Below are 59,072 nucleotides of genomic sequence, written 5' to 3'. Positions count from 1 at the left end.
TTCATACCAATTTTTAAAACCTTAAAGCTTGGGTCAATGAAATTACATGATTTCTTCCTAGTGCCTACACTGCTGAACAATGCTGGAGAAAAAACTCACAGCTCCACTCATCAGAGGGAGGTTCACAGTCTTTAATATCTCCTGGGCCTTCTAGCATTAATGTCAATCTTTTTAGGGTAACTTCTGCATTCCTTTTGATACACATTCAAACATCATGTTTCTCTTCTTACCCAGTCAATCTACTAATTCTAGGTAGGTTCTTGGCTAGGCTCAGAAAAGAGTGAAAACCACCATATAACTTTCTATCCCACAGCCCCAAGCATCCATACATCCTCTTTCTGTAACTTTTTCTTTTCGTTCCTGTTGAAGTCAGTGTGCTTTCTCCCCCCTAGGAAAATGACTACTAATGGTGTTTTGCATTGCATTAAAACAGCAGGATCTTTCAAAACAAGAAGTGTTATTTAAGAAATACCATGCCAAGAATAGCAAAGAGCCTGCCAGGGAAGAAGAATGTGTACAATGAAAACGTTGATTCTCATCTCTCAACTTTCATTTTACTTTATTTTGAGAAATGGTCTCACAAAGTTGACCAGGATAACCTTGAATTTACTCTGTAGGTCAGGCAGGCCTTAAACATACAATCCTCCAGTCTCAACCTCTCAAACATCTTAGGATTACAGGCCTGTGTTGCCATGCCCAGCTTATACTATGCTATTTTACATCTTTAAAAAAAATTCATGATTTGCAGTTTTCTTCAGGTCTTTGATGATTATGATGGGACTTTTCTGAAGGCCTGGACACAAGAACCTGTGTTTAAAGGCTTAGGAAGCTGCAGTTTAATGCCAGTAGGTGATGGCAGGCCCATGTAGACATCAGAAAAGGAAGGGGCTTATTCATTCTACTGCTCTCCAAGATTTGTTTTCATCCAGGCTACCAGCTCACTGGAAGGTGCTACCCAGATTCAGAATGGGCGTCCCTCCACCATATAGTCACTGTCCTGCTAATCAGACCTGTCTGGAGTCACCACCAACAAACACAGCCCTAGACATCTCTTAATACAGTCAAACTGGCAATGAAGACCAACTATAATAGTTTGTAAAATAGTTTGTTTTGTTAGAGATTAAACTCACCAAATCTTTGAAAGGAAGAGTGTGAGCTAAAACTGCCCTCCTTGATGACAAAGGTAGGGATGCAGAGAAATTCAGTGATGAGTGTCGCAATGGGGACAGGGTCATCACATCACAGCAAGCTGATGAGTTGGATAAAGAAATGTGTGCCTGGAAAAGAACATTTTTAGCACCTTGATTGGTAAGACTATGGTTTGTTAAATTAATACATTTTAAGGGCTTTTTATCAGCATGGCAAGATGTTTTATCTGGCTTTATCTCTTAGTAATGAGATGTGAGATTAACATGGGGTAGGGAAGAGAAGGAATGATAATTGGGGGCTAAATCTAGCCCAATATAAATTGTACTCAGGCTCTGGATCCCCAGCATTCTAACCTCTCCCTATCAATAAAGTTTTTGTCAGCCAAACAGCCTTTACAGACAAATGTTTTTCCTAGGAACTCTTAAAAAAAAAAAAAGGTTTGCTAGTGAAATGCATAAAAACTTCATCTCAGTCAAGAATGACTTCACTAACTAGAAAGAAAAATCTAAAGTGAGCTAATTCAATAAACCAGTATTCCTTGCAATTGAGTGAGGAAAGTCTCAATACAGCATGCTCTTCTGATTCTTGAGATATAGACAGGATGATATACATTTGAAAGTCAAGTGAAGAGGGTTTTTTGTTTGTTTGTTTTGAGATAAAGTACTACTACATAAATCATGTTGACCTTGGGATCATATAGATCTACCTGCTTCTGCCTTCTAAGTGCTGGAACTAATAGCATATCCCCACCACACCCAGCCATTTTTATTATAAATGATGTAAATGAGATGATCATTTTCTGTCCTCACTGTCTTCCTTCTTTTTGCTCTTGCTTTCCTTTTTCTTTTTTTCCAACATAACATTTTTATTGATTATTTGGGAAATCCACATAATGCACCCCAGTCACACTTATGATGTGGAATAATGCTCTTGTTCAATGTAAAGATTTGTTATTTGTATTGGTTTAATAAAATGCTGATTGGCCAGTAGCCAGGGCAGGATAGGTGGGGCTACCTGGGAAGAGGAAAGGCAGAGACACAGTCACCAGCCAGATGCAGAGGAAGCAAGATGAGAATGTCATAAGCCACGGGCTTAAACATAGATAAGAATTAAGGTTTAATCTAAGTTGTAAGAGTTTGTTAGTAATAAACCTGAGAAATAAGCCTCTGTGTGTTTATTTGGGACTGAACAGCTGCAGGATGGGGCAGGACAGAAACTTTCATCTACATACTTACTTTTTCGGAGCTTCTTCCAAGTAGGGTATTTACATCATAGTGAAAGGGAGGCAGGAAACATGGAATTGGAGAAGAGAATGGACATGCCGTCAGGATTATTGCTAAGCGATTGGGACACTGAAGTCTCCAACAATGAGGAACTAATGGATATCTTATTGGCAGGGGAGCTCTGTGATGTTAAAGAAACTGTAATGCACTTGTGAGTTCTTGGGTGGAGTTCAAGGAAAGAGGATTTTCATTCTGTTGAGCAGCATAAAATCCTAGATAAAAATGATGAGAGGATGGGAAAGAACCTGGGGCATGTGTAAAATGATGGCAATTATCTCTCTCTTTAAACCACATTCTTATATGTCCAAGTTGTAATCAGTCAGGAAACAAAGATGTTGGCTGATTGTTCTCGGTGTCTCCCCCTCTAATTTGAATCAGCAGAGATTTACTGGATTTTCTTTCTCAACCCACACAAATGCCTCACAGATTTACTCTGCATCCTCTGTTGCTTACTCTGGAGTTTCTTGGGGTGACGACAATGTGTTTTGTTCTTCAGTTCACATTGATTCAAACAGCTCCTGCAAACAGTCAGAAATGAGTCTAGTGTGATGCTTGAATGCGAAAGTATGGCCCTATTTACATAGTAGGGCAAGGAGACCCTGACAGCCCAAGGCTTCTCTTGTTCCTGGAGTCATCAGTAGGTGAGAACCCAGGCCCTGAAAGCTGTATCAGTCAGTCTAAGTTTTACATCTGACCTTCATAGACCAATTCCACCCCAAGTCCACCTTTCAGGTCCTAACATGATGTTTAGGTTTAAAAAGGGGGCCAGAGGTATTTATTCAATGTGGGCCTTAAGCAATCATGGCCATAACCAGTGGATTCTTGTTTTTCCTATGTGGCAGTCTGACACATTTTCATAAATGAAGTCCACTTCTTCTTCTGGTTGGAGCTAGGTTTCCTTAGCCTTTCCTCTCCCATTGTGAGGTTCCAAGGAAATTTCCAATTCCTTGGGTTCCATAGTCAATGGCTTAGTGTTAAAGATGAGGGGGCACACAGTTACGTTTAGAATAGCTTAATTCCTGCATGGAGGTTTACATTTATTTGTGGGGAGTCCTGAAACAGGCATATGGTCATTCACAAGAGGACAGCACAGACTCTGCTTTGTGGGGAGTGAGAATATGAGAGGAGGTGAATGGGGTTGTGGTGAGCAGCTTTGTATGGAGGGGAAGCAAGCAGAAGCCCAAGGCTGTAGCCTGCCTCTGGTCCAGGTCCTGGCTGAAAACTGTACTAAAGATTCTTACTAAATTTATCAGATGCCTGTGGCTCTAAGCTCCTAAGCAGAGGGTCAGCTTCATTAATATAATAGCCGTAGATCAGAATTTAGAAAGAAAACAATGCATTGTTTAGCAATGCCTGGAGATCATAAGGCTTGCTTTATCTTTCTTTGGTTAAAATACAATCAGCTAGAAGGTAATAAAGAAGCCAGAATGGAAAATCTGTCCTTGAGCAAGCCGAATGGGAAAATAGCTTCATTGATTTATGGGTTGTTCCAGAAGTATCAAGTGTTAATTCTGGAAAATATTTGACTTGCTCTGTCTGAGTAATGTTGGCCACCGCCCTTCTATTGGCATGCACACCTTAGACAACCCAGAATTGCACCACTTCCCACCCCAGAATTCCACACAACTTTAATGCTTGAAAGGGGTACCAGGAAATGAGCATCTGAATTCCAAGATAAGAAGTAGTAAACTTTTAAATACAAAATGAGTAATAGAAGGAAGTTTCTGTGACACGTAAAGACTAAAAAATATTAATAACAATAATAAATAGTTAACAGAAAAAAATTTTGAATTACAAAAATAGGAAAAACTTTGAGAATGACATAAGTAGAATGAATCCTGGAAGAGAAGTTGGAATTGTTTTAATATATTAAATGGGACCATGAGCACTTTGGACTTTGTCCTACATTGGACAACTTGTAATTGAAGGGGTAACATTACCCTTTTGGATGTGTTACTCTGATGAAAAGGTGAACACAAGAAGGGAAATTCAGAAGAGCTGTGGCCATTGGTTGCTGGACCACCCCAAAGCACCCAAACTTTAGCTTATATGATGAAAGTTCAAAGTTCTGAGATCAGGAAGACCAAATGAAAGGTCCTTCTCTATATTTCAGCTTCTGGTGTTTATCCTTGAATGTGCTTGCTGTCCTCATTCATGCTTAATGGCTCTGGTGCTCCAGGAATCTAGGCTTCTCAGGATTTCCACTTTACATACAAAGTATATGCAGTGGGATCTTCCTTACACTACTGGCCCTCTCTCCTTTGTGGCACTAATCATGATGACCGTGTAAGCAGTAAAGTTCAACTATCCTCTCCTCCAGGCAGCAAATAAATACAGGTCCAATTTGAAGGCTACAACTTTTTATATCGAGACAGATAATTTTGATCATGTCAGTTTAATGGATAGCAACAAAAAGATCATTAAAGGTTAAAATTGTGAGACCAAGCTCTGAGTGTTAAAATTATGATTCTGTCCTTTAATCTCTGTCCTAATGTTGGGATAGACAATTGATCATTCTTGACATTGACCATTACTTCATTGGTGGTTAAATAGTGACACAATGAGTATGCCTGCATTCACCACAGAAATATAAAGTGAATCCAACCTACAATAGTGCCTGAGTATTAATATCCCCATAGTTAGTCTCTTGTGTTATCTGGTAGACACCCCCCTCCATTGTCTTAAGTTCTGTTTCTTTTACCCCGTGTCTTTTCCTTTCTTGGCTGGTTTCTGCACCCTGGGACCATTTCCCGAAAATGTGTATAGGAGAAAGAAATGCTTGGATGGCTTCCACATCACCAGTGTCTTGACCTACCTCCACACTTAAAAGCTAGTTTGGTTTGATGTAAAATTCTAGTAATAAAATCATTTCCCTTAGATTTTAAAGGCACAGTAAGGTTTAGATGAATTCTGGATTCTCATTTTCTCTGCTCTTTCTGAGACTCTTCTTATGTGACACGGGAGTTGGTGTTATGCCTTTCTGGGAGTCAGAGAGGTTTCAGAACATCAACGCTGGACCAAACTCTCTGACTCCCAGACAAGAGGCAAGGAAGGAGTGGTGGAGCAGGAAGTGATGTCCTGGCGTCTTGACGTTGGAGAGGGACCCAGACACTTTCTCAGTAGAGTGCCTGTCCTTTTCTTCATGGATGCCTCAGCCACTGTCTCCATTTTACTTTACCCCAGTGGTTTTCAACAAAAGAGCACCTGAAGAAAAAGCCAATCACCAGACCACAGCTCACCAAATGGTTCCAAAGAACCCCAAATTGCTCAGAAGAGTCCAAAGGAAAGCAGGGAGGCAAAGCCTGGAGTGCATTGATCAAGAAGTGACTACCAAGGGTCAGATCTTCTTGAACATCCTAAACACAGACCCAAGTTGCCTTTTAGTGTCACCAAATGGAGATTAAAAGTAGTTGATGCTGAATGGGAAGAGGAAAACTCTTCTGGAGGAAACTACTCCAGCAACTGCTGGCAATGTCCATCTTTCCTCTCTTCCTAGGGCCATCTCATTGTGAATAGCAGGCACCCCCAAAGTGTGTCTCGTTTCTTCATGGATGCCATTTGTTATCAAACTTGGGGTCACAACTTTTGACTCAATAGCCAATAAAAAGAGCCAAACCAATAGTGGAAAGCAGAGAAAGGACATGTTGAATATGGCCTCCTTACAAATGCCTCCTCCAGTTGGTGACTTTTCGTTCTCCCAGCCTGAGATTCCTGGGGTACTATCCATTTTGGGGGTCTGTTTTTTGATAGTCTGATAGATTGAGAGTTCATATCTCTTCACTCCTGCCAGGCTGTTTCCAGTGTGTTCTCACTGCTGAGGGGGTCTCTGGTTGCTCTGAGGCAATCAAAGCAGAGAGATGCTGCCTCTTTGGGTATCCAAGTCATTAAAGGAAGAGACACTGGTTTGGTTAGTCTGAGTATCAGTCTGCTCTGACTGAGGCTTTTCTATGGCCAGAGATTGTCTAAGCCTGTGAAGGACATTTTCCACTAGGAGTGCTACTTGAAACCAGGACCCCATAGGCCATTAAGACTCTCTCACACTGCCATATCTGAGTGTCATGTTTGTCTCCCTTATCCAGTGTCTAGTGTCCACCTGAGGCTAAAACAAGATTGGCTATTTGGTGTAGTCCCTACAAATCTATTTACTGGGGATTAATCCCCTCCACCCCATTCCTGCCAGTCACCAAGATAGTGGCATTGAGAGCTGAGGCCTTTGGGAGATGATCAAGTCATGAGGCAAAGCCTCATAATAGAGACCTCTCATCCTTTGTTTGGGCCCCACCTCCTAAATTTCGAGATGTCCTTCAGTCTCCCAAGACAGCATCACCAGTGTGAACTAAGCACACACGAGCCTCTGAGGATAGATTGCATCTAAACTGTGATGGCAGTCTTGGAGCAAAATGTGAAGTGTGTCTACGGAATTGCAGAGAATTAATCTTCTTTTCTAAGGAACTGGACTTTCTTCAAAAGATTGCAGGCTGATAGGTGGATAAGGTGAAGAGGTATGACACAATGAAAACCACTTTAATACATTTATTTGGCATCCATGTCTGTCGTTGCAATACCCACAAGTGATGAAAACAAGATTGGATACCATTAGAAATGAGCATGGGTGATAATAGTGGCTTTAAAGCATATCCCTGAGTTTTTAACACCCCCATATATTGAGATAATTTTTCTGAATCTAAGCAGAACCAAGTGTAAAACAATGAAGCCACTACCTCATGGTGTTAAATACATCAGTGAGAAGGCAGAGCACTCACTGTGTCTTGGAAGGAGACATTAGGGGCAAGAAAGGATCCTGACATGGAAATCAGCAAGTCTCAGCCAGACCACCATCCTCAGCATTTGTTTGGTAGGCAATCATTTACTACAAAAACCAAAAAACAACAGCAAAAACAAAATAAAAAAAAGACTAAGCTTATTTTATTTTCTGGGATTTTTGTTTTGTTTTGTTTCTGTTTTTTGAGCCAGGGTTTCTCTGTGGCTTTGGAAGCTGTCTACCCTCCGGCTAAAACATCTTCTCAAAAGCCCTCAACAAGTACATTTTCTGATAATTGTCAGAGCAGTACCCTAGTTCTGGTTTTTATTCATAGACACGTATGATAATAGAAATGATCATAAATAGAAGAAATAAAGGTTTACTTCATATTCATTTTCAAGTTCTAATGCCTGGCTGAGGAAAATTATGAAATGCACTCGGTGAGAGACATATAACTCTGGGTATGAACTCTATGCAGCATTACCTGATTGTGGAGGTACTGGCAATTTTTAATTGTAGTGTGGTGATTGATGTGTTCACATTCCATGGTGAAATGCAGTTTACTTTCAAATGAAGCAGTGAGCATGATAGTATTGCTTGTCCTGGTCTGAAATCCCCTATAAGACTAAATACGAATAAAAAAACAAAAGTTTCAACCTCTCAGTGTATATCTGTGGATGTCGGTCTCTGCTTCCATCAGCCACAGGATGAGGGCTCTAGGATGGCATAAAGAGTAGTCATCAATCTCATTTTAGGGGAAGGGCTTTTAGGTTATCCTCTCCACCATTGCCTGGATTGTCAGATCGTGTCATCCTTGTAGGTCTCTGGAGATCTCCCTAGTTCCAGATCTCTTCTTGGACCTATAATGGTTCCCTCTAATATGGTATCTCTCATCCTGCTCTCTCTCCTCTATTCTTCCCCAAACTCAATATTTCTGCTCCTCCATTTCCTCCCCTCTACTCCTCTTCTCTTGCTCTTAGTTGGAGAGAGGGAGAATTGAAGATTGAAGGGGTCTGTACCAGGTTGGAGAAACCCACAGAAACAGATGGCCTGAACAAGGGAGAGCACATCGACCCCAGACACTATCTGGGAGGCCAGTACAAGACTGATCCAGACCCCTGAACATGGATGTCAATAAGGAGGCCTCTGCACTCCAGGGAGCCTCTGGTAGTGGATTAGTATTTTTCCCTGGTGTAAGAAGGGACTTTGAGAGCCCATCCTACGTAAAGGGTTACACTCTGGCCCTGGACACATGGGGAAGGGCTCAGGACCAGCACAGGAAGATTTGGTGGACTTTGCAGAGCCCCTGTTGAGGGCCCTACCCTACCTGGGGAGTGGTGGATGGGGTGGGGGTAGATTGGGGGTCGAGGAGGAGTGATGGGGGTGAGGGGAGGGAGAGGGAGAAGGGACTTACATGTGAAACAAGCTTGTTCCCTAACTTGAACTAATAAAAAAATTGAAAATATTTTCATATTAATATCAATAGGACCAAAGCAAAAATATTAAAAGACTGAAAGATAATAAAAGTGCTAAAAGGCACGGAAAGAAACCATGTCATGAATTTGTCACACCATTTTTATGATTTTCTAGGTACTCTTGGAAGTGTTTGAGTCTTTTATACTATGTTATTCACTTCTATCCTTAATACAATACTAGCATTTTCAGTGTGATGACACTTCTTGGTTACTAAAGTAGCTCTAATTATCTTCTCATGCCAAACTCTTGTGGAGGTGTTAGTTTTTATTTGAATCTTCTAATTTCCCCAGGTGAGCAAAGTAGGGAACAATTAACAATAGTTAACTGATTAAATATTAATCATTTCCTGGGGATTGTATTATAACATGACTTCTTTAATTCATATATAGTTGGCTATGCCCTATCAATTAGCACAAAGTCAGAAAGCCAGAGAATCAAGACTATTTAACTTCATTACCCTACTAGATTTTTCTTTAACCTAAGACTGTTAAAGATGAAGGACACACAGAATGTTTGTATGAAGAGAATATTACACAAATAAAATATACTTCTTGAAAAAATTGGAAAAAAAAGTTTCAACCTCATAAACATAAAAGCCAGAACAGTACAAGGAGCTTTTAGAATGGCTGCATGAGAAAATACATCTTTTTAACACTGCGTTTTGTCTGATTGAAGAAAGGGATTTTAAACTATTTTTATCTGTTTGAATGTTAAATTTATAAACATACCTCTCTACATTTTAAAGAGCCTTCTTAGACTAAATAGTAAAATTGTAGGAATAGATAAGTTTTGTATTTTTTAAGTGATTTTTGTTTTATTTGTGTGGGTGCTCTGCCTGCATATATGTATATGCACCATGAGCATGCAGTGCACAGCAGAGGCCAGAAGAGTGCACCATATCCTCTGGAAATGGAGCTACCACTCCTGAGTTGTTTACTTTGCTGGAATTCAAACCTTGATCCTCTTGTAGAGCAGCCCCTGCTCTTAACCATTGAACCATCTCTCCAGCTCCCAATACATTTTGTATTTTTACGTAAACTACTAGCATTTAGAAAACCCTCATCAATTATTAGCTAATATTGCATTTTTTATTTTTCATGCTATTAAATACATTGTCACTGGGCTGAAGAATTAACTGCCCTTCAATTAACTGAGATATACATATCTATAAAAGAACTGAAAGTCACTCAGAAAATAACAATATTACTATTTTAATCCCCGGGTTCATCTTACCTGATTGTAAAGTTTTCTTCTGAAAGATTTAATTGTATTTGAATCAAAGGTAAAATGATGAACGGGGCATTAAACTAGTTTCAAGTTGAAAATAAAGCCTGAAAATTATTAATATAAACATAATGATGTGATGCATTACCTCACTGATCTTTATATGTAGGGGCGATTCAAAGATTCCTGGAGAAAAACAAGAAAGTTGGCTATGCATTTCATTTTGTTTTGGTATTTAAGTTTTAAGTTTAGCTTATTTTATTTTCTGGGCTTTTTGTCTGTTTGGTTTTTGTTGTTGTTGTTTTTCGAGACAGGGTTTCTCTGTGGCTTTGGAGGCTGTCCTGGTACTAGCTCTTGTAGATAAAAGGCGTGCTCCACCAACTGCCTGGCTATTTTCTGGTCTTTTAAAGGCCAAGCCACTGAGAGTAATTTGAAAGGCAGAAGAAGAAGAAGAAGAAGAAGAAGAAGAAGAAGAAGAAGAAGAAGAAGAAGAAGAAGAAGAAGAAGAAGAAGAAGAAGAAGAAAGCCGGCAACAAGGGCTGCTTGGCTGCTTGGCTTTAGAAGTCATTCTATTTGCACAGCACAAAGCATCCTCGAACCCCTACCTTTACCATTTCTAATGCTCCCCAAATACAGGTCTGGAGAGTCACTGTCAGTAGGATCAGTATTCTGACCCAGCATCCAAAGATTCCCAGTAGGAAACCCGATATGCCAGAGGGACCTGGGCCATCCGACCCCGGCTGTGCGGCTTAGGGTCTTCCACTAGGGTGACAGCCAGAGCTTTTGGTTCCCATGAGGCCTTTTCATCAGGACAACTCTCCAGCAGATGGTACCAATTCCCCAGGAAAGTAATGTTGGTCGTCACCTAAACTGCTTGATCTCTGTATGTTTAAGAACCCAGGACCACACTTCTGGGTGAACAGGACAAAGTGAATGGAATCATCTCCCTTTCAAACGTGCATGAAGCCCGGTGTTCATGGCTGGCATCTCCTCTTCTAACCTTGATGACCTCATGCTTTTTCACCCTTACACCTCTGCAAAATCCCTGAGTCACGCACTGTTTATGTTGTCTCAGTACCAGCTCCAGCACAGATCCAAAGGAAAGGACGCCAGAGTAGGGAGGAGGAGCTGGGGTGGAGAAGCCAGGCCAGCCACGGGTGCCAGGCAAAGGTCAAAATGCAAGCACAGGACATTTCAGCGTGGGCTACAGATCTCGTGATGCCTGGCACTTTTCCACCACCAGACGCCTGATCCCATTGCTCTGGAAACAGCTGGATTTTCTTCCTGTGTGTTTGTTTTGGGCACCAAGCAAGAAACATGAAGGGGAGTGAAGAAGACATTTGTTAGAGCATTCTTGGGGTTAAAAGACATCTTTAATATCAAATCACAACAATAAAAGACAAGACACAGAGTTTTTATTTTCTAGAGTGATTTAGGAAAGCTTAAGCGTAATGGGCACACACACACAAATAATCGATGTTTCTGTCCACCCCCATCCAGCAGATCCTGCGCGCCGGGGGCGGGGTGGGGCGGGGCCTCGTGATGTCACAACACCGCCCTGGTGTTTTTGTGTTCCCAGCTCTTGGGAAAAGCCACCCGATTTCTTTACCTGGTGGTCCTTTACCTTCGGGCGGGGAGATCCCCAGGTCCCTCTCTTGGACGTCTGGCCACGTAGTGCGGTGACGGGCGTGTGGGGGCTGACGCGGGCGGAGCGATTGTGATAAGGTTGACATTGACCCGGGGGCGGCCAGAAGCGAGACGCAGTCACCAGCGCGCGCAGCAGGCCCCGTCCGGGGAGCCCCCCAACCTGCGGTCCATCATGAAGTTCCAGTATAAAGAGGACCATCCCTTCGAATATCGGAAAAAGGAAGGTGAAAAGATTAGGAAGAAATACCCGGACCGGGTGCCGGTGAGTGGGGGCGGGGAGGGGGAGAGCGAGCAGGGAAATTCGGGAGCCGGTTGCCCCGGAGCGCTGGAGGGTGGCCCTGGAGCAGGGGGGTCCCCGGAATCCCATAATCCTGGCCGGCTCTGACAAACCCATATTGCCAGGACCAGTGCCCACCTCTGGCATCCGGGGTGACTCAGCGGATTCAGCTCCCGCGGAGGTGGGGAATGTGCGCGTGGCGCGGCCTGTGTGTGCGGGAGCCGCTGCTTGGGGGCCCCAGATGGGACGCGCTTGTAGACCACGCAGCGCATCCCCGGAGTGGCAGGTGCGGTGGTGGTGAGCCTTGGGCCCATCCATGTCTGCCTAAAGAATCCGGGTTCCGTCCTCATTTCCTTGAGCGCATTGGGGGAAAAACTTGAGAAGTCAGTAGATTCTGCGCTGCGTTTTCTTAGAATTTAAGAGGCGGCGGCGGAGAACCCCCACCAGGCGGGCCCGCAAACAAGGTCACTCTGCGCCACAGTCAGCTTGCTTCATCATCATCACTGCCTCCCTGGCCATGTGGTGCTAAAGAGGACCTTGCCCTGCACTGCTGATGTGTTGGGCCTTGGACCCCAAGGGCGAGGACTGAGAACCTTTTCCTCCGCGAATTGTACCCCGATTTAAACGGCTAAAACCTATTTGATGCAGTGAGGAGAAAAATAATAAGGGAGTCTTCTTCAGCATCCGGGTGTTTTTCCCTTTGCCCCCCCTCCCCCCGCCCACTTGCCTGATTTTTTTTTTTTTTTCTTCTCTTTTAAAGGCTGCGCAGCAGAATTGGAAGCCGAGGACGACATTACTGTTAGATATGGTAGCTAGAGGAGAAGGGACTTTTAAAGTCGTTCTCTTTATCTGTACAGGCAATGATGTTAGATTAGCATTACTCATAGCTTTAATGGGTAAACGAGCCGGACTTACCTAATAATTTTTCTTGATGCATAAGTACTGTTCGTGGTGGTGGTGGTGGTGAGGGGGGGTTTCCTCGGTCCTCTCAGCTATGGCTAGCAGAAGAAATGTAGGCTCAACTGGGAAAAGTCCTCATCCCCATTTCCTGTTAGGAAGGGGAGAGTTAACTATTCCACTGTATGCACCAGGGTCTTTAGGGAAAGGCTGGAAACACGCTAGTCATTTCTTCTTAGCACGCAGTCCTGCACATATTACTTCCATGGAGGATTGTCTTGGATTTGTCACCCCCCCTTCATATTTTAAAATGACACATGGCCCACAGAGCTGGCAGCACTCTGAATGCCTTGTCTGCCTATTCACTGACTCGACTCACACCATTAAAATCTAGGTGCTACAGACATAAGCCTGCAGTACTGGGGAGTGAAGTCCCCACCCAAAGGTGGGGTCTGACAGTGCTAGCTGCCAGAGAGGGATTTCAGCCTGGCTGCCATGCTTTGGGCTTCCAGAGCCCTTGACCTTTAGGTTGTCCCCTTTCCCAGTTTGTGTAGTCCAGTTCGATTAACCAGAATTAAGTGTTACACCTTACATAGGTGAGTCCTGGAAGTAGGTTAAGTCTTGCTGCCATCTGGAGTTCAGCTGGTAGACCAGTGCCAGCCAGGAAACTTAAGTGAATGTCTACCCGTTACTCAGAACTTTAACAGAAACACAAGCTGCGGTGTCCGTCTTCAGATTCAGTTAAAACCTCTATAGTTTCTCAAATGAGCCTCTCTCATTCGCTTGGTTACAGCACTCACCCAGGATATTTTAGTTTCTCCTTATTCTTCTCCTGCTTATGACTTGATGTTGAATGTTTTATTTCAGTGATAATTTATAAGCTAAGAAAGATCACTGGGATCTCATGGATCCTCAACTTGAGAGATTCTCCACTTATGGCTCTTACCCTGTTTGTGACAGAAGAGCTCTGCTAAATGGCAGAGATTTGGGTTGGGGGCAGCATTGGGCATGGAGCCCTTTGCCCAGTGGTCCCTCTATCACTGGGTATACCCTTATCCTCAGCGATGTGGTTTTGTTTCAGCCTTGTAACCTGAGTTCCTGTACCTTGGGCACAGAACTGAATCTTACTATGTCCAGGTGTTTACAGGAAAGCCACTAAGTGTCTAAGGCAGTCTGACTCACAACTTAAGCTTAGCCTCAGAAGAGGTATGTGTGGGCCTTGGGAGAGGGGATCATGGGATCTTGAAATAACAGTGTGTTGGAAACCTGTAATAGCAGGAACTGCTGGACACACTATTTTTAAACATTTGTAAACAGCCCTATGGCGTATGAGCCACCTGCCACAGATGGAGAAAACAGTTTTCTCTATTCTTGGAGGAAGCTGCCAGGTCTCAGAGTCCCTGTGGTAAATACCAGGGCTCCCCCTGTTTCCTGTGCTCTGCCGTGTATAGCCTGCCTTTTCTCCTTACTTTTTTTTTTTTTTTGTCCATTACTAATCTCCTTTTCGAACTCTTTTCTACTTAATTTGAATGTTTGGATTCACCTCTGTCTACCCAGGCATTTACATGTATTTATTCATATGGTCTTTTGGGGGTGCTGCTTGTTCAGAAGCCCAGAGAGGTCACAGACATCCTGAAGGTCACACAGCTTCTAGGGAGACTTGTCCAGTGTCTGTTTCTGCTTCTTCACTTTTTGGTAGTTCCCATTTCTCATATCTAAGATGCGCTCTTCAAAACAAAGAATCTAATGTTAATATTCTTGCAATGTATTTTCTATTTTCTAAGTAAATATATAAACATCTACCTAAGAGTCCAGGCGGTGGTGGCACACGCTTTTAATCCCAGCACCTGGGAGGCAAAGACAATCAACTCTCAGTGAGTTCAAGACCAGCCTGGTCTACAGAGTGAGTTCCAGGACAGCCAGGACTGTTACACAGAGAAACCCTGTCTCAAAAAACAAACAAAAAATCCCAAGATTTTATGTGTATTTTTCATTACAAAAATGAAAATTCTTTAAAAATGTTACTAAAAATATTTAATGTAGATACTGAAAGTCCCTTAAAATCCTAACATAGTTAATAATGTTGAATAATTCAGTGCCCTCATAAAGTGCCATAGTTTTCACTTAGTGGTGAACACTTTTTTTTACAAAGATTGAAATCTGAGCCACATTGCCCGTGTTTATTAGCTGTCACTGTGGCAGTGTCTGAGACAGTCAACTTGAAGGCTGTGCACATGTGAGTGGCCGTGTGTGTGATTGTGTGCAGATATGCATGCATGTGGAGGAGACCAGACGTTGATGTCTGGTGTAATTCTTGGTTACTGTCCACATCACTCACTGTGAACCCAGAGCCTGCCAGTCCAGCCAGACAGTTTGGCCCAGGGATCTCCAGTCTCTGCCTTCCCAGCACTGGGATAAGTGGTGGGCCTACAGGTCCAACCTGGCATTTGCACAGATTTTAGGGATCTGAATTTAGTCATCACACTTTCACATATGGTGGTTTTACCACCGCGCCATCTCTCCAGTCCAAAAATGGTATTTTAGAGGAAAAAATAAAACTAATAGGTCATTAAGTTATCTTAGGAGCACAGAACAGCATTTTGATTCTTTAATAAAATACCATAAGGTAAGTGTCTCTTACTGTTCTTTATAAGGTAATTTGTAGTTGCATGAGATCAAGGAGCACTGGAAGCAAGGACTGGAAAATCACATTGAGCCTAGATGGTGTGGAAGGAAAAAGGCAGTTTTCATCCCCTCTCCTTTCTCCTTCTAGGTCATCGTGGAGAAGGCTCCTAAAGCCAGGGTCCCTGATCTGGACAAGAGAAAGTACCTTGTCCCTTCTGACCTCACTGGTAATGGTCTTTCCTTCTGGCCCTTCATTCCAGGCAAAGCAGTTTTGATCTGTATTTCACGTCTTAAGTTGGTGACCAAATGGGTTGTAACTACGCATGACTTCTTCAGGGAGCTGGCCAATGTGGCTAGGCACAGTCTGTCCTTCCATTTCCAATTCTGTGTGGTATTTCCCAGTACCTTACCCATGTGCCTTACTCATGGAGACACAGCAAAGCAGCACGCTGGAGTAAAGAAACAGTTGTCTGTAATTTACACCACGTTAAAACTCAGCCACGGTGATCCTGAGGTCGACTTGTTCCAAAGCCAGCACAGTGTTTTCGGAGGATCACGTTTCAGAGATTCATATCTAAATGCTTTATCTCTCAGTCGCGTTTCTGTTTGGGAGATTAAAAACTACAGACCCTAGCATATCTTCTATTTTCAGTTATATGTATTTAGACTTTACCATGTTCTTAGTGAACTGCCAGGTGCTTTCTAGATACTCTTGACGGTTTCTTTTAGATATGTTTGCTCCGGAGTTTATGCATTTGTCTGTCAGCCTTCTAGAAGCTTTTCATTGTTTGCAGGGAGAGGCTAAACGCTGGTTATGCTCATTGCCCTGACACTTGCCCCATCATGCTGGGTTGTCCAGAATCCAGTGGATCTCTTCGAAGTGTTAGCTCTCAGGGTAGGAATGGAGCTGGAAAGACATCAGGGGTCCATTTTTAGACGGATGCTTCAGTCTACATCATTCTCCCCACAGTAGTTAGTCATTATGCTAATGTCGTCTCTGAGGCTGAATTAGGAGGAAGGGAAGCAATCCCACTGTAGTGTGTCAGGGACTGTACAGTCTATATTTTGCCACCAAGGCTTTTGGACGGTATTTGGGAAAAGCTTGTACTTAGCCCATAGGGGATAGAACAATAGGTTTTAGTTTTCCTGAGATTTCCTCTTTTGCTAATCCTTTTTCTTTTCTTGCCCTGCTCTCTGTTTCCTTCCTGTAGTTGGCCAGTTCTACTTCTTAATCCGGAAGAGGATCCACCTGAGACCTGAGGACGCCTTATTCTTCTTCGTCAACAACACTATTCCTCCCACGAGTGCTACCATGGGCCAGCTGTATGAGGTAATGGTTTTGGTCACAATACCCAGCAGCCTGGCCTCCAGTAGCTCTGGTTCCAAGTTTGCTAACACACCTGGGAAGTAGGGCAGGAGGTGTTGTTTATGGGATCTTCTTACCCACAGTAGTGTGAGGCAGGGAGATTAGATACCCAGTGTCCTTTCAGGATGGCGCACTGACTCCATTTAATCTAATGAACTCTTTCAGTCTTGCCTGACTATAGTGCTTTATTGCTGGCTGGAGTAGTTCTTGGTAGCAAAGGATCACCGGGAGCCCATGGCTCTATTAATTTCTCTGGAAGCATACTTTTAGTGAACTGGACACCCCACCTCTGCTTGTCAGTCACCCCCATCTAGCAGTAGACTTGAGAAAGGAAACACCAGCTACACTTGACCCCTGTGTAGTCTGAACCTGGAGCTCTGGCATCAGAGTTAGTTCCCACATAAATTGCCAATTTGGCTGTGACAACCACATCCAGATGCTCGTCTTTCTAGAACAAACCTGTGACCGTGAAGGGTTCCCATGATCTGAGGACCGTGAGTGAGTTAAAATGTGAAGTTAAGGTAGAATTTGATTGGAGAAAAACCTGTAGTTAGGACTTCCTGTAGAAATGATGTGATCTGAGATTGCAGCTGCCCTTCTCCTTGAAAACTGTCACACAAGGTGCTGCCTTCCCACTGAGCCCCGTTAGTAACAGGCAGCACATCTCGTAGCCCCTGGTCTAGCCCTTCTTCCCCAGTGTTCATTCCCCGTGAGTTGTGATGTCTATGCTTTCCTTGCTAGAGGGAGGCTGGAATGAAGGGTTTTTCTTTTTTTCTTTCTTTCTTTTTTTTTTTTTTTTTAGTGCATGCGCCTGTGTGTGTGTGTGTGTGTGTGTGTGTGTGTGTGTGTGTGTGTGTGTGTTGGCAGACAACTTAGGGTGGCATCCTCAAGAATACTCCATGCCGCCCTTGAGATAGGGTCTCTCATTGGCTTAGAAGACACCAGTAGGCTGACCGGGCTAGCCAGTGGGCCCCAGGGATCTTCCTGTCTCTACCTTCACAGTGCTGGGATTAAAAGCTCACAGCACCACACATGCCATGTTATCTGGGTTCTGGGCACGGGACTCAGGTCCTCTGGGCTTTCAAGGCAAGTGCTTTACTGACTGACCCATCCCCCAACCCAACCAAGGAACAGTATTTTTTTTTCAAGATAAAAATTATTTCCCAACATTTTGTTTTTGAAAGCTTTGAAAACATGCTAAAAAGGTTGAAAGAATTTTGCCAAGGGTTCTATAATTCACATTATAATGTGCTTGTTTTTTGACTTTTGTACTTGTACGTATCATATTTCAAACACATTGATCCCTGCCCCCTACTGGCTCTGTTTTCCCTCCTACTCTTGCCTGTCTTACCAGCTAGACCTCCTATTTCCATTTTGTTTTTTAACCCAATGATGTCCTTAGGGTCATTTCTTTCACAACATTCCCTCAACTTTGGAGGGGGCAGTTTAGATAAACCATGCGTGGCCAAACATTAATAACTTACTATCTACACTTTGACCAGTTATTAGGCTTTGTCGTCACCACTGACCACCACAAAAGGAACTGTCCGTCACTAAAGATGACCATAGAATAATTGTTTTCTAGGAGTAAGGCTTACTGTAGTTATTTTTCTGCTGTTAATGATATAATATGTTCTCTATATATCTTGTATTTGTGAAGTCAGACCTCAACATGCAGTTGATACCTCCTCTTCTTTGCTCCTATTTTTCCTTTTTTCCCAGTCTAGAACTTGAACCCAGGGCCTCACACACTCTAGGCAAGTGCTCTACCACTGGGCTGTACCCCCAGCCTTCTTCCATTCTTTTAATGGGGGCTAATGATGCCTTGCAGGTCTCCTCTACAAGGTTGTTCAGGCCTCAGAATCACAGAGACAATGAACATAGGTGTTACTGTTTTCTGAACTGCATTCTTGTCTCCTTTAGGACAACCACGAGGAAGACTATTTTCTGTATGTGGCCTACAGTGACGAAAGTGTCTATGGGAAATGAGGCAGAAGCCCAGCAGATGGGAGCACCTGGACTTGGGGGTAGGGGTGGGGTGCTTGTGGGACTCGGGGAACCAGAGGGAGGGCTCCCAACCATGGAGGAGACGCAAGGTGAAGACATCGGAAAACATCACACCGCACACACTGTCTTCTGTTTTTTCACAAGCTCAATCGTTAGTTTTCTCTGCTTCCTCAGCCCAGGAAGATCTTGTGTTGGCTTGACTGTGAGAGCAGGGTGGGTACTTTGTTACTCACAGCTTTGCTCTGAATTTTCCTGCAGTTTCATCAGACGGTTGGGAGGAGGGCAGGTGGCCACTCGAGAGGAATACAGTTCAGCAGCAACTCCTGTCTCTTTGGGCAGAGGTTTAATTTTTGGCATTTGCACAAAATGCCAAAATTTGCACATAGGGAAAGGGGGAAAATGCTTTAGGAGCTGTAGGGGACCATACCTAAGGGACCAAAAAATTCCCACTGTCATTGAAGCATTGTGACCCCTGACCTCTGTCTCCAATTCCTCCCTCTCCAGGTCCTTTTCTTCCACGCAGGCGGCACAGCACCGCCCCAGTTGTGGCAGTGGACATTCGCACAGATGTTTAGATGGAGTCCTCTTGGGAAATAGGGTTGTGCGGGAATGTGGCTACGATTGCCAGTTGTTTGGATGGCATTAAACTGGAGTTCAGGGTTGAGCATCTCTGCTCCTCATCCCTTAAGCACCTTAGAATTTCACGAGCCTCAGGATCAGTCCTCTAGCATTTCCTTCCACTTTCTCATGTACAGGGACAAGGTGTCTATGTGTGGAGGGTCCGGGTTACAAGGTAAGCTAGATTACACACTTGCCACTTATCCTTCCCCCTGCTCCCCTCCTTGAGTCTCATACACACTGGAATGTTGTGATTGGCCAGCTGTTTCCCTCCTTGCCATCTGCTCTTCAGAGAAGATGGATCGAGGACCCCGGCGTTTTGTGGGGATTTTACTGACTCAGTTTCATTTAGGGGCTATATGGGGGAGCGGGTGGGAATAGGAACTGCATTCACACATGCCATTTCAATTCATCTCTACAAATGAAGAGCGTCCTCCCTGTTGGGAGCAGTCTGTATGTCTGCTCTTGTCAGCTGCAGGTTCTGATGCTTTGGAGTCAATGCTGTCAGGCCAGGGAAATAAAATAATTGCTTACCTAAAAATCCGCCTGAATCTAGGATTATCACTTTTCTCCCCCTTTTGGTTTGCATTTGCGTGAAGGTTATGTGGATGCTTGAGCTTTCAGAGGTCGGCAGTACCTAGGGTCAGATGTGTGTGTGTTCATTTAGTTGTTGCCCAGGGGTGAATGGTATGGTGTAGTGTGCCTGGTGTGTTTCTGTGTGCATGGTTTTCCGACTGGTGTGTAATTGCCCAGTTGCTGCTTCCCGTGTTTCTCAAAGCTAAAATCTGCCTGCCTCACTGTGGAGGGCTGGGGTGTGCTGGCTAATTAGGAATGCAAATGTCTAGGCTTTGTCCCAGATTTGGCTGGCATCTGTGTATGCCACTAATTAGGAGCACATGCCTCGGAGACTCTGCTGAGTTTTCAAGTCGGATTTCGGCTCCAGGCATCACTGCAGGTCGCAAACACAGCGTATTCTCTCCATTATGCTGCATAAGAAGCTAATGTCTTCCAGAGCGGGAGACAGTATGGCTTGTGGGGTTGGGACAAATTCAGTGTCTTCTGGCTATATGTGGGTCTGTCAGTCAGTTTATATGGCTGGGCTGTGGGGTAGGAAATCACAGGGAGCAAACATCCAGGTCATGAGTGAAGAACCCTCAGTCCCACTTCTAACCCTCTGATTTCTTGGCAACTGCACAGAAATGTGGTTGAGTCACTAGAAAGAAGTAGAAAGTCATAGAAGATCCATGACAGAATTCTACCAACCTGCCCTCCACACTAATGGAGAAAACCCACTGGGGATTGAGAGGAAAGAGGGACGCCTGGGCCAGGAAAGAATTTTCTAGAAAATGGAGATGGTGTACCCATCAGTACATTGAAAACAGATGCCTGTGGGTACAGAAATGGCAATGTGCTATTACCTGACAAAGCCAAGAGGAGGCCAGTGTTTGGGCTGTTGAGATGAAAGCGATTTTGTAGCTGTTACCCACCACCTAGGAATAAGACTGAATGTTCCATAGGACACACATAGCAGAACTTGCTGCCCCTGGGCTCACCTGAAACAGCAGACCTTTGCTGAATTGGACCTTTGAATTCAGGGACTGTCTCCCAGAAGACCCTGGCTTTTTCTAGTCCCACTTTTTGCTGGATTTTCCAGATTGAAAAAAAAAATATTGGGTAGGACATTACTATTTTAATAAGCACCATTTTACAGATGCATAATTTTAATTAATTTGGCTAAGTTTAGCCCCAGTGCCCTGCTTAGAATTTGGTTTTGTTTCCTGAACACAGTATCTTGGCACCTCAGAGTTTCCCCAGTGTTGTCTGCTTAACCCCCTCAGGGCCTTGCTGGCTTCCTGTGAACTGAAAGCAGCATGGGACATGTCCTGGTAACCTGGGCTCTATGTTCCATGTCACATTAATGGGCTAACTCCAGATGTGCTGTCAGGATAGAGCTTAAATGATACACCAACCAAATCATTCTTTCCTTTGGAGGCCATGTGACCTCAGCATCAGAGACAAGTCTAGTTCTGCATTTCCCGGAAAAGCTATGCAAGGGTAAGCTTGGACATTTGCCAAGGGCAATTTTTTTCTTATGACTGGTTCTTTCTCTTGATGCTACAGATTCCCCAGCAGATAAAACAGCTGGTCAGTCTCCTTATCATTAGAGTAGAAGTCTGCACCATCAACAGATACACAGTCGTGGTGCATCCAGGCTGTGGATCCCAGTGGGGACCACAGCCCTGGGTGAGTGGAAGGTAGATGGAGAATCCCATTTCTGAATACCAGGATGTAGTTTTACTTTTCCTCTAACCCTGAATTGCTTTATTCCCTCAAAGCATCCTGTACCTGTTTAAAGGTATAAACTGTATTGTATATTCATAGGGTAAGATTACAAAATAGACATACATGCAGGCAGAACACTGTACATAACAAATCTTTTTTTAAAAAAAAGATTACAAAATAACAAAACAATTGTTAAGTAATACAAGTGATGAGGTTGATGAGCGTACTGTCTGGCATGCTAACAGCAGCCTTTAGGTGACTCTCCAGGGTCATGTGCTGTTTCCTGGGCACTGCCCTTGGGACACTACCTTTTGGGAATATTAACATGAGGATTATAATTTCATATATAATAACTATGCGATGTCTTTGAAGATGTGTGGCACAGGAGTTTGGATGTCCATGTCCGGGGAAACATCACATCACCTTTAATAATGAAAGTATCCAGACATCCTGGAAGACAACCTGGTTGAGAACTCATTTTTATCTAGCTTTCATTTGTAATTTGTTTCTCGGTTCTGGGCAGGAACTCACTGCCTCACAGGTGCTAAGTTAGCATTCTGTCACTTGCTTGTACCCCCACCCCGCTGTGTAAATCATTACTCACATATCCCTGTATTTTTACTTGATAGATTTAAACAAGTACCGAGTGCTCATTTTCATTATTTTTTTTAGATGTGCCAGCCCACTCAGTATTCTCAGAAGCTGATCTGTTGCTCCCTCCACTTGATCTGAAGTGAGTTGTTTCTTCAGTGCACCCTGAGTAATTATTCTCTTCCTAGGTGGTACTTGTTACCTACCTGTCTACCCCCTCTTTGCCTCAGTATTATTTCAGTGCAAGTTATATAATCAGTTCCAGCCTGTAGCTTGTTCTCTTGGAAATAGCTTTTTTTTTTTTTCAGCCTAATAATAGAGCCAACTAGCTAACTAAGGGAAGAATGACACAAATGCCATAGCCTCTACTCCCAAACTTGGAGACTTTTATTGTGAATTTGATTGCCCCATTGTGTTGTAGGATCCTACCTCTAACAGTTCTTAAGGTTCTGGGCACTTTGGTCCTTGGTAACCACACATGACCAGAGCAGTTCCCAAGGGTGAAGCATAGCAGGAAGTGGTCACCCTGAGAAGTAATTGCATGATGCATTTCACCATGCCCTTGGCAGGCATGCAGTTTTCATCGGTGACTGATGAATTGTCAATGTTCGGCGTCATGGGGCCAACCACAGAGCCTTTAAGGTACTTAGGACTTTGATGTAAAGTTACTTAGCACCATGGCCCGCCCGCAGGATGGCTCAGTGGGTAGAGGCACATCCTGCCAGGCTTTGCAATCTGAGTACACCTCCAGGTCACACAAGGTGGAAGGAGAAAACTGGCCATGCTGCATGCATGCACACACACACACACACACACACACACACACCTTTTAATAACGTTACTTAGCTCCTAAAATTGGCATAAGATGATTCTGAGAATCCATGGGTAAGTAATCTCTGGATTGAAGCACATTTGTTTTCCGTCTTGGAATACATGTTACCGGGCTTCTCTGCGACACTGCCACACTTAAATCCTAGATACCCTCCTTCCTGTCACCCCACTCTCTTCTTTCCCCTGCATCCTTGCAGTCCCCCCTTCACTCACTCTCATACCCACACTCCGCCCTAGATTCCAGGTTAAGCATATCCTTACAAAGTTTGCCTATGACTGATGTCAACAACTTAGCCCTCAGAAATCTTCTCCCAAGTCATTTTTTAAGAAAAGAATCATTACTAATGGAAAATGCAGGAAGTGGCAAGATTGGGGAAACTGAGGCAGAGTTTGTTGAACTAGACAGCTAGAAAGACCTGACGTGAAGCTCAGCAGTGCACACTCTGTTAGACCTCCTGTTTCCTGCTGATTCTCTGCATTAGTACCAGCTGCTTATCTTCAAAGGCATCACTGGAGGTCACCTTTCCACAGGAGTGTGTTCAAGCTAGCTCTGAGACGGACTAAACTGGTATTGTTTCGCCCTCACTGGGGCAGAATGTCATAAATCTTCCTGATATTGTCCAAACAAATGCACTGGATGCACATGATAAATAATCAACTTCCACCCAGCAGAGCTTGGCATGGCTGGTAAACCAGTGTCTTTCCCTCAGTGAGGCTTCCTCACTCCAGGGCTGTGTGCTTGGCAGAGATTCTTTCTCCCATCTGTGCTCAGTTTAACTCTCTGAAAAAGCCAGTTACAAAACAGCACACGATATGTCTTTTTGCTTTTTAAAAAGAGATTTTATTTATGTATACCTGTGTGCAGGCACCCAAGGAGGCCATCAGATCCCCTGGAGCTCTAGTTAGGTGGTTGTGAGTTACCCATGTCGGAAACTGAACTTGGCAAGAGCAGTTCATGCTCTTAACTGTTGAACCATCTTTCCAGCCCCTTTTATGCCTTCTTGAAATCAACTTGAAAACATTAACTAGCAAGTTCTTCAGGGGCCCACACTTCTTAATTACCCCTGGGTAAGCAAGAAGTGAGCTGTAGTGGGTTGGGGGAGGTAGAGAGAGAGAACCCTTGTTGATAAACTAGGTTTCCAGTTCCCTTTGCAGGGCTAGACAGAGGCTCAGCTTTTGTAGAGGACTGTCTATAGAACTTGTGTCAGCTAACAATCAACTTCTCTGACAATAAGCCATTCTGTAGATAATGTATTGACTGTAGTGAAATGGGAATGCCTAATATTTTCAAATTATTTGTGTTGAATCCACAGAGTTGCATTTAAACCCACGTCTCCTTGCACAGTGCATGATGGGTTCTCACCATGGTCAAGGCAAATTTGAATGTTTGAATTAATCTGTGTGAGTTTTAAAAGGGGGAAATACTGACACCACTAAGTTTCCATTTCCTTTTGTGATGGTCCCTTTCCCTAAGGAGGCTTCTGCTTGCTGTCACATTCACATCAAGTTATTTTACATCAACAGCCCTCTCTTTATAATCGATACATGGACTATCCTACCAAAGAAGCCAGCCCCTCTGTGTGTAGATTTTGAGCAACCTTAAGTGGTAAAGTAGTTGTGACAGTACTTTATAGTACTTAATGTAAAAGCCTAGGTTTGGATTGAGGACTGCCTCCTCAGACCAAGACTGCTCCTGCCTCTACTCCTCCTCATCTGGACATGGTCCTCATCCAGGACAGCCTATCCAATGATCATAAAGGGCATGATGGAGGGCAAATCAGCTTTCCCTTAAGGGTCTCTGAAACCACTGAGGAGTTCCATGTGTGTCTGCTGGATAGAACCTGGTAACATGGCCCTTATTCTGGGCAGCCATTTGTGTGACTAATAATTTTATTACTGTGGAAAAAAATAAATACACACACACACACACACACACACACACAATCTGCTCCCATGTTCTCTTGGAAAATCTACAAATTAATTCTTAGTTTAGGCACTGCAGCCTGTCTCACAATACTTCTGTTAAGGAATCCTTGTATTTTTTTTTCCCATAGTTTTCATTTTGCTTCTTACCCAAAATTACATCTTAATTTTTGTAAGGCCTAGGACCATGTGTTATTTATTTCTGTATTCCTGGACTCTGCAAATATGTAGATGCCAATGATTGTCAGAGAAAGGGGTGAGTAGATGACCATGTGAATTCATTTGCTTTCAGAGCACATCTGCTTCAACTTTCCAAGTCGCTCCACACTCTTTTCCATTGACTGTTCACAGTAATAGTTCTACCAGAGAACACTCATTTCAGTGAAATGATTGAGTTAAAATGTGTTAGTTTGTTATCATTGTAACAAAAAATTGGAGACACTGTTGTAGGATATTTGTACACTGTGAAGGGGCACTGCTGTGACCGGTGTAATAAAAAGCTGAACAGCCAATAGCTAGGCAGGAGACATATGCAGAACTTCTGGGCAGAGAGAGGAAGAGGAAAATCAAGGTGCAGGAGGAGACATGGAGGAAGAAAAATGGGTTGTACACAACAGAACATAGATTAATAGAAATGGGTTAATGTAAGTTAGAAAAGCTAGGTGGAAACAAGCCTAAGCTAAAGCCGAGATTTCCAAAGTTTCTGGGTCATTGTTTGCAGGCTGGAGGTCCCAAATAGAAAGTACTGTTACAAGATACATCAACTTCCTAGAGGGCATGTTGAGTTTTCTCTCACAGGTTGTTTAGCCCTGCTAAGCTACTATGAAACTATGGCAAGATAGAGCGGTCATAGCAAGAGCAAGTGGGGGAGAGCCTGTGTTTATGGCAGCCGCGAAGATGAGAGAGGAAGCAGCCAGGAACCCAATAATCCTTTCAAGAATGTGCCAGCAGTGACTTAATGCCTCACTCCCTGAACATTAGAACACCTTCCAATGGTGCCACAGGCTAGGTCCAAGCCTTGACCGTGTTTATTTCATGGACATTTAAGATCCGAACTCTAACATTCCGCTTCTGCCCCCTAAAGGCTTACGTGTGTCTCGCATGCATATAGCATGTGCTCCATCTCGGAGTCCTCCAAATCTTACCAGTTCCTCTACAGATCCAAAGCCCTTTAGTCTCAAGGAAAATACACCGGTGAATCTTCTTAGAAAGGAAAAAAAAAAAAAAAGGAATTTATATCTTTGCAAGATACAGTTGACAATACTCATTCTTAAAGGAAAGACTAGGAAAATAACGAAAAGCTTACCTAAAGCAAGATTGAAGTACATCAGGGCAAACACTAAATAAACCCTATACCTCCATGTCCAACATATGGGACTCATGGTGATACAGTGTGGGATCCAAAGGCTTAGACAGTCTACCCCTACAATCTTGTTGGTTGTAGCGCAGAAGGCATTTTTGGCCTGGTTCAGTTCACTACCCATGCTTTTCCTGGCAGGCATTTCATGTTCCTGGCATTTTTAAATCCCAGAGCTCTCCAGATGTATTTGTTGCTATACACACTGAGCTTTATGGATTACCTCTTCAGGGGCCACTTAGAGAGATTATGCATTGACCTCCTAGGCTTTCTTCTGAAACCCCAGTGGCAGTCTCTAGGACTCCATGTTTTTAGACATAATGGTCCAATTATAAATGAACTCAATTTAATGATTATGTGGCCATACATTAATATTCTTAAATTCACATGATTTATTGTAAGGCTGGTAAGAGACTAGTTATTTTTATAAATTACAATACTAATTTGTAGGAGGCATGTAGGTACTTGTGCTCACAGATAAGTATTAGAGAAACCAGGAATGTTAAGAATATAAGGTTTTCTCTTCACAGGGGGAGATGTATAACCTGTTTCACATACAGAAGGCTGGGTGGATAATAGCCTGACATCTGTACAATCTGTATGGCCAGGCCACATTGGCTACCCCAGACCTTTATCTTGAGCCCATTTGTCTCAGCCAATCTATAGTGCTGTCCTTCCCCAGACCCTTATCGAATACTTTGTTTACCTTGAGTCTGTTTCCTTAGTTAATGCATACAGCCCATCTTTATGGAAGATGCCACTTTTGCTTTACAAGAGTTTTGATGTAGTCATGTCTTAAGTTTTGTTCTACACTTGGGATTGAGTTAATTAGCACCAGGAGACTCCCCCCCCCCCAAATTTTGCTGTGCTTAAATATGCCTAAAATAAACTACTTGTGTTAGACTCTTGAAGTTTAAACCAACACTGACTATGGAGCCATGTTGAATTGAATTCCCTCTTGCCTCACCTGGATTGACACTGCTGGCTATGGTGTTTGCAGAGAAGCCCCCCCAACACACACACACACACAACTGGTGAACACCTTGAAAGGCTCGACTTTCAGAGAAGGTAAAAACCAGTGGATGGGAGATAGGTCCTCTCACCGAAAGGCTTACAGCTGTGAGTGCATAAAATAAGAGTGGGTTCTTAATCCTATGAGAAAAAGCATGTTATGCAATTACTGGGATGTTTGTAAGATCCAGAGGAGCTCAGCTTGTACAAGAAACTGTAGAGTTTAATTCTTGGTTTTCTAAACAAGGAACCATAGATGTTGATAATTGGAAGAGTATAGGAATTAATGCAAATAAATTCCATGAAAGTGGAGATAAAATCCCTGTCAATTATTTTGCAAGCTGGAGTACAATAACATATTGCTTTGACTCTCTCAAGAGGATCATTGAAAAAAAGAAAGAGAAAACTCCGTGGGACACATCTTGGCAGGCTTGGAATGATGGGCTGAGTGGACTCCAGGACTTCAGGCTTCCTTGTGGTCACTGAGCTGTGTGCAAGGGGCTCTCCCTGCCTTGTGATCTGATGGGAACTCAGAGTCCACCTGCTGTGTACCTCCAGAAGACCCTTTCTGCAGTCCAGTTCCAAGCATGGAGTAGTGTCTGACTCAGCACCCAAGTTTCAAGGAATGGCAGGTGGGGCTTTGCCTCTGCTTGAACACTAGGGCTCTACTGCCCCAGAAGTTAGATTTTCGTTTTTCCTCACAGCAGGGGTAATCCAGTATAGATTGATCAATGGCCCCTTCGTGAGGAAAAATGAAAGCAGGCTGAACTTGTAGTACATGAACAACTGCAATTAGGACTGATAGAAAGTGAAACTAGTTAGTACACGAACCCCCCCCCATTTTTATAATCCATAAAAAGACAAGAAATAAAATTATACCGTTACATGATTTTCGGGGCATATGCAACTATGAAAACCAAGGGAGCCTCTCATCCAGGGATCCCTGCTCCTACTCTGATTCCCTAAGGACATTGCATTATTATCCTTGACTTAAAAGACTGTTTTTTCTCTACTCTTTTTCATCCTGATAAGGCATGTTTTGTATTCTCGGTTCCTACTTTAAATAGTCAACAGCCAATAACCCCATAACAATGGGAAATTTTACCACAGGGGATGAAATAGCCTCACTATCTGTCAATATTATGTTGATAAAGAGCTTAAACCTGGGCTGATGAAATGGTCATTCATTATATGGGTGACATTCTCTTCTCCTGCTTATCTAATCAATACTTAAATGACTGCTTAACTTTCATGGGAAATAACCCAAGAAGAACAAAATTTAAACATAGCTCCAGATAAAATTCAAAAACAATCACTTTGTGATTATTTAGGATATATTATTACTCAACAACAAATTCACCATCATCATCTCAGCTTAAAACTTCCCAAACAAAGTACCCTATATTACTTATATGAAAAAACAAAAACAAAACTTTGACCATGTTAATTAGGTCTGTTCTTAATTTACCTGTCTCTACTGAGCATTTAGTTCTGCTATTCAAGTTGCTTTCTGGAGATACCTGGTTAAACACTGTAAGAATTGTAAAACCTGAAGCAGAGCAAGTTACTAGTTTATTAAATTAAGTAATGCTGCTACTAATGCTGGAGTCAAGCTGCAGTGAGGGTCAGGTTTCAAAGAGAATGTGTGGAGTCTTCAAGGGAAGGAGATCTACAAGATCTGAAGGTGAATCAAGATGGATGCCCGTTTATTGAAACTAGGCTACACCTTCTATACTCTATAATTGCATTACAGTTTAACCACAAGCAATATTGAAAGCCTATTTACTGTTTCTGGGGTAAAATTGGTCATCAATATTATTACAGCATTTTTCTTGAAGCAAAAAAGCAGTAAATTTAGCAAGAACCTAAATGCCTATTGTTCTTTTCAGTAACTCCACCAAGCTCTGCCAAGGGGGAGGGGGTCTCAACCCTTGTGGCCAGGAGGTGTTAGACATTGAGTCCTAAGAAACAAACCTGTATGAACAATTTTCATTCCTCAAGAGGATTGGTGAATTGAGCTGTTTCCTCATTGCATTCTTCTGTGACTTAGTCTTATAATATGAGTCTGTTCTCATACATTCTCAGAAGGGAAGTTCCTGATATCTTACTCTTTCTGTTACATCATACCATTCCAATTCCTTCAATGTATACTCCTGTCTATAGCAGAGGGGAATCAAGCCACTCTAAGTTCTTAACAGAATCTGCTCCCCAGGGGGCAGGACAGATCTTGCCATTCATCCAGTAAGCCATTAATTGTGGGCACTATTCTATACTTATTAACTGAACTCTGCCTTAAGTGGCCTCAGACTCTGGATCTGGGCCCATGTTTTTCTTGGTTGTATATTTTTCATTCCATGGGCAATTCCACTTAGTAAGTCTTTAACTTGTTTTTTCCTAATATAATAGTGGGGAGAACACAATGGGGCGTCCTGTGTGGGAGGTGAGCAGAGTTATCGTGCTGCATGGTTCCATGGTGATGGGGATTTTTTCCCCAAGAATTGTTTTGTTTAAAGGGACTGCCATTGTATACATTTTCATCCTTCACCAAAGCCTGCGCGAAATTTCCCAAAGGAAAAGGCATAAGGGAACTTCCTTAACACAAAGTGGAAGTCACTAAAAACAAAAGTCAGTTGTTTGGGGTATCCTGTAGCAGTCATCACCATCTCACAGCCACTTTCACTATGGGTCTTTCTGTTCTCTCTACCCACCACTCCCGGTCTCCACACATCTGGAGCCTCTACTGTCTTCCTCCCTCCTTTACCGTATTCTAGAGTGAGCCCCAGACCCCGCTGTGGACCATGGAAGTTCAGAATGAAGTAGTAACAATGAACCCTGCTCCCTGTCTCAGGGCCTGGATAGGAGGAGCTGGAGGAATAGAGAGGAGCTCTAGCCAGAGAGGAACCTAGATCCTGATTATCCAGACTTTTCGTGGGGTTATAGACATCCCCTCCCCCCCCCACTTCTTTGTCAGCCTCTCAACATCTGAGAGTCACACATGATGTGGGTATGACTGTCCCTGCCCAACTTGTCTGTTCTCAGCAGCTCAGGTGGGAGCCTCCAGCATCAGTCCTACCTGCCTCCAACTGGGACAGTGTTCTAGATAGTAGTGGGCAGGTCACAGTCAGACGAGATATCTAAAAATGAGACATTGCTGCAGGAACAGAGTGGTCTCTTGTGTGCCGAGAGCTGCCCAGAAGGGAGAGACAAGGACTTTTGTGTGACTGAGCATCTCCCGCTCCCCAGGTAACTGTGGGGCCCTTATCTCACCTAGAGGATGTGACTGAGGTTAGTTCTCAACTAAGTACCACCTCTCCCTCAGCAAGCACCCCAGACTTCAAGGAGTGTGCTCTGTGTTTCGTGGAATCCAAGGAATCCATTGGACAGCAATGAGGAGACCAAGAGGCCCTAAACCCAAGACCTATGCCTGTCATTTCTAGCTGGCTCAGAAGCCACGGGCAGCAGAGAACCCACTGCTGACTTGGAAACATACAGCCTTAGCAATAGTTGAGCAATGTACTCTGAGGGATGAGCATCAGTACTGGTACACGGGATATACCCTAATCTGGGGTCTGGAGACTGGAAAGAGGACAAGTCTTGTGCCCTGTTCATCAGCTTTTTGACTTCTGCTAATGTCACACTACATGCAGAACTGAATATCCGATACAAGGGTGGATACAGTGGGGCCTGCCAGGTTGAATATATTTGGTGCCTGCATTACTGAAAAAAAAAAAAAAAAGAACCTTCTCCTTCCTAAAGGATACCATCATCTGATGCCATCTCCCTAGGAAGTAGACGACATGGGTCTGGGAGGCAAAAACAGAAGCTTTCACATGTCGCCACCCCATGCCATTGCCCGAGTCCTTCACAGTAGACAAGGTGTGCCAGCCCCTGATTAGCTAAGGCATCTTCAGTCGTGAACACAGATTGCCACCTGGTGGAAGAGAAGGTAAAAGGCACTTTGTGGATAGGAGAGGGAGAGAAGAAAGTGCTGCAAATTCTAAGATGTGTGTTAAAGGGTGAAACCCTGCCTTAAAATACAATGACAACAAAGGAGGCAAAGAAAAAACGAGTACGTGGGTGGTCTTGGCCCTGGAAATATTTATTATGATCTGATGATAATATATAGTATGAAGGTGGGAAATTAAGCTCAAGGGCAAAGAGATTGGGGAACAGTAGAAGGCTTGTGAGGAATCCCAGGGAAAGGCACTCTTTAGAACATGCCTTAGGTCCAGAGGAGAAGTCTGAGACCCCCGCCTGGTGGGGTCCCGCACTGTGCCAATCATATCCCGTTCTGGTGACTTGGTTTCGTCTTCCTGCGGACCCCAGTAGGGCTGAGGGGGCCACCAGTTACTTACTCCCCTGTGTCACCTTGTCCTTCTCATTCATGTAGCCCCTGTGCTGTCCTCCCACAGTAACTTTGCCAATTCACTGAAGCCTGGGTGAGGAAGCTGCAGCGTGAAGAGCTGGAGCCCGCCAGAGTGGCTTGGTGGCAGTGGAGGAGGAGGAGTAGCCCCGCAGCTCAGCAGCTCATCGTCCTGTCCGTGGTTCCCCCACCACACCCCGCCTTCCAGTTAGATCCTAGCAACTCACTGGCCAGAAGCATGCACCACAGACAGCTCAATAGAGACAAAGGGCACAGAGCCAGGGTGGAAGGATTGCTGCAGCCTTTGCCAAGGTTCTCTCAGGAGACCAGGTAACAGGAGTGACTGCAGCTGAGAAGGAAGACCTCAGAACCACTTTGCAGAGGATCCTGCTCAGAGATTCACGGAAGTTCCAGGCATCTGGGCTGTGAATTCAGATGGTTCCCTCATGCTCCAACCACGTAATTCCTACTTCCCATCTTTACATCTCTTCAGGGCGCACTCCGCTTCCCTGTGGCGCTGGCCCTCCCTCCCTGGGGACCACTATCCTCTCAGTCCTGCTGGAGCACATGAGAGCTGCAGCTATGAACTGAGAGGTGAGGTCACTGTTGTTCAGGGTTGCCACACCCCCTGTCTTTTTATCTCACCCATTAGCAGCTGAGCCCTCAGGAACACTCTGCAGAAAGAGAAAACAGTCAAGAATAAAGTCCATGTTTCAGCGGTTGCCTCTGCAGACCACAGCCAGAAAGCTGGCAACTTTATTATTGATGGTCCGTCCCAGCCCTAAGATGTGGTCTAGGCCCACATCCACTCTCTTCCCTATCAGCCTTAGGAGTTCCTGCCCTTAGTAAATAGGTTCACCCGGTCTTTGCTCTCCCAGTTTCCTCTACTCCTCACCAAACCTGGGACACATAGTAAAACTTCAGACACACACTATCTGATGAACCTCTGTTGTGGGTCTTCGGGAAGCCTCTGTCTGTTAAGGAGAGCTCACCCAGATTCTGTCTTTTTCTCCACTTGTTCATCAGACACTCGGCCCTGTTGTTGCTAGGGAGGAAAGGCAAGCTTATTGAAACTTCCAGTCCGGGTTCCATGGCCCTTTCTTAAGTTCCCAGGAGTGGAGGGTGGCTCCACCCTATCCCAGCTCACCTCACCCCATCCTCCGCACTGTACGCCACCTACTGGTAAAGAGCCTACAGAAATCGTGCTACCACTAAATACAGTGCAGGTCTGTTATTTGTGACACTGAGACAAATTGGCAGATAGTGTTAGCTGGTTACTCAGAATCCATAGATGATCTTATCTTGAAGATTTCCCTTTAAGATTTTTAAAGAAACCCCATGGCTGTTGCTTAACTCTAAAGCTAAAAAGTTAAATCTAAAAAGTTTATAGAGATCATTTCTAATGCTTTTACAGATGGTTCTGCAAAAGGACAAGGAGCTATATTTTATATACAAATTCCACATACTCCACAAAAACTTTGTAACCACCCCTGATGTTAGAGCTCATCTGTCTGAAGTCTTATTAATCAGCTTTTATTAGCTATTTCTCAACCACTGGATATTTTAACTGACCTCATCATCTATAGGTGTATTTGTCCCAACCCTCAGGACAGCAACCTAGGGCAAGATGTCCAAGGAGGGGACTAGAGACAATAGACGAAGAAAGAATGACCACAAGACAGGATTCTGATCAAGTGGCAAATTTTATTTTTCCCAGGCTAGCTTATGTAGTCAGTAGAGTGGGGTAGAGGGGAGGAGGAGAAGAGGCCAAGAACCAGGTGTTAGTTTAAGCAGAAGGTAGGAAAACTATAGAAGGAGGATGTTGGCAGGGTACAAAGTTCATGGATGTTGGGGTGAGGGAGGGTTGCCTAGGTAAGTGGGCCTGTGGGTTGGAACAAAGGATTGACATCTGGGTCATGTTGTTCCTTCTGGGTGCTCATGCTTCTAGAAGCCATTTATAATCAAAAGACAGTTCCATAGCCGTGTGTCTGGCCAAGTTCGGCCTAAAGGTTCATCCATGCCAAGCTGTATGGCTCCCAACATATAGGTTAGGGCTACGGATGGTAGACAGTTCAGACTCTATATCCTCCATTATGAGGAGTTCTATCTAGGGTCACCATAGTAGATTGTAGGGAGTTTCCACTGCAGTACATTTCCCCAATGCCCCCCGGTGCCAGTTGTCCCTCCTTGCACTCTCTCCCTCCATCCTGATTCCTCCTATCTCCATAGCCACCAAATCTCAGTCCACTGAAATGATCTATTCTATTTTCCCTGACCAGGTGAAATCCATATCCATATCCCCTTGTTACTTAGCCTTTATGAACCTGTGGATTTTAGCATGAGTATTCTTTACTTAACTGATAATATCTACTTACGAGTGAGTACATGCCATGTTTGTCTTTCTGGGTCTGGGTTACCTCATTCAAGATGATACTTCCTAGTTGTATCCATTTGCCTGGGTAAATTTAATGATATATTTTTTTAAAAGTCTATCAGTTTTTTTCTCCATTCTTCAGTTGAGGGACATCTAGGTTGTTTCCAGTTGCATCATCCAGTTAGCTCCAGCATTTCCTTCCTTAGGTTTTGACTTAGTTTTCCCACTATCAGTGTGTGAGGGTCAAAGTGTGATTTAAACTTAAGTAATTTTCTTTTGCAAATATGGGTGCCCTTGAATTTGAGGCATAGAGGTTAAGAATTGAACTATCATCTTGGTGAATTTTTCCTTTGATGAATATGTAGCATTCCTCTCCATCTCTTTTGACTACTTTTAGTTTGAAGTCTATTTTGTTAGATATTAGGATAGGTAAACCTGCTTGCTTCTTAAGTCCATTTGCTTGGAAAATCGTTTTCCAACCCTTTACCCTGAGGTAATGTCTATCTTTGATGTTTAGGTGTATTTCTTGTATGCAGCAGAAGGATGGATCCTGTCTTCTTTGATTTTTTTGTAAATATTTTCTGTGCTTTTGAGCTGGGATTTTCCTCTTTTTTAATTTCTATTATTCTTAGGTTTGGTCATTTCATCATGTCCCAGATTTCCTGGATGTTTTGTGTCTTGAATTTTTTAGATTTAACCAATTTTTTTGACCAATGAATCTATTTCTTCTATTGTATCTTCTATGCCTCAGATTTCTTCTTCCATCTCTTGTATTCTGTTGGCAAAGCTTATGTCTGTATTTCCTGTTCATTTACCTAGATTTTTCATTTCCAGAATTCCCTCACTTTGTGCCTTCTTTGTTGCTTCTATTTCCATTTTCAGGTCTTGCACAGCTTTATTTGTTTCCTTCAATTGTTTTTTTTTCTTGGCTTTTTGTAAGGGATTTATTATTTTCTTCTTTAAGGATCTCTATCATCATTGTAAAGTTGGTTTTGTGGTCATTTTCTTTTGCTTTGGCTATGTTGGAATATTTAGGACTACTGTGTTATGATAGTTGAGCTCTGGTGATGACATATTCCCCTGACTGTTTTTGACTGTTTTTGACTGTCTTCTTATGCTGGAGTCTAGTCATTTGGGTTTGAAGTCATTATAGGACTAGGTGCTAATTTCTGCATTTGTCTTTGTTGGGTGGGTGTTTTGTTCCTTGGTTTCTGTTTTGTCTCAGGTCTTCTGGCTAGTGTGCCCTGTGGTTGAGAAGTGGTCTCCACATGAGTTGGGAGCTGAACTTTTGGTAGCAGGATAATGATTCTTCTTTAGCTCAGAAGCATTTTTGCCCTAAAGGAGACAACAACCTAATTTATTAAAGCCACTAGAGATCAAAATAGAAAAGCAGCCATACTAGTTAGCCATAGAAGTCAGGCAGTGTTGACATACATCCTTAGTCCCAGGACTCAGGAGACAAAGGCAGATGGGTCTCTCTGAGTTCAAGGCCACCCATACCTACACAAGATTGAATCAGTCTAAAAGAATAACAGAGCCCACGCCTTTGATCCTATCACTTGGGATTACACACCTTTAATCCCAGCACTAGGAAGGAGGAGACAGGAGTGATATGGATGGGCAGAGAAAGGAATAAAAGGAGCAGGAGACAGGAACTGGGAGCTTTTGCCTCTGAGGATTCATGGAGACAGGATTGCCATTTCAGCTAGGGTTAAGATCTACTGGCTTGGCTGCATTGCTTCTCTGATCTTCAGCTTGAAGCTTGAACCCCAATATCTGTCTCTGGGTCTTTTATTTTTCATGCAACAAGAAAGATCTAGAAACTAATTAATGGAAAGGAATACATGTTCTTTTAACATTAGGGCAAGGCTATGTTTGTGTCCTTTCAATAAAAGGAATGAAGTCCCAGGATGTCTGTCACTTCAATATATCCAACCAGGACAACGTCCTGGAGACCACTGGGTAAAGGAAATGTCTGAAGATAGATGACAAATACATCAAGAAGAGACATTTTTCCATGTGGAAAAGTAAGCTGATAACTTAGGGAACCATAAGGATTTTCACTCATCAAGCCAAGAGCTTGGGGGAAACAACGAGGACACAATACTACTGACCCCAAATGATGCTGATATATCTACTGAGTGTATTACATGTTCTCAGCTTGTAAATGCAAAATCCAATTAGTTTTTGGTCAGGGTGGAATAAAAGGCACACCTGTGTGGAGGCCCATAGAAGTGGCTCCGTTCCATCTTGGCTTAAGGTCATAGAGTTCAAGTCTGTTCTTGTTCCTTCAAAGTTAAACCTCAATGTGTTTGGTCTATGGTGAGGCTATTGTTTTGCCTAGACAACAGGATATCTGGCTGAAGGTGTAGATAATGGATGTCTTACCTAAACAATAGGATAATTGGCTTAGGGTGTGGTTACTTGATGTTTTGGGTTTTAAGGAGGTAATTACATTTGCTTGTTTCTTGTAGCAGGGGTAAGGAAGATTTTTACCTTCCCCCCTTTGATTGGGGTATATAAGAACTTAGAGCAATAAACTTGGGGCTGATTATCGTATTTATGGGATGTCCTTCCGACTCCATCTTGTGTTTCTTGTCTATTTCTTCCCTTAATCCACACTCCTCGTTTCAAGCATGGACTGGACAAATTGGCTGGACCAGACAGACACACCTGTAATAAAAAACCACATATAATGTTGTTTTGCCATGCTAAGCATTGCTTTAGCCTTTTGAAATGACCAGTCCCAGGAATGATTACTAGAATACAAAGAGAGGTCTCAAAGATGATCTAATTAGTAAAACTACTAGTATTACAGCATAGCATGCACTAATAGAAATTAATCAAGAGATGAATGAATTGAAAATCCCAGCTTTACAAAACAGAGTTACTATAGATTATTTGTTGCTCAAGCATAATTTTGCTCCTCAAGAATTTCCTGGCATATCTTGCTTTAATGTGTCATATTTTCTCATAATATTGATGACCTACATAGAGAGACTAAAAAAATCTCTCAAATGACCTATGAATGACCATCATGGTTAAGATGGATTTTTCCTTCCTTGGTCCTCTGTTAAATATTGTTATAGTTTTCTTATGATTGCCTATGTTAGTTAGAGAAGCCATCTAGGCAGTGTATTCAACTTTGTTCTCTATTACAGCAACTATTTCCTGTCTAAAAAAAAAAACAAAAAAAACGGGAGGGGGATGTAAGAGGCATGTAGGTACTTATGCTCACAGAAACACTAGGGGAACCAGGGATATTAAACATGCAGGGTTGTATTTTCAAGAGGAGAGATGAATATAACCTGTTTTCTGCTCAGAAGGCTAGCAGTGGAGACGATTAATATCCTGGTGACTTCTGTGTTATCTGTTATCAATGGCCAGGCCACATTGAATCACCCAGAGCTCTATCCTGAGCCTATTTATCTCAGTCAATCTTGCTCTCCAGACTCTTATCATATACTTTATTTACAATGAGTCTGCTTCCTTATTTAATATATAAAATCTATCTTTATTGAAGATGTCACTTATACTTTACAAGAGTTCTGATGTAATCCTATTTTAAGCTTTGTTGTGCACGTGGGATTGAGTCAGTTATCACTAGGAAACTTTCTCCCAAATTGTTCTCTACTTACATATGCCAAAAATAAACTACAGCGTGTCAGACTCCCAAAGTTAGAACCAACACCAGCTACTGAGTTGTGCTGAACTGAATTTCCTTTTTTCCTCGCCTGGATCAACAATCTGATGGTCATAGTGTTTGTAGAGACCCCTCCCCCCACACACACTAATTTCCTCTTTTGAACCCTTGTTAGCACAGTTCATCAAGGCAATAGAAGCCATGCTATGGAAGCAGATTACTTACCCCATTCTAGAATGCTGCAAAGCAAGAGATATCCCTTTTCAGGTCACACCCCCCATGATCTTTCTACTAGTAGGACCCCTCTCTATGGGTACTGCCATTTTCTATCAGTGCCACAAGTGAGTAAGTCTTTATATGTGTGCTTTTGGGAGACATTATTCCTTTTTTAAACCATTTATAAGTTTTTAATGGAGGATAGAAATATTTGTTCATGGTTTCATTTCCAATGATGGGCAGAACTAAGACTCTCATCCAAACCTTTTCATTTAAATACAGAATAGTTGTCTACATATTGTTTCATAATAGAGAGGCCTGGTTCCTTCCTAAAGACATTGGCTTGTCAAGCAACCTTACAGGATGAGACTAAAGCTCAGACAATGATGGGTCAATGATGGGATAGAGCACCCATTGACCCTAGCCTCAGGTCAGGACCAAGAAGGTTGACTTGGGAGTGGGGGATGGTCACTGGATCTCCTTCGACACATTGAATTTATCTTCTTTTTCTGGTTTTCCTTTTTAATTCTGTACTTTCAGCTGGTTTATCAACAACAGGATTGTGTGTCTATAGGAAAACAAGTCACCTGTAATCTGTTTTTACCTCCCCTAGTGACCCTACCTAACTAATTTACATGGCTTCTCTTTGGTCCCCAAATTCCCCTCACCACTTTGAATTCTGTGAGGGGCATCCTGCAGGCAGGAAAGCAAACCACAAAGAGGTGCAAATGAAAACTCAGTTCAGATTGACCTCATCAACCTGGATCAAACCTCAGGAGTCTGATGCCAGGTGGTTTATTGCCAGCACATTTAAACCCAGAACAATTTAGAAAAAACAGTTTCCTGGTGTAATGCAATCCCCGATGCATAAAAAGACATGATTGCACTGAAACTCAACTCAAGTTACATTATTTCTTCCAAGAAGATGGGTTCTAGAGATAGGATACCTGTATTATCTTAAAGGTCTAAGGAAGGGCCTGGCCCAGTCTCAGTCAAACAGATCCTGCAGAGGTCGTTTTGTCTATTAGCCATCTCTGGTCCTGGCTGTGGGAGCGCAGAGAATCTCTTTTAATGGTCATTTGGATGACTAAGCCACCTCTCATCCTGGTTGTAGGTGCTTGATATGATCTAGTCCAACAGATAAAGCAGATCACCAGGCTGCTAATCACTTCCCATTCCCAGAATTCTGGATGGGAGAACAGGTTTTATGACCATTCCTGTGAGAAGAAAATCCTGTGTGCTTAACATTCCTGGCTCCCTTGGAGAAATGTGGGCAAAAAGTCCTTCATGCTGTGCTCCCAACAAGGCTAGATTTCCAAGTTTGCTATAGTCATTTTCCACATAGACAATAGGTGGCAGCCTAGATCCACTTAACAGCTCTTAGCTTTAATTGTCACAGAACAACCAATACCACTTTAAAAACAAAACAAAATAAAACTTCAAATGTATCAAAGACTTTAGTGTAAGACTTCAAGTTTAAATGTTGTGGGAACTAAACACCTTTTAAGTGAAAGTACAACTTGTCAATAAATACATGAAAGAAATATCCCGTTAAACTACAAAAAAGAAGACGTGGTAGTGTAGGCTTTTAATCTTTGCTAATTATTCATCCAATGACAAGTAGGCACACGAAAGTTACTGGGAAGAATCTCACCTGACTAGACTAGAACTTAAACGATTGTTCAGAGGGTGAAATGTTGCAGATCCAGGCCTGTGTCTTCAAAATTTAAGTAGTAATTTCTGTACACTCAGACTATGATGGAACTATTCACAATTTCCCAGTTACACAATCAGCCTATGTCTGTGGATGGATGAATGCACACACACACACACACACACACACACACACACACACACACACACACCACGAGTATTTTTCAGTTATAAAGAAACAAGAAATCATGTTATTTTCAGGAAAATAACACAGAAATAAAAGTAAAAAATAAAGGGAGGACAGGTGTAAGAGGGTCTGGAAAGACGGACAAGCTCTGTATGCTCCTCTCTCCCTGGACCTGTTTCTGGCTGGCTGTGTCAAGAGCTTGGACATAGTTGGCTGAAAACTCAACACAGAAACTATCAGAGATTATGCTGCCTAAAATAGCACATAGAAAGTGGCTGGTTGTCTCTACCACAAAATAAGTTGCCAATTTTTTTTTTTTTTTTTTTGTGTGTGTGTGTGTGTGTGTGTGTGTGTGTGTGTGTGTGTGTGTGTGTGTGACCTCTGTACTTTTATTTATTTTTATTCATGCTTTTGTCTTTTTTATTAATCTTTTCCTTGTATGTAAGCCTGTCATCTAATGTGCTCATACGTCATCCTGTGATTTCACATATACTTAAAATAATTGTCAGGAAGGATATGAGTAAGTCAAAATATTTTCTTTCTCTCCTTTAAATAGTGTTACTCCAAAAGCCCCCAGATCACTTCCCACTGACACACCGAGGGACACTTCTCTATGGTGTAATTCAAAATCCATATGCCCTTTCTCCTAATCAACAAACAGGTCATGTTTGTATGACTTGGACTTCTCTTGGAATTCTCTACTGTAGCCAGAGAACCCCCAGCTGTGTCCGAGTAGAGGCCCCTGAGACTGGGAAGCTGACTTCCTCAGGCTGAACACTTGGGAGTTTTGATCCCTGTTTCCTGGGCCACTGTCTGAAGGGTGACTCTGAGGGGCATGAAAAGGTACCAGGGATGAGGGCAATTGGAAGATTTAATAGCCTTCCCACCAGACTGCAGCTCAGGGGATCATGGCCTGATTCTTTTTGAGGGTCCCTACCTTACTGCCTATTGGTGGCAGTGTTGGAGCCAGAACTCCTCAAGTCCCTGCCACTCCATTGTCTGGCTGGACTTCTCATTACTGGGATATTTAAGACACTTAGTGATTCTGAAAGTCTAGACTGGAAAGAGTAACAGTCAACAAAGTTTTTCTTTCTTTCTTTCTTTTTCATTTTCTTATTTTTTTTCAATCACTTAACTTTCAATTTTACAGACATATGCAAAGCATAAAACAGAGCTTCCCGAACAGCATATATGCATATACAGTCAGAGAAAGCATATACTGGAAAGATCAGATGGGCAAAGAACTTGTTCTAGATGATGGAAATAGGGGGAAATGGAATTCAATTGTTTTGAAGCAAAAAGCAGAAGCAACAGAGAGAGCTGCTCTGGGAGAATTGCAGAGGACATTATGGAAGAGGTCAGCTATTGGCTTAGGTGTGTGCTTTCCCAGTGTGTGCTTCCTGAAGTTGAGCAGAGGCCCTTCTCTTTCTCAATGACTGAGCTGGAGGAATGGTTCCTGAGCCTTTGACAGAGACATTCTGAGGGTGTACACCTGGAAGCAAGCAGAAGATTTGTTTCTCAAAAGGATATAGAAAGAACGCCACAAGCAAGTTTTCAAAGGTATATTCTTTTAAAAACATGAGGGTCAGTCAATTATAGTCTGGGGAAAACTGTCTAAAATTTAGTTAAAGTTTAAAGGGAGATTAAGGGGGACCACACACACACACACATTCTCATGCCATTATGACTCAACTGAGTTTAACCTATGGCTCCAGAGAGGCATATATAACAAAATTTTGGTAAAAATACACTTATGGGAAAGGAATATTTGGTCTCATCAATGTTTTCCCTTTGTTCACATGATCCACGCCTTGTGGCTGGGAATGAACACCTGGTCTCATTTGAGTTTTAAGCAGCGAATGAATGCCTGGTCTCACTTGAGCTCTAAGCTGTGCTCTCACCCACCTTGTGGGTGCTAAAGGGAAGTAGAAAGCAGCAGGGAGGACTTTACTGTGGGGACTGTGAAGCGTGAACAAGCAGCAATATTTCACCAGGCTTCTAGTTCTCTCTTACATATCCTGCTCCCAACTCTGCTGATTATCACATATTAAAGCTTTAGCATAAGTTCCTGGGATTTCCTCATTGCTTCAGGTATGCTTAATCATTTCTGGTTGAAGTTTTGGTACATATAAATTTTTTCTTGGGGAAAAAACTCCCCCTTAACTCAATTTTTCATTTTTATTGTTTCTTTAATTTATAAGTGTGGGGGTTATACTTGCATGAATGTTTGCGCAACGTATGTGTACCTGGAGCACCAGAAAACTACAAGAGAGCATGCCATAGCCTGGGTCAGGAATTACAGAGGGTTTTGAGCCACCATGTGGGTACTGGAAATTGAACTCAGGTCCTCTAGAAAAGCAGCCAGTATTCTTAACTACTGAGCCATCTCTCCAGCCTTATTAAGACATTTTTGATGAAAACAAACATTAACCAGAGGACACAAGAAATCAAGGTTTCATTTTATTTGGCTCATATTCCCAATTTTTGGGAATCAATGACAGACCAAGGTAAGGACACTGCCAAGTCCCGCTCTGTACAGTAACTTTCAGGTATGTCAATTTTTATCAGTGAAACTTTTCTGGAAATCCGAGTCACAAACAAGTGACTGAGACTGTGTTCTGGTCAGTGTTCACCAGATCTGCTGTGGAGAACCAAAATTAGGAGATAGCATGAAATTAAAATTTCCCACCTTAAGCCTTGGATCTTTTGGTGTTTGGTCTATCTTGACTGTTTTTGTTGGTTTGTTTGTTTCATGGACTGAATCAATGGGGTATGGACTTGCTTAAATCCTTAGTTCAAAGGTAGTATTCAAGAGTCATTCATAATGAACTCACTGGAGGAAACAGTGAAAAAGCATGTCTTAGCCCCACACTCTAACTACAGGCTACATAGCTACCTAGGAGGTGCAGCCAGAAAGTGAGAGTTTTGGTCACATAAGCAGAAATTCTCTTGGTGCATTGCCTGGATTTCATGGTGTGAGCTTCAGTGATCTCATCACTGTCCTCTTCCACCTACCCCTCAACCTGATCACTAAAGTTTCCATTCTCACCCTCCCCCAAGTCCAACTAGGAGATCTTTTCTATTTCCTATTTCTAGGGAGATCCATGGTACCCCCTTGGGCCCTCCTTGTTACCTAGCCTCTCTCTGATCTGTGAACTGCAGCATGGTTATCCTTTACAGTTATGGGAAAAGATCTTCACTAACCCCACATCTGACAGCAGGCTGATCTTTAAAATATATAAAGAACTCAAGAAACGAGACACCAAGAAACAAAATAATCCAATTAAAAAATGGAGTATGACCTAAAAAGAGAATTCTCAACAGAAGAACACTCTATTGTGTAAATGTACCACATTTTCTTAATCTATTCTCAGTTGAGGAGGATCTAAGTTGTTTCCAGGTTCTGGCTATTACAAATAAAGTTGTTGAAAACAGTTGAGCAAATGTTCTTATGGTATGGTTGAATGTCCTTTGGTTATATGACCAAGAGTGGTCTATCTGGGTCTTGAGGCAGATCTACTCCCAGTCTTGTGAGAAACCACCTTACTGATTTTCAGAGTGGCTGTACAAGCTTGCACTCCCGCCAGCAGTAAAAGAGTGTTTCCTTTGCTTCACATCCTGATCAGCATAAGCTGTCATCAGTGTTTTTGATCTTAGCCATTCTCAGGGGTGTAAGATGGAATCTCAGAGTTTTTTTGATTGGCATTTCCCTGAAGGCTAAGAATGCTAAACATTTCCTCAGTTGTTTCCCTGCCATTTGAGATTCTTCTGTTGAGAATTCTCTGAGTAGATTTTTACTCCATTTTTAATTGCATTATTTGTTTTTCTTTGATGTTTAGTTTCTTCATTTCTTCATATATTTTGGTGATCAGCCCTCTGTTGGATGTGGGGTTGATGAAAATTTTTTCCCATTATATGGGTTGCCATTTTGTTCTATTGACAGTGCCCTTTGCTTTTCAGTTTCTTGAGGTCCCACTTATTAATTATTGAGCTTTATGTCTCTGCTACCAGTGTTCTACTCTGGAAGTTGTCTCCTGTGCCAATGCATTCCAGGATTTTCCTACTTGCTCTTCTATCAAGTTCAGTGTAGCTGGATTTATATTGAGGTCTTTGGTCCACTTAGACCTGTGTGTGTGTGTGTGTGTGTGTGTGTGTGTGTGTGTGTGTGTGTGTACAGTTTCATTATGTAGCTCTGGCTGTCCTAGAGCTTGCTACATAAACCAGGTACCAGCTTCAAATTCAGGAATCTGCTTGCCTCTGCCTTCTGGATATTTGAATTGTTTTTTAGTTTATACTAAAGACAAGAGTTATTTCTTTTCTTCTTCACTTCTTCTTTTTTTTGTGGTATTAGGGATAAAACTTGGCACCCCCTACATGATAAGTAAGCGCTGTACTAAAGAGCTCCGTAATTAGCCTAGTCACATTTATCTAAGAACTAAGTTTTCCAGACACATGCCTGGAACACCAACTCCCTGGAAATAAAGGCAGGAGAATTAGAAGGACTGTCTAGTTGTATAGTGAAGATCTGTCTCAAAATGTCATGGGCTGGAAATGTAGCCACTGGTAAAACACGTACATGGCATGGAAAGGTGGCTTAGAGCTTCAGTATTGCATTGTGTTAGAAAATAATTGACTAAAGTTCTTTTATTTCATTTACTTCTAAGTTTTTGGTAGTATGTCTGCATATACATTAGACTTCAAAGTTGAAGATATGCATTTATAAAAGCTTATGGGCATATATATTCCTCAACACAAAATCTTTTAGAATTATTACTTTATTTGTTTATACTAAAATATGCCTCCCCAAATTAAAATATGCTCATATTTGCATTCTCTCCCACACAGGTTTTCTTTTATAGAGATGAATGAAGTGCCTATAACCCGTTCTGTCCTAAATGTGAACTTGCAGCATAAGGGCAAAGCAAAGAACAATATTAAGAATGCATTTCATTCAAATGAATTGTCTTTCATTGAGCAGAGACAAAAAAACCAAAAGCATAGCAAGAAGCACAAAAACACAACGGAAGACATCTCTGGTGAAGGTATGGTACTGCGTTTTGGTGATTACAGACAGACTTGAAAATTAAGGTTAGGATTAAGGTTTGTTAAGTACTAGGAAGATATAAAAAGTGGCAGAAAGGCTTCTTCTTCTTCTTCTTTTTTTAATCTAGTTAGAAATCCACAAGTTAAAATGAAGTATTGGTTTAATCTAGATCACAAGAAAGACCAAATAGTCAATACCACAACCATTTAAAGGCTAATCTGCATAGTTTAGACTTTTCCTTGCTAAAGTGAGAGCTGTTTTAGCCTTGAATGGAAAAATCAACTTTTGAAAAGTGAAAAGGGCTTGGATGAATTCCTGGCTACATCGTTTTAGGAATTAAAGTGTAATGTAATTGTAGCTATCTAGGGCACTGGGTTTTGAAATCTTGTTCTGGGCACTGAGGATGTGGTAGGTAGGGCTGGTGGGTTTCTGGACATGTGCAGGAGCGACTTTAATCTCATTATATCCTGAAACAAACAGAAGATGAATGGACTTCCTTCAGACTTGGAACTCAAAACAAGTTGGATATCAGAAAATTTCAAATTATTTTTTTGTTAAGGTTTCATATAGTTATAGGTTATAGTTTATTTTTGGAATGTCCCTCTGATTTCCACAGGCTTGCCTTTTCCAGATCTAAATATCTGGATGATCCAAGCTTAGATGGAGGAAGGGAGTTTAGGAATTTGCAGATGCCAGTTCACAGAGTCAAATAAATAAATAAATAAATAAATAAATAAATAAATAAATAAATAAATAAAGTAGTTTGCACTTGAGTGGCTAAGTTCTGGGGACCAGAATGCCACCTTCATTCAGTGGTATCTTATTTCTTTAGAGACAGGGGTGTTCTCAGTGAAGGATACTGTTAAAGCAGAGCACATAGAAGGCAAATCAAGTTTTCCATAGGAATGTAGGTAATCGGAAAACTAACACCCAAATGAATAGAAAACAAAAACCTGTTGCAACAAAGCATAAGCCTCTGACACTTGCTCCTATAGAATTGTTCACTTAGCGACTGTTGATCTTCGCTGACTTCTCCTAAGGGGACATTGTATCCACTCGGTGTTGAGTATTGGGAATAGAATACTGGCAGCAAAGCAATACAAAACAAAACAACAACAAAAATAGATGTGAGAAGCTGACCAAGGGTAAGAGGCCTGCTGTGTGGCACTGAAGACCCAGGTGAAGCTGGAGTCTATTATGGATGTGAATTGGCCCCAGGCCGTTTGCCTGTGGAGAGAAGGTAGACTCCATCCAGCAGAGTCCGCGCTGACCAGGCAGATGTGGTGGAAAATGCTGGCAGCGGGGCCACCGCTCACTCTCAGCTCCGTTACTAAGTCCCATCCTTGCACTGCAGTCCTTGATATATGTTCATTGGATTAAAGAAAAGAGTCAGGAAATATGGAAGGAAAAAGGACTGATCAAACAATGTCCCTCTGGCTTCCCAACTCACAATGCAGTCACCTTTACAGGAAAGAACTCAGAGCTGGTCCAATCTTTTCCCGTTTAGGTTTCAAATTGTATTTATTTTTTAGTTCTCCCCACACAACCTCTTTAGGGTAAAGTGGGTCATAGGGAGTAGGGTTTGGAGACCAATTATAGACATTACAGGCTCGGTTCTACTAATTGACTATTTTAGCCATAAATGCCACCGTGAAAAGCTTTTTACTTCAGTTCCTGCATTATAAAATTGTGAGTTATTTACTGATAATTTTGGCTTATTTTTTTCTTGTGGTATTTCTGTTTCCTATATTGACTAATGAATTCTATTTTAAATTAAGGACATTTAAACTAGCTCCATGGCACATTTCAGATACATTATTTTGTCATGTGACCTTTGTAAGTAAATATATTTCTGTTGCTCAGGCATTTTTACTAACATGCCATTATTTGCTTTGCACCTTGGGTGAAAATATTTAACAGACTAGGTAGGAGAATCTCAGAAGTAAATGAGCATTGGGATGCTCTGCTGAGGAGAGCATCCCATAATGATGCTGAGGAGAGCATCCCACAATGACCCTGAGGAGAGCAGCCCAGAGTGGTGCTGAGGGAAGGAGCCCACGGAACACCCCTGTCTGTCCCATCACCTCACTCCTACTGCCAGCTGCTTTTGATCCCACTCTTTGGTTTCTCTTTCTCAGAGAATTTCTCATCTCCATGGAGGCTCATCTCTAGTGTGCTTGGTGTCATGTGCATTCTGATGGCTGTAGCCATAGCAGCGACCGTTTTCAGTACAAACTGTGAGTGTCCCTATTGCTTCTCCCTGTTCTCCTTTGGGGCAGGCTTGCAGCAACTTATCAAAATTTCTCTTTAGCTGTGGGCACAACTAGAGTGCTTGTCTACCACGTGTGAGACACTGGGACCGGAGTACCATCTCCAGGAAACAACAACAACAACAACAAAAACCCTACTTCCTTTTAAACATTTTCTATCAAACTGCATATTGCTATTCTAGAACAGAGACTTTTATTAATTCTGTCTATGTGTCACTATAAAAGAAAGAACTAATTATGTTGTGGACTATTTTTTAGTATCTTCTGAAAGACAATGTCCCATGATCCAGCAAAAAGGTAGGTGTTGGTTTCTTAGTATTTGTGCACAGATTCAATCAGGAAAACACATTTATCGTTTGTATCAACTCCATGAATAGCAAACAGAGTCTTCATAAGCAAGACACTTTGGCATAACTAAGAAAAGATATGACATGGTCGCAGGAATTTAACGACTTACGTTAATGTGGGACAGAGATTTGTATAATAAACTGCAGTAGAATACAGAATTATTGTTGTTGTCTGTACACAGAATAAGCAGTCTTGCAAAAATCCATGGTTTTGTATGGGAATGGGATTAATGTGAGAACAAATTTTGTAAGAGCATTTTTTCAACAGAGAAAGAGAATCTAATGATGTAAAGGAGAGTTTCCACTGCAGTTTCCACAGACATAGGAAAACTAATGGTTCACCAGTGAGGACAGATAGGTCTCCGCAGATGTATGTTTTCTGAAATAGAAAAGGTCTGAAAGTTCAGATAAAAATACAGCCAAAAGTATATTTCATAGTTTTATCATAACTATTTTAGTTGTCTTTATAGAACATTGCTACAGTGTTTTATGTGTACACGTTCCTTGTTTTAAACAAGTGAAAAGCACCAGAGCCTGAATCTCCAGGAGAGTGACAGACACTCCTTCCCTAGGACCTCATCATCCCTGTCCAGAGAACTGGGTCTGGTTCAGATGCAGCTGTTATTACTTCTCCAAGGAAACCCTAACGTGGAGAGAGAGTCAGCAAGCCTGCTTGTCTCTCAATTCTAGTCTCATAAGGATAAGCAGAGAGGAGATGGTAAGTTGCTGCAAATGTGAGTCACAAGGCACAGGGACTCCAAAGGGATTGACTGGTTTAGCTGACCGTCACTTACACTTGCTTACATTTAGCACTGAGTCAATGGCTGAAGGATGAAACAGTTCTATCTTTGGTTTCAGTTTTATGTGCAAAATATAGGGTAGACCTATGTATTTTATGAAAAGAGAGAAATAGTAAAACAATATTTGGAATTCCATTTATGAATGAAGTTGGGTCTGGTGGCACAGGCCTGCAATCCCATCTCCTTGGGATTCCAGGCTACAGAGTGAGTTGAAGGCAAGCCTGGACAACTTAAAAAAGACTCCCCTCTCTCTAAAAAGAGTATGGGAGTTGAAGAATGTAGCTTAGTGGTAAAACATTTGTCATACACGTGGTGCCTACAGTTCAATCCTCAGTACTACCAGTAGATAGATAGAAAGATAGATGGATGGATAAGTAATTGTAATGAATTCAGAGGGAAACACTTGTTTTCACTAATATCTCAGCACAGAGACAGAAAAAAACAAAATGACTCTGCATAGTCCAACAAGAAGATGGCACAGGTGTCTTGGTCTAGAATACCAAGTGACAATGTGAAGGAATTTATTTCTAATTCCAGCTATTACATTGGGATCAAGTTAAAGTATCTACTTTGTGCTTCCCCAAAAGAAAGTCTTATTATTATAGACAGGAAGGTACCAGAGTAAAATTAGTCTCCAAGAAACCCATAAAGACCCTTTAAAAATATCCTCATTTTCTTTCATCTCTAACCCAAACTACCCATTTCCTCACTTAGTTTATTTTTTATTTTACTTAACTCAAAATAAACATTGAAATTTTCATTGCTGACGTATGTCTTATAATACAGCACCATTTGGTGTGGCTGTGTACTTCAGACATAGGATAAATACATGCAGAGGGAATTGACTTTTTCAAAGGCACATCCATAGAACTGATGAAAAGACCATGATGGGAGCCCTGTGTGTTTTTTCTTTCTCACTTTCAGGAATTTTTCAGTTTCAAGAATTTCTTTTGGGTTGGAGTTTACTACAATAAAACTAGCAGACAGTGGCTGTGGGAAAACCATTCAGTTCTTCCCTCTGAGATGTGAGTATCCACATGACATCAGGTGTTTAGTTACGGAGTGAATGAAGGGTTCTGGGCACAGTTTCAGCACCATTAGAGAACTGAGGAGACAGAGTCTTTTATACACATCCCATGTGCAGAAGAGATGCCTTACTTTATCCCTTCATCTATTTTACTCTGAAAATTTTCTTACAAATTTCCTTAGCAAACCAAAAGAAACTGTGTGGCAAAACAAAAGGCTTTTATTTTCTGTTTATAGTTTCCCAGCTAGAAGTCCAAGCCTAAGATATCAACAGGTATACCTTGTGAAGCCCTCCTCAGCTTAGATCTAGCCCTCCTCTCTCTGTCCTTTCACTAATTCCTCTTCTGAAGATGCCACTGGCACTGGGGCTCACCCTAACGAACTCGTTTTAATTGACTTATTTCTTAAGGACTCCACCTCCAGACAGATTCTGAGCACTGGAGGTAAGGATTTGGGGTAGCCTAATAAACGCTCTGCCTTCTTGCTCCCCGAGTTTCACATTTTTCTCATTTGCAAAAGTATTCACACACTGTTCCAAAAGCACCAAGGAGATAAACTATCCCAGCACCAATTTTCAGTCCATTAGAGATCTGACTCACCCCAAGGCAAACCTCCTCTGCAGTGTGAATCTGTACATCTAAACATGATTTGTCTCTGAGATTTCAAGTGAGACAGACATGTGGTAGATTTTCCTCATTCTGGAAAGAAGAAGCAGAAACCAGTGCACATTGAAACCCAAGGAAACTAGAAACTTTTGGGGAAGGAAAGCTCACCATTTTGTCCTGTTTTGTTTTACTTTGAGTTACTTTTGCTCTCTACTTAACTTTTAAAACTCCACAAGAACTGAATAATAAAACAAACCAATACCCAACAGTGTTTATAGTCCTCTGCTCACCCGTCACTTCATAAAAAGTACCAGCAGGGGGCGATGTTCCTAGAGTTGACCCTGAACACAGTCCCCAGGCAGATGAACATTATCCTCACACACTTGTCTTGACACTCTCTTTCCGGCCGATCCGTTTCAGTATCTCTTTCACTTCCCCTCCCCGCTAGGAAGGAGCTTTCCCAGTAATTTACCAAAAGAGAGACAGACGTCCAAGGAATGACACCTTTAGCTAGATTATCAGGCAGCTTTCTATTTGGCTGGAGAAAAGTTGGCAAGCCTTCATTTAGCACAAACTCCTTTAGCTGTAAGTTTCAAGAACAACCCTCCCCCAACCTTATTTCAGTGTTTTGTTTCCTGGCCAGTCAGACCAACGACTGCATCACCTAAGATTAGTGTAGTCTGTAATATGTCATCACTGTCCTCATGGGCTTTAATATTTCCAGTCACCATGAGACTAAACACTGTAGTGCCTAAATGTATATTCATACCACTGGAAACTTTTAATTGGGTGAGTAATGCATAGTTTATTTTGCTCTATTCTTTTTTTTTATTGCGGTTTCATGGATCCAGTGCAGAGCCTTAATCTTGCCAGCATCATACTCCCACCACTGAGCGACTCCTCTGAGCCCCACTTACAGTCTCATTACTTTTTTATTTCCCTTTCTACCCTGACAACCTATTGACATCCCATCCCGACAGACTCTCTCTTCTTAATTGAAGTATTAATCAATATTTACAATTCCATACTGATTTGATAACTTTGCAGTTTACTAACATTTTATCAACATGGATTATGGGTTATGGAAATCACAAGGTTGGGTTTTTAAATTTTGTATGTAGGGTAACAGTTCTGCAGTATCATGTGGATTTGGAATGCCATGTAATTTCTTGTTAACAGTAGAATTTCTATCATTTTAGGTTTTATGGTCTCGAAACCAACACGCAAGGCAACTGTGTAACTTATCAATCAAAAGAAACTTGTTATGCAGAAAAATGTACAACCAAACAGCAATATATTTGCAAGAAGTACAATATTTAATCCTATGAGGTCACAGAAGATATGAAAATTAAATCTTCTCAAACTTTTTTTGGGTGCTTATTTGCTGAAGAAAACATTGCAAATGTTTGTCTTTGCTTAAATAAAATTATATTCAAATACATTCCAGTGTCATTCTCTGTCAATGTTTATGCTACCCTACTTATTACATATTGCATACATTTTAGAAGACACTGTAATATATGGTTTCTGAATGAAACAATGAGATAAAGCTGATGAGTTCAAGTTAAACCGCTGGACATTTAAAAGCTTGAGCTATGTACGGTAACACTCTTGTCTCTGCTCAGCTCACTTGTATGCATGTGTGGGTGTGCATATGTACATGTATGTGTATGCAGACATGCCACAATGTTAAAATGTATTGTTAACTGAAAACAGATACTATATTTAAAAATGACTCATTTGACCACACAAGAACCAGAATTATTTTAAAAAATTTGGAATTAGTTATCAGTTTGAATTCATATGCTGTTCAACTCAATCTACTGTCTAATCCCCCAATAATATGCTGTCTAACTGACTCTACTGTTTAATCCCCCAATACAATTAACTGGGGACAAAAGCTTAAGTCGGGTTTTCATGTAAAGTAATTTAATTTACAAACTGAAATTGCCAAATTTGTATTTCTTTTTATTGTGTCTTACGTAGTATTCTTAAAATGACAGAATGACACAGTTACTAAACATTTATTTCAATTCAGCTGCTTTAGAAGTTTCAGTGACTGATGCAATACTGGCAAAACCCTGCAGACTTTACTATGAACACTTGGCTCTCTCACTATCACAAATGTACCCATCTCTCTATTGATTAATCAACACATGTTAAATTTTACGGATTTCAGAATAATTTCTCTATGTCAACATAATTCCCTCATAGTTTTATGAAATGGTTATCAATGACTAGTTTCATAATCTGTGTACAATTCTTTCCTTGATGTAATATTTATATATTATAAATTCACAAATCTTAGCATAATACTCAATGAGTCTGGAAACTAGTAGTCAAACACATAGTTTTAGGATATACTAGGAAGTTTCATAAATTTCAGTAAATTCCTACCACTTCCCAGAGAAAATTGCTGCTCTGTTTCTTTGCTAAGCCTTTCCTTTTGTTTGTTAAAAAATGATAAGAATAGCATGTACTTCCCTATATAAAACATGTTCCCTTGGTGTGCTATTTTGAGACTTATTGTTGATAATGTATATGTTATGAACATTTAGGCAAAGAGTGATTTCAAGTTGTTCTGTTTTCCTAAGCTGGTCCATGTTTTATTTTCTGAGTTTTGATTGGCCATGGCAGTTCTACTTTTAGGTCAGTATCTTTAAACAAGATATTTTATCTCTTTTCTCTGAAATATCTGAACCTTAAAACAGCTTTTGCCCCCCAAATTTTAAATAAATAACTTCACTTTTATATTTGCACAATATGTTTTACTAACATTGAGTTTTACTTCCTTAAAGAGATGGTGAGGGAATATTGAATGTAAAAGAGTAATCACAGTGTATTTTAGCTTGATTTTACTTTATTTCCTGACTTTGTTGGCAAAACTGTACCTTGATTGGGATATGTTCCTTGCTATCCTGAGTTAGAATATGACTTCCATGCTGAAAACACACTTGGTTTAACCACCACAACGCACAACATTTCAGTGTACTCATGATATAGACCATTGTTGTCAAAACAAGGAGATACTATAGTGTTAAAAACTAAAAACAAAATTTCTGCTTGAAAATTAATTCTTAATCTAAGATTATATTCATGCTAAATTATCAGGGTGGCATAGCCCCATGGCTGACTGGTAAACTTGGGTTCATAATTCTTGGGTTCATAAACTTGGGTTCATAAGACTACAATTCAAAGTTCATATTAATAGTCTTTGCCAGGTGTCATCTTTCTTTTCATCTGACCTGAACAGCTTTCCCCTGTTTTGAACTTTTCCTGTTCCAATCCTGGTGACAGACTTTGCTCCCCTTGAGCTCAATGGTTCACATTTGTTTTTAAATCAGTGGCAACTGACAAATTTCATCAGAACATTAATCTCTCTCTCTCTCTCTCTCTCTCTCTCTCTCTCTCTCTCTCTCTCTCTCTCTCTGTCTGTCTCTCTCTCACCATATTTGGCTTATCTCCGAGGTAAGGAACTATGAAAAGCATCGTATAGTTGTGCATGGAATTTTTCAAAATTTTCTCTAGCCTCTGCCTTTTCATTATCTCTGGGCACAGGTCATCCCACCTCTGAGTCCACTAGTGGAAGACAGTTAAAGGATCCCATGGAAACAGCAAGTGGTATTTACAGTCCACTCAATGTTTCATGTTCATTGGGTTATCTTTGTGGTTGACACTTTTTACCTTCCTTGTCATAGGCTCAAATTTAATGTTGTTTCCTGTGGCCATGCCTTGTTAGAACTACGCCAGTGTTGCAGTTAGAGTGATAATGATCAGCCACAGCTACACTTGCAAAGCTCGCTTGTGGCCCCTTCCTTCTCCCCTCCTTTGTCTTCTGCTTTGTGGTCAGTGGCAATGCTTCAGATCCAAAACCTTTTGCAGTAGCCTTTTATTTTTAGGATATAGCATTCTCCCTGTCAATCACCTTCTACTTCTCCCCTAGACCACATGGTCACATCAAGGCTTGGGTAAGCAAGAGTTGTTACTTCAGGTGGTGGTATCTCTATGGTTGGAAATATTCAGCAGTGTACAGTGAGATGCGTCAGGTATGATTTTTATGTTCATGGATTGTAACTGAGCTGTTGACTGAAGCCAGATCCAAACAGTGGCTGGGCTCATATCACAATTCAGAGAGGTCCCTTTAAAATGTTATCTCCAGGCCTGGAGAGATGGCTCAGTAGTTAAGAGTGCTTGCTGCTCTTCTAGAGGACAAGAGCTCAGTTCCTAACACACAAGTCTGGTGGCTCACAATGGCGACACCTCCAGCCTTCACAAACAACTGTTTTCATGTGGATATGCCCCTATACACACAAAGCTTTTAAAAAAATAATAAAACTAAATCCTTTTACAGTGTTAGTCTCCAAAGTCTTTGTAGCCAATGATCAATGACCATTGTCTTGAACCTAGGCATGCCAGCTCATGCCTGTAATTTCAGCACTTGGGAGGTTGAGACAGGAGAATTACCTCAATTTCATGCTTCCCTGGACTTCATAGTGAGCTTCAGGAAAGCCTGATGAATAGTGAAAAAAGAAAGAAACACATGTACATTGTTTTACACTCACTCCCCAAGTGAAAGCTTTGTGTTCAAGGACTGTATGCTGTGCCCTTTAGATGGCCTTACTGATTCTTAGTCTTCTGTCTAGGGACGAGTGCACCTTTTGCTCAGGGAATCTTTTTTACTTATCACAGTACCTCTTCTTTTTGTCCAGGTTTCATTGGCAGACAGTTACCCTGATATTAACAAGGTAGGCATCTTGCTGAAAGGACAAGAAAGAGAATCAGTGATATGTCACTGGTAATCCATGGAAGTGCTTGATCTTTCGATGTCAAGAGCTGACAAATCAGCAAACCTTGCTGTGCTGTATCAGAATAATGACCCAAAGTCCCACCCAAACTCACCACAGTTAAACTATTTTCAGCTACCCAGGAGGTGAAAAGCTATAGCTTCAACTCTCTCAGGAAGTTCTTACACTTGCTTTGAGGTCCTCTGTAATGTGCTAATATTTAGCAAACGTATACCTTAGGGACTGAAATTACAAAAATAAGTTGTATATGCCTTTCTATTCTGGCTTTATAAACATCCTTATACTCTAAACAACCAAGAAGAATGTGAACATTTTTTGTTTAAAATATGTTATCATGCGGTCGAATTCATCTGGAGCCTTCCATGAAGACATGACTGTTGTATAAAATAGTCACCTAAACAGGGCTGGGAAGGAACTTCAATAGCCCACACTTGAATGCTGCCACGTCTCATCCAGGGTGAGTAAACGGTGACTGAACAATGTGAAGGTTGCTGCTTCAATTTTCTTCTTAGTTCTCTGTGAAAAGTGTGTCTCTTGGTACTTTTAAATCAGTGTGAATTTAGAAACGTGGCAGTGGACTGTGTAATGTCTCTGGTGAATAACCATGACTAAATCTGCAAACTGGCTTGAAACTGTGAAATGATAATTTTGCATTTGTTTAAAAAAAAGACAGGATCAAGTTCCCAAAATATAACTTGAAAATTACTAGACAGCATATCAGAGGTCAAGTAAAACATGGTGTTAAATTAGAATGGCAAGCATTTCTACTCTGTCAAATACTTCCTCATCTGGATGGGAGGTACTAAGTGTCTGTTTTTAAAGGACCTTAAAGAGGTTCAGAGAAAGCTCCTGGAAGAACATCTTAGTAGATTCTTGCAAATGTTCTATGGCAGGCTTTAATGACAAAAAGCAACTTGGCTGCTCAATTAAAATGACATCAGAATCTTAAACTCCAGGAAGAAAGTCCAGAGATAAGAGGAATTCCTCTTTGCTGCATGTATTTGTATGATTCTCTTTACATAAAGATACTATTGAGGATGGCAAACTTTTCAATAAAAGAATGGAATGTCAAAATACTTCATTAAAATGCATACATTCATATACAAATTCATATATACATATGTAGACATATCTACATGCATGCACATGTTATATTAAAATGAGACATATAAGTTAAACACTAAAATTCTCCCCCATGGAACCAAACCATTTACACAAAATTGGCAAATATTTTTGTTTATCCTGTTTTTCTATAAAAAATTATACTTCAGATTAACAAAATATTTATCAACAACTGCTTTCTATAATATAAACAAGGACAGTGTATGGTCATGATTAAATGTATATACTATTTTTTTCTCTTTTTTTGTCAGTCTTTTGTTTTTTTATATTTTTTATATATTTGAATTACAAACAAGATTGAATTACATGACGATCCATCCCAGTTCCCTTCCCCCTCCCTTCCTCCTCTACCATCCCCCCAACTAAAATCCTACCTGTCATATGTCCTTTCTTCTAATCTACACCTGACTCAAAATGTATATACTATTGAGCTATGCATGTTTTTGTGAACATATATGAACACCTATCCACACAAGTTAATGGATGCTTATGCAACTGGCAAAATCTGAATAAATTCTATGGATTTCACCAATGTCAGTTTCTTGGTTTTCACTTGCATTTTAGCTATGTAAGATATCAACACTGGGGAAAATGAAGTCCATATTACAAATGAATTTCTTATACTTCTATTGGTGGTCTATATTTTAAAAAAACAAACAGAAGCTAACAGTATTTTATAGTCATTTTAAAATTTTTATTTAAGTTAAAAACAATCTTATTCTACATACCAATCCCAGTTACCCCTTCCTCCAATCCTCCCACCCGGAATCCTACCCCCCATTCACTCCTCAGGGAGGGTGAGGCCTCCCATGGGGAATCATCAAAGTCTGACACATCATTGGGGCAAGACCTAGCCCTCCCCCATGTATCTAGGTTGAGACAGTATCCCTCCATGGGGAATTGGCTCCCATTCATGCAATAGGGATAAATACTGGTTCCACCGCGAACTGACACACATGTTCAGAGGACCTGGTTCAGTCTTAGGCAAGTTTCCCAGCTGTCAGACTGGGGTCCCTGAGTTCCCAGGTACTCAGGTCAGCTGTTTCTGTGGGTTTCCCCAGCATGGCCTCTACCCCTTTTCTCATCACTCCTTCCTCTCTAAAGTTGGATTCCAGGAGTTTGGCTCAGTGCTTAGTAGTGAAACTCTGCTTCTGCTTCCAACAGGATGAAGGCTCTAGGATGGCATTTAAAATAATCATCAATCTCATTACAGGGAAGGACATTTAAGGTAGTCCCCAATTAAACATTTTAAATGTCACATTCAACAGATCTCTGACAAGTTTGAGGATCATTACCTACTAAGTACGTCTACTCATTACTCCTCCCTCTAGAAAACTGGATTCCAGAAGTTTGGCTCAGTGCTTAGCTGTGAATCTCTGCTTCAGCTTGATATAAACATGAGCTAATGACATGTTCCCATCCTTCCTTTTTCAGACCCTTTGTTGGCTCTTTTCTTAAAGTTCAATTCTATTATATTGATTAATAAAAGATTTAGCCCACATCAGAAATGGTAGATATACTATTTCCAAGTAAAAGTTCATGGGAGTCATTCTTAATCTAAGTTTCAGTTTTTACAAACACTACACCCATCACACACAGATGAGAATCCACTGTTGTTGTCTTTCCCCAATGATTATACTTTAGAGTGAACTTTCCCATGTAGATTAGCAAAAGCCTCATGCAGAAAAGTCAATCCTAATACAAGAAACTAAACAAGGAAACTCAAGGAAGTGCCAATGGGGTTATCTGTTTGCTGCGTTGTGTCCTTATACATTAGCTTCTCTTTGAGATGATTGTTGCTATCCATTCTTATCTAAGGGAAGTTCTAGGACTGAAAATGGGGCCTTCAGCCATGATGTTCAAGTCACCCAGAGTTTCTTATCCACTGACCACAAGAAGTGTTTGTTTAGTTCACTCATGAACACAACAGAAGAGAGGAGTTTCTGGGTGACTTGTACACACGAGTAAGCTTGCATTGTTTTGTTCATATTGGCCTTCAAGAGAGGGTCCTAAAATAAAGAAATAGAAAGAGGGAAGCGACTAGAAGGCTAAATGGATAGTGAATTCTGAAAATGTTTGTTTCTTGGTTTGTAGACAAAAAGAAAATTTTAGCAAACAATCATATGATTCACTAAAATTTATGATTAATAAAAGCAGATAGTTTAAAAGATACCTATATTTCTGTGAAAATGAGATGGATTTAGTCATGAATAAAACATATTTATTCAACTTTCTTACTGTTTCCTATTTCAATAAAGATATAAATAAATATATTAGTTGAGACTTGACTTTAACTCTTGATTATTCCACATCCACTTCCCCCGTGCTGGGACAACAGGTTTGTGCCATCGTACTTGGCAAGAAATCATACTTCATCAACTTAGAAATTCTAATTTGAAAACTAACATAACCTCGTGAAAATATCCAATGTGTAAGGATTTTATCAAACAAAATCCACTAGGGTTTGTTAAATTTTTCACAAGAGACTTTACGACAGGCCAGGCATCTTCCTCTTCAGGAAGCCTCCACAAAGAGGACTGCTTTGCAAACTGGTGCACCATGGGAAAACGTATCTATTTAGAAGAAGTGAAATGAAAACAGATCTCTCCTTTGGAATGCTTCTTGCCAACGCATTCTATAGTGTTAGGTCTACATGTGTAGGTATAGAAAATACCCCACTATTCACATCTTCAGCGCGCATTAGATTTCCTAGTTCTATCCTCAAGCTTTAAAGATGTAGTTAGTAAAGTCAGCATTTATTTTGAGTTAATTCTCTGGCAATTACAGAGAAATGGCAGTGAACAAAAAAGTAGGGGAGGCAGAGGGAGGGGAATGGAACACTTGGAAGAATACATAACTGTCTGAAACAGTAAAGCTCAATATCTGCTGAGCAGCAGTTTGGGTGTTTCTGTAAGTTCTGAGAAAAGTTTCGGGTACAAAGTTTATTTGGAATATATATATATATATATATATATTGAATTGGGTTGGGAGGGGCACTGGTAACACAGGTTAAGGTAGAACACTTTTGTGATTGTTCTTTCTCTTAACCAGTCACTTGAAGTAGTACCTTGCAATGGTTAGGCAATTCTGAAAAGTGGGACAAATAACACTGTCCACATTTTCTGGCCTTAAAGCCAATGTGGGTGAGCTGTATCGAATTCTGAGATATGTCAATAACGGTCATTAGCCTGGTGATAAGTAGCCATCATGTTGGACTGTCATGTATGGGAGCACCAAGGTTTCTAGCAGTTCTAAGTGAAAATAAAACATAGATACAGGGGTTCAGACAG

At 41.6% G+C, this 59,072-nt stretch overlaps 2 protein-coding genes across 4 annotated transcripts; both read left to right on the top strand.

Annotated features, from left to right (window-relative positions):
- The first annotated feature begins 11,440 nt into the window (after positions 1–11,440).
- Positions 11,441–28,927, top strand: Gabarapl1 (GABA type A receptor associated protein like 1). 2 transcript variants are annotated; one of them, XM_027429836.2, is made up of 5 exons: positions 11,441–11,803; positions 15,489–15,567; positions 16,552–16,670; positions 22,287–22,347; positions 27,706–28,927. In XM_027429836.2, the coding sequence occupies exons 1-4, from the start codon at positions 11,714–11,716 to the stop codon at positions 22,344–22,346; spliced, it is 348 nt and encodes a 115-aa protein (XP_027285637.1). In that variant the 5' UTR covers positions 11,441–11,713; the 3' UTR covers position 22,347; positions 27,706–28,927. The 2 variants fall into 2 exon arrangements, with proteins under 2 accessions (XP_027285637.1, XP_027285636.1); XM_027429835.2 differs by lacking the exons at positions 22,287–22,347; positions 27,706–28,927 and adding an exon at positions 18,630–19,875 and having other exon boundaries at positions 11,445–11,803.
- Positions 27,831–51,296, top strand: LOC100773349 (killer cell lectin-like receptor subfamily E member 1). Of its 2 annotated transcripts, XM_035448534.1 has the most exons (8): positions 27,852–27,959; positions 31,740–32,284; positions 44,609–44,805; positions 46,946–47,044; positions 47,336–47,374; positions 47,997–48,142; positions 49,149–49,249; positions 51,055–51,296. In XM_035448534.1, the coding sequence occupies exons 3-8, from the start codon at positions 44,625–44,627 to the stop codon at positions 51,173–51,175; spliced, it is 687 nt and encodes a 228-aa protein (XP_035304425.1). In that variant the 5' UTR covers positions 27,852–27,959; positions 31,740–32,284; positions 44,609–44,624; the 3' UTR covers positions 51,176–51,296. The 2 variants fall into 2 exon arrangements, with proteins under 2 accessions (XP_027285635.1, XP_035304425.1); XM_027429834.2 differs by lacking the exon at positions 31,740–32,284 and having other exon boundaries at positions 27,831–27,959.
- The last annotated feature ends 7,776 nt before the right edge of the window (positions 51,297–59,072 follow it).

This window comes from Cricetulus griseus, chromosome 8 (genome assembly GCF_003668045.3).
Source record: "Cricetulus griseus strain 17A/GY chromosome 8, alternate assembly CriGri-PICRH-1.0, whole genome shotgun sequence".
NCBI lineage: Eukaryota > Metazoa > Chordata > Mammalia > Rodentia > Cricetidae > Cricetulus > Cricetulus griseus.
Note: the sequence above shows the minus strand (reverse complement) of the source record. Positions and strands in the feature narration are given on the sequence as shown.

What these genes read in the sequence shown, in the direction of transcription:
- Gabarapl1 (XM_027429835.2), top strand. Translation starts at nt 11,714, where the DNA reads ATGAAGTTCCAGTATAAAGAGGACCATCCCTTCGAATATCGGAAAAAG. An exon ending in AATACCCGGACCGGGTGCCG is followed by an intron (nt 11,804 to 15,488) that starts GTGAGTGGGGGC and finishes TTCTCCTTCTAG; the next exon opens with GTCATCGTGGAGAAGGCTCC. An exon ending in CCATGGGCCAGCTGTATGAG is followed by an intron (nt 16,671 to 18,629) that starts GTAATGGTTTTG and finishes TGTCTCCTTTAG; the next exon opens with GACAACCACGAGGAAGACTA.
- LOC100773349 (XM_027429834.2), top strand. Translation starts at nt 44,625, where the DNA reads ATGAATGAAGTGCCTATAACCCGTTCTGTCCTAAATGTGAACTTGCAG. An exon ending in GGAAGACATCTCTGGTGAAG is followed by an intron (nt 44,806 to 46,945) that starts GTATGGTACTGC and finishes TCTCTTTCTCAG; the next exon opens with AGAATTTCTCATCTCCATGG. An exon ending in GACCGTTTTCAGTACAAACT is followed by an intron (nt 47,045 to 47,335) that starts GTGAGTGTCCCT and finishes ACTATTTTTTAG; the next exon opens with TATCTTCTGAAAGACAATGT.